This window comes from Ambystoma mexicanum, chromosome 4q, assembly GCF_040938575.1.
Source record: "Ambystoma mexicanum isolate Mex_15411 chromosome 4q, UKY_AmexF1_1, whole genome shotgun sequence".
Classification (NCBI taxonomy): domain Eukaryota; kingdom Metazoa; phylum Chordata; class Amphibia; order Caudata; family Ambystomatidae; genus Ambystoma; species Ambystoma mexicanum.
Window position 1 is genome coordinate 369,314,974 of NC_090928.1, and position 72,089 is coordinate 369,387,062.

Here is a 72,089-nt window from a genome sequence, read left to right on the forward strand (position 1 = left end):
TCCTGACTGTGAGGTACAGAATGGTGGGACCATCTCAGCACGCCCATGCTAGATCTCTTTGGCGTGCACCCTCTCAACACTGGCACCTTCACCATTGCCACTCATGACATACAATGCCAAGTGTTTCTATCCGCCCGCCTTTGTCTGGCCCTTGGCAAGCAGTATGGCTGTATGGGCCACAGCGCCTAGTGCCAGCTGACCTGTTTACATGGGCTAGGCTTGACTTCCCTTTCTTCACCCAGGCCACCATCCCCATGCAGCCCAGGGCTTCGATCTCTTCTACCCCCTGCGCCGCGACTGCCCCACTACGGGCCATGATGCCTCACAGACTACTACTGTGCCACCCAGCATATGTAACCCAACCTTAGACCATTTGGGCCCGCCTGGTCAGACCTGGCCCACCGGTGTGTTGGCACCCGGGCTGGCACTTCCCGATGGCTGGCTGTTTGAGTGCTCAGAGGCCGTGGCCCCCCAGGGATCTTTTTATGCACCTCCTGCTTCACTTGCTCTCTGCAATCGTCTTAACGTTTTTTTCTTCAGTTTCCTCCTGCCCTTCAGCCCTCAGGCCTGTCCATGGCCCTTAGACAGGGGCGTCCTGGCCAGGGTGGCGCTGGGTGGTGCAGTCCATTGGGAACAGGTAGGTTAGGTAAAAGCATAAATATATACATATTCCCCTCCCCCACCCCCGGTGTCTTTTATTTGGTTACTTTCCCAAGGAGGTGAGCCACATAACCCATCTAGCCAGGGGCTACATTTACCTGCAGCAATATGATATGATAGGTTATTTATAACGCGCTTAATACACAGAGGTTTCTAAGCGCGGACCCGGGGATCGAGCCTGTCCTGCTTCCAAGGCGAGCACGTTGCCCCTGAGCTATCCTCCCGAGCAATGACCTAATGTGTAAATGGGGGATGCGGAATTATAGCAGACGCTGCCAAGATGTGGCCATCCTGGTTCACATAGAGGGCTGCCAAGACCTTGGACATCCACCTCCCAAGTAATGCAGTGGGCGAAGAATCGCCCAACATGTGCCACATGCAAGCTGAAGTCCGACTTGTGGCTGCGTTTGCAGGCCTTTTAGGCTCACTATGAAATGTGGGTGTACTTTGCTCTGGGCCAGCAATGCCTCTTGGTCAAGGACATCTTGACACTGAAAAGTTGGTTCTGTGTTTTTAACGAAGAATGTTCACTGGAGTATTGTTCAAGGCAATTCTTTTTACAGATCATGTTACTGCTCTCACCATGCCATGTTGCTGCTCTCACCATGCCATGTTGCTGCTCTCACCATGCCATGTTACTGCTCTCACCATGCCATGTTACTGCTCTCACCATGCCATGTTGCTGCTCTCACCATGCCATGTTGCTGCTCTCACCATGCCATGTTGCTGCTTTCACCATGCCATGTTGCTGCTCTCACCATGCCATGTTACTGCTCTCACCATGCCATGTTGCTGCTCTCACCATGCCATGTTGCTGCTCTCACCATGCCATGTTACTACTCTCACCATGCCATGTTACTGCTCTCACCATGCCATGTTGCTGCTCTCACCATGCCATGTTGCTGCTCTCACCATGCCATGTTACTGCTCTCACCATGCCATGTTGCCACACCCAAACGTCACGTCGGAGAAGTCGAATTTCCAACCATCCCTCACTTTGTTCAGTTTTGTCTTTTCTATGTTGCTTCAACATGATGTCTGACTCTTTCTTCGAGAGATAACAGTGAAAAACGTAGTTGTTGTTTTTGTTCACATAACATTCTTATACATCAATTATTCCTAGGACAACAGTAAGGAAGTGTGTTTTGCAAATTTTTTTATAACATGTTGACGCTAAATCCAGTGGTTGCTTGTGTGTGTGTGTGCCTGCACGTGTGCACGTGTGTGTGTGGACATGTTCCCGTTATGAGTTACATGAGACTTTTAATCTTCTACGCATGATGATAAGATCCTTCCCCTAATGCAGCTCTGATTTTACCATAGGTTTTTAAAAGTAATTTTAAAGGTTTTTGATAGAAATATTGCGCAGGAAGAACACGATACATGGTTATGATCACGTGGGACACAGCAGTAGCAGACCATGCGCCTATATATCCAGAGAAGCTTCGTCCCGCTCCATGTGGAGAGTTTAGATGGCGTATGCTCCAGGGGTATTAGCATCATTGACCTAAAAAACACATTCCACCTAAAACATTTCATCACATTTTGTGGACCTTTCTTTGGGCCAAATTTTATTAAATATATATATGGGGGTAGGTATAGATTAGGTTATGGGGAAGTGGGGGGAGGGGTTGTGGGGGTCTCCCCCTGCATTTTAGACCAAAGAAAGGTCAAATAAATTCGATCAAATGTGATTAGGACTGTTTTTTTTTTTAGGTCAAATGGACCCAAACCTGTTCCAGGCCAGTTTACCTCTATGAATTTTTGAAAGTGGTCACACAAATAAACCTTATGTGTCTGCCCTGTCACCAACTTCCATCAGGCTCTGCTTTATTAATTTCATTTATATTTCTCTCATAGAAAATCAAATCTAAACATGACACCATTGTATGGGTCCTTCAGTGTGTCTATTCGACATGATGGGAGTATTGCATAACAGACGGGCCTAGAGTTGATGCCTACTAATACCACTCACAATTCTGGACCTATCCAATAGATGGCACACATTGAATCTACGACACATTCATGCTGTAAAAAATCTTTGTCAATCGTGTACTAACTTAAAGTTCTCCAAATCGGCCCTGATGCACAGCCCGATTATCAGAATGTCTTAGGGCGTATCCGCCTCCTCCCTTTAGCAGAACCATAGACCACCTAAGAGGACTTACATGCATCTGTGCTATCACAAAACATTCTTCCCGCGCTGTAGCCCTCCCATCCTCCCTGTGTCCATAGAATGGATTTCATTCTTTCCATCTACTCATCTCCTCCTTGCTCATTTTCCCTCTTCCTGCAGAACAAGGTCTGGATACCCCTGGTGACGGCGGCACAGTACGTCACTCCACTGACAAGCCGTGGCGCTCTGAGACAACAAAGGTGATGATTTGGCGCAGTATAAATCCGATTCACGTATTTTATTGCAACTAAGGCAAAATCAAAACATCTGTAAATAAAAAGAAAGAAATCAGATTTCTTAGAAGAGCATTTTATTGAATATTTATGTACAAAAATGTATTTGGCATAAAAATACTTTACTTTTTCATTATGGATTTATTATTACAAATGCCCAAAAAACTGTATTAATTATATGAATGAAGTCATGTCTGAACATTTTTAAACACATACTAGCTCATTCAATAATAGTAATAATGCGCCATAAAATAAAAAGTAAGAAGTGAATAGCAGCCAGGTCTATGTGGTGAAGCACATGGGGAGAGTATAAAAATATAGGTAGCTTAAATATTACATTTGACAAGTGATCATTTTGTTACACATAACTCCTGTACAATTTGGCAAATCCTACTCTATGTCCACAACTTACTTGCATAAAAAAAACACTTTCCAGAACTTTATGATCTAATGTAGACCTAAACATATAAACATACATGTATCTAGCAACATTTCACAGACAAAGGCTAAGTTCTAGAATATTCATGATTCATGATCAGATAAGTGAATTCACAGCGATTCCTCTCTATGAAGAAACCAGTCTAATAGTATACAATGGGTGCTTCTAACTGCGTTAGTTCATGTTCACCAATAAAAAACAAAAAATAACAAATATTTTTGGAGTTCGATTTTAACGATTGAAACAGTCTCTTAAATGTCCAGAAGGCGCAACAGCTCAGAACACCCATTGTACTAAGTAAAATAGTGTATACATTGATACAGTACAATACTGCAATTTAAACCAAAGGCACTTCCATTGACTGTTGTTGTGTTGTCCGTGCAAAGCTCTATTAGATATAAAACGGTGTATTGGGAATGTTTATTAAGATTTTTGAAACAGAAATGACTCTATATACTTTCCTTTTGCAAGTATCTTTGAAACCCACAGAGAACATATCATTCCAGGAGCTGCAGCACTCGAGGCTGGGCTAACTGTTGCACTGTGAATAGAACAATAGCTGTCTGTTTACATGCACTGGTTTCAGGTATCTGAAACATAAAACCCTGAATTCACCTGTTCTTCAAACAAATCCGACTCAATGGGCCAGAGCTGAGGTTGAACTGCAATATTGTTTTCATTTGAGGGCAACTAAAATGGAATACACTTTCACTAGAAAGTGCGAACAAGTATTGCAGGCAGAACTGGAGACTTATGTTGGTCTGTGTTCTAATAGTTAAAATGTCAGAGCAAAAACAGTGGTAACTTATAAATGTATAGCTTAGAAGCCCCCTGGCTAAATGATTTCACAGTATCACTGAAAATACACAGAACACACAAATTGATGTGTTTGGCACTTCACTGCATAATCTGCTTCTCTGTATCATGTTTCTCAACATCTCAAACTCCTTATCAATGTCTGTCTTTTTTCATGCTAGAAAAGCATGAACACAACCTCTCCCCAATGTCATATAATACTTTCTCTGCGGTGGATAAAGACAAAAACGTGAACGAAGCAATAAACAGTGTGTGCCCTTGTAGTAGGAAAGTGTTAGGTAAAAGAAACACAAAATGCTGCCCTGTGTTGAATTGGCCCCTTTTGCGCTCCAAATTTCAACGCCAATTGGGTCATTACGAGTATGCCAGTCTGGAAATAAGGGGTCGGTAACAACGTGCACCGCACCTTTTCCGGACCGGCATACTCTGAAGCTGCCAGTAGGGGCAGTGAACTACCGACAGGCCTGGCTTGCCAGTAGTTCAGGCCCCTACCGGCAGAGAATTCCCTGAATCACCGGCACCGTTAACAGTGGTGACGCTGATTCAATGGTTCCCATCCCATGAGTCCAATGGGATTTCATGGGTATGGGAACGTACTGCTACTCCGCCACCCATAATATCCTGGTAATACGGGGATATCGGGCAGCAGAGATGGTAATGCAGCTTACCGGCGGGATACCGGGAAAGCTTGCAATGATGCCTAATATCTTTGTTGAAACAGGGATATGTAATGTATAGGGACGTCTGTTCTTCCCTCATAAGACTGAAAACTATTGGTATGTCATTGTATAAAATAGCCAGGTATGTTTAAAATGTTGCACATTTGGATATAGTAACCATAGCAACATCACATTCAATGACGGATTAATTACGTAATGGAGCAGCTGTACATAGACATTTAACAATACCATATAGACCTCAAGAGGTCTGCAACCTTCAGCTCCCCAGATATTTTAGACTACGGCTTCCACGATCCCTCACCATTCACTATGATGGCTAAGGATGATGGGAGTTGTTGTCAAAGATTGCAGGCCCTTGCCGTACATCAATATTCAGCCTAAAACTATATAAGTGACTCATGGGCACTGGTCCGAAGTAGAGAGTGCTGCCTCCACTTCATGGATAAGCTTTTCTGGCAGTTTAAACTGGCCTCTCTTTATTTGGAATCGGTTGTGCTTCATTGGCCTCTCTGGATAGTTAGTTCAACATGTGAGACTTTCTGGAATAATCTTACAATCACTGGCCAACAAGCCCTAGAGACCTTTGAAAGTTGATCCCTTAATGACCATTTAATAACCATGAATTTCAAGCGATGGTTAGAAAACCAATGCTTGATCCAAGATGAGGAAGTGTGGATCCTGGCAGAAGGTTGCAGTTGGACCTTTAAGATTCATTCTTTAGGAAATGTGCTACATCGATCCTGAAAGCACTACAGAGTAGCCCAGCCAGGTTTTTCATCTTTACAATATTATTTGAAATTGCAGAGACTGAAAATTAATAAAAGAACTACAACTATCAGAATCTACTAAAGTGTAAATTTAAGAAAAATCATACTCTCAAGGTTGGGCATCGCCAAAGGATAGACAATTAACTTGCTCATCCTTTTCAAAGTCTGTATTGCAGTTTGTTATTTTTTCTTGAATTGCATGTTCTAACACTTGCAAAATGATGTCTAACACTTTTAAGGCTGTATTGGAGATGCAATGCACATCTGGGCGAATTCATAAATTGCACAGTTTTCACGATACACGATAGACTGTGTGTGATTGCACATTTTGGCTGTATTGCTAATCAAAGAAAACCATGTGCAACAATTTAAACCTGAACCTTTAGACCATGTTGTGCAAAGACTTACTGTATGTGTGAATAGCATGACAATCATATACTTGAAATGTCTTTGTTTTGTTGTTTCAATATTTTCCCATGGCTCATGTCACCTTTTAGACACATGTTGCCAGTTTTACACACAGGATGCACTTTTTCACACATTTTGGTGTTGGTTAGTGGTGCAAGGCCTGCATCCATTCACAAAACCACTTGTCAATGTCCCTGAGTGGCAGACTGCATCTGCAGGAGTACATGCGGAACCAGCCTGGTTCTTATGAACACAGGTAGTAGTGTCCCTTGGGGAACCGAGCACCCCCCGCCCCCCACCTGCGTGAAATTCAGTGCGGGCAGAGATGCCTGGAGTTCTGTCACACAGAGCGGATGCAGTAGCGGCCGTTATGCTCTACTCCCACGCGGTGTGTGACAAACGCATCAAAATCACACGTCTCGTTATTTACTGGTGGACACAATGTTTCCATCACTAAATTATGATCCGATTCCCCTGCCACCACCATGAGTAATTAAGAAGTTATTAAAATAGATTGAGACAAGAAAACAAGCGCTGCACGCGCTGCACTTCAACTGAGGCTGCCACGCTCTCATTGGCAATTCATTCATTACATGGGGAGAGTTTTAAAATAATGCTTTACACTACTACTTCTTGTGTGGGCTAGGGACTTGTGTGTGACATAGTCTTAAGAATCATTAACTTTCAAGCTGCATAAAAATATCGATTGCAAACTGGGCAAACACATGTGCTGGTCCTTTACAACATTTCCCCATTGCAACCGAGCGACGAAGGCAGTGTTTTCTGGTAGTTCATTTTAGCCATAGTTAGGATCACATTTTCAAATTCAGCTGCAATTGGCAAGAAGTCTGTTTCATGGCTCTCTTTGTAAATAGGTTTCCTTGGAAGTTGTAAGGCAAGACTGCCACTTGGAAACGTTTTCCAACATTCAGTTGAATGTTGACGGTGTAATATGTTCAGCTGAAGAAAGACTGCTGGGTCTTCACTGGCATTCCTCGTCTGTTTTCAACTTTTCAACAGTTGCGTCCAGCAAACCCATACCATCCCTCAGAGTCATTCGAACCGAATAGGGCTTGGGTTTAATGCTTAAGCCGTAGTCACATTCGAGGCTGGGGCTCTCGGCTGGATTAGCAGTGAAGGTGCACTGGTGTGCTAGCAGTGACGCAAACAGGAAGAGCTGCATCTTGGACAGTTCCTCCCCGATGCACCGCCGTTTGCCCAGCGAGAAGATCATCACACTGCTGGCAAGGTCTTTGTCAAGGCAACCTTCATGATCCAGAAACCTGGATGGGTCGAAGTCTTCGGGGCTCTGCCATTTGACTGGATCATGATTCACGGACCACTGATTGACAAACACCACGGTGTCTTTGGGAATGTGGTACCCCATTACAGAGGTGTTGGTGGTGGTGGCATGAGGAATGGTGACTGGCACAAAGCTGCTGAAGCGCATTAACTCGTAGAGGAACGCCACCACATATGGTAAATTAGGTTGATCTTCAACGCACGGTAAGCGATCCCTGCTCACGACTTTATCCACCTCTTCTTGAAGCTTAGTTTGAATGTCGGGGTACCTATGAAGCAATTAAAGAAGAAGAAATATAAGTGATGGTAAAACCTAAAATGTTGTCATTTTTTGCAACTTTAGCATGTATTATGGTTAATACTGTTGACCCATTTACACCTGATTAGTGAATTTATTAATTGCTAGACACTCAATAATTGTATGACATTGCACTTGCTAGTTTCCTACGCAACAATAAATAGCCACCCAATGTAACATTTGCCCTTTGTTCTGAATTTTCTTATAGGGTTACCCATTAAGATCTCCTTTTCTGAATATTGACCTTTTGCAATTGAACACTGAACTACATGAGTATTTTGAAATGAAACAGTTACGTCATAATAGTTGCTACCGAAAAAGTAGGCAACTGTTTTCTCCACAAATGAAATCTGTAATTATACATTGGGCCTCATTTCCAGTAGGGCGGTAAGGGTTAACAGTCACCGGTAACGAGACTGGTGCCGTTAAACCCTTACCGCCCTACTACGAGTTCCCTTTGCGGGTCCTTCCTTAATGCCTGCATTAAGGACGGGACCCGCAAAGGGACTCCGGGGTCAATAACGGTACCGTAATTTACGGTACCGTTATTGCCGCCTTCCCCCTTCCCATTGAGCCCTATGGGGGCTCAAATGGGAATGGGGAATGGCCCTGGTGAATGGGGAATTACCGGTCCCTCTGACCTCGGAATGGACTGGTAATTACTCCATTCACCAGGCTGGAGTTTGGACGAGTTCGGAGGCAGCCATGCCGCAAATAGCGGCGTGGTTACCTCCGAACTCGGAATGAGGCCCATTGAGGCTGTAAAAAGCTTGTTCACCTTGACAAATATACCCAGAATTAGGCATAGAATATCAGATGTACTCACTCACTTAACCTCATGAAGACTCCCCCAAACATGTCAAACTCAAACAACTGGGAATTGGAAAGTAGACTCCATTTTACACAGTGGAATACAAGCTTTGATATGCTTGTGCACATACATGTTAATGTGTAATTTGTCGATTAACTTAGATCTAAGCTTCAGCAAATCATTTCTGTCTGGAAAAGCCGAATCACCCGATTTGTCACTGTATTTGGGTGATTTCGGGTTTGGCCGAATCTTTTATGGGATTCAGGTGAAAAGATTGAGGTTACATCATGACAATTAATGTTGCTGAAATATTGCCCTAAATATTGTGTTGAATAGGTCAGATCTTTTCTTGCCAACACATGCTCAAAGCAAACTATAATGTCAATTTAATGGCTCACAAGTTCAGAGCCTTTTCTGACATGGACGATTAAAGAAAGCAAAATGATTAAATGAGTAATGGCTTGCACCTGGCTTTTTCTTTCATAAAGAAACCAACACTTTTGTTTGCAGCTGTCAAAAATTGCAATCATCAAAAAAAGATGATGTGCACATTTCACAAAAAGAAATGCAAATAAATAATGCACACAGGATGCATTTTTTATTTTCATTACTTTGAGGAATGCAGAGGTGACCTTATTCACAAAGGTGGCCTGTGTATTTACAGGGAGCTGGGCTCTAGCACAAATGATGCCTTTGCCAAATACATTAGTGTCAGGAGAAAGTATGGCACTGCCAGTGCATCTATCATGTGGAAATCAGGTACAGAAATTCTACCCGCCTAAACGGTATTCCTTTAAACAACGTCGCGGGCTACATCATTAATGTTTCACATGTGAAAGACTGTACCTCAGCCATCCCGGCCTTTCTGAGGTCATTGACTTGCACCCATAGAGAATCCCTATTATTAAATACCCTCGGTAGTCCTCAAGGAAGCCATTTCAGCTGGATGAAATGCATGCATCCCTAAAGCATGACTGACTCTTCCTCAGTCTTGTAGCTTTTAGAGGGCCATATCTTTCATGGATTCCCTATACTGGAATATTATGAACTTCAATAATACAGAATGGGCCTGATTTACAAAGTGTTTTTCAATGGGATTGCACCATTGTACAACGCTTTTGTAAATAATTTCCAATGTGCCTGAATGATGAAAAGCAGACCCAGACATGCCCGACATGCAACTGACTCTGCTGGTCTGGGTATAGTTTTAGCAACTATAGAAGGATAAAAGGCTGAATTCTTATTCAGATTCAAACCGGTGGTCTCCAAGTTACACATAAATCTCTGCAGTAGGTGCATTGACCTATTAAGATATCTTACTGCAGAGTTTAATGTGCGGTCCTACTTGGCTAACATTCACTCTATGGGTGTATGTATGTGTGCATGCAAGCATTTGTGTCTGTAAGTGAGGATCTGAATGAGAACGTGTATGTTGTTTGGGTGCATGTGTGAATGAGAAAGTGTAGGTTGTATGGGTGCACATGTGACTGAGAGTGTATGTAGTGTACAAGTGTGTGTGCTTGCATGTGTGCCAGGTGGACAACAGGCGCCTGATTGGGGTGTGGCCTAGGTTGGTGCAGTGGCATTTTTTACTGTGATTAATGAGAAAGTAAAATGACTAGTGTTCTTACAAGACCATGCTGGCCAACATTGGTGCAGCCAGTCTGGAAACGTTTTCTTACTGTGGCACACCAATGTTTACTTGCATACAGAGTCAACCCGACACGCTGCCTGTTTTTACATTTCTATACTGGCCTACATTGGTGCAGCCAGTCTGGACAGGTTTACGCCTCTCCATATAAATTCAATAAAATACAAAATACAAATACAATTAAAACATTCACCATCTGCTAGATGTAGATCACTGTTGTGGGACTGAAGTGAAAATAGTTACCTCTTCTAATCAAGCAGGTTCATTCTAGAAGGGCTGGTACACATGTACATAGATTGCCAGGGAGACTGTGTAATCTGTATGCATATATTAGCATTGTGTGCTTTTGTGATTTCATCACCTGTGCTACTAAACAATACCCCTGCATGCTCGTTTAGACACCATAAAAATGAATCGCATGCTTTAACTAACTACTTTAAGGGGTTTCCAATTTTTTGTTGCAAATCGTGACACTTTTACATTAGTAAGAAAACCAAATCCCCATACCGAAAATCAAACGTCATCACACATAGGAATATTGGGAATCTACACGGTGTGTCCTGTGGCCCGGGATCCTATAGCAAAAACACTATCAAGAAAAACACATTTTTGTATCTCGCGTGTCAATTTATTTGAAAATGATTAACGTGAAAGAGATAAGTCCCGGTCCCGGGAGGGAAATGCAAACAGAGAATGGCAAGCGGGGTGACAGCACGAGCGTGCTATTCAGCTCTCAGGGTTGAAAAGTCATTTCCACTCTAGAGTCAACAGCGCGTGTGTGCAGAAACCGCGGCTGGAAACAAGGCACGCCAGGTAAGCGGCGGCGAGCCACCAAGAGGCGGCTTGCCTGCCACGCCCATCCAGAGCAAGTACTGAGCTGTTGTTCACTGTGTCACGCAACTGCCTGCAAAGGATCCACCGGCGGGGAGACCAGGAGAGTGATTTCTTGCACAAACCCCTTTTCTTCCTTCATATCCTATTGGCACTACCAGGCTGTACCCTATTGGTGAAAGGCTCCCCTTGTAAACTGTATGTCCCCCACCTTCCTTGCTGTTAAGCACTTGCGATGCTGCTATAATTACTGCATTTCCTTAAGTATTCCGGTGGTGATTTTTTTATGACCCTTTAGTTTAGTCATTACAGTGTTGGCAAGGTTCCCAGGGCCTCGGTGCAAGTTCATTGTAAACCACTGCGATGCATGTCATGTTATAGACTCGAGCACACCGCAAGGGGAGTTTTCAAGCCGTGGGACTTCCTAATCTTGCACATTTTAAGCATTTGCTCGTGGAAGTGAAAACGGCAGTGTTGTCTAGTTAACACAGCGGGTTATTTTAACCCGTTGTTGTCCACAGTGGAACAATGCCAAGATCCCGCAGCGTGACGGCGGCGGTGGCACTTTCATTTACGCGGTTCCTGGGTTCAGGTTGCTTGTTCAAATACATGTTCAGCTGGGGGAGAGGGGAGGGGGGTCTGTCCCTTTCTGATCAGTTAAATAAGAGACTTTGATTATAGCTCTTGAGCTGTGAATGCTCCCACCACTAAAATGGGGCTCAGACTGGCCTCCACGCGAGCACAGCGTCAGGGCCTTTCAACTCTTTCAAATGAAAGGGGACTTGTGTTCGAGAGGGCCCCCAGCAACTTCCCCCATGTTGCCAGTCTGCAGTCTTGTAACACAGCAATATATTCCTTTCTCTATTTTCGTTATGAGGCTTAAAATGGGCGCTTTCCAGCGCTCGCATTACAGGCTGCATTTCCTCAATCCCTTCAGGCTGTCACTTCCCACGGGATACACAGGCGTGTTACCAGCACACTGCCTTCTAACACTGGTTCCTCCACATCAGCCAATTGCTGACAAAACAGTGAGTATAGCGCTTCAGTGTTTAAGATCGCTTTGGTTGGCCATCTCATGATAATCGCCGGCTATTAACCTTATCGTTGTCACCATTGTAATGTATGCACCTCAGGGGTGTTTTAGACAGTTTTTGCTCTAGGCAGGCGGCCCCCAACCATTTTGTTTTAATGGGCCCCCACACATCTTCAGTCGGGCCCATGCTATACCCTGATGCTTGAAGGGCCAAACTCCTATGTCAGTACGGGCTGGTGGCCAATGTGGGAATGACCACCTAGCAACAGGTACTGCTGGTAGTTATCGGAAAGGCCATTGGCCCCAGTGTTAGAAAATGGAAGAAATGTAGTCTGGGAACCCTCTCTTCCTTGGGGGATGGGGCAGAGGGAAGTGGGGTTAGGGGATAGGGACGAGGGGGCAGGCCCCAGGCAGGTCACACAACGCAGCATGCCATCATGGAACCCATGTCTGGTGATTTGCATAAAATCAAAGAGCATTTTGGGAACATAAGAATGCCCACAATTTTAAATGTGAAACATGGCTGTGATAGTGATTCAGCAAGAAACTCTTTTGAGCAAGTAATGGAAGTTGGACTCTGCTCTTTTCATTGGACATTATACTCACCCTAAAAAACAAAATGTCTGTACATTGCAAGACATATATTTAATAATTCACATCTTCTGAACAGGATATAAGGCTTTGGCTATGTCTGCATTAGGTCTTGTGTGCAGATGTTTGGTCAGGGAGTTACATATGCTATTCCTGGGCCTCTGGCAAGACAAACTTTGCTGGTGCTTGTTCGAGACATTTCCTATCCCAATTGGACCAATGTACTACAAAATGTAGTTTACTGCAAATGTTCCCAAAATGGCACCACCAGGTCTAGCTAAAACACTTTGTTATGAAAAATAGCAAGCTCCAATTTTCGATCCTTAATTGTTTATCCCAGTCCAACTCTGTTTGGCAGGCTTTGGGAATAATAATGTCCGTACATCTAAACCTAGTGTTTCACTGCTCTGACATCGCAGGAGACAGCAACCAGCATTGATGTGTACTGCTGTGACATCAATGATGTCACAGCTGCTGAAGAGAACTAACAGACAAATAAAACCTCTGTCCAAGGCTAGTTAGAAGCAGAGAGCTCTCAGTGCAGCCTGACGGTTCCTAGTCATTCCATCCTCATCCATAGCATCGACAGACCAATCCATTGAACAAAAAGTGCCTCGAATGCCTTTTTTAATGTACTTTTTTTATGGGGGGTCCCCCTATGCCCCCTTTTTTACCCTTTAAAACCCATTAAAATACAAATAAACCCTTTACCTTCCAAAAACATGCATTCGATGCATTTATTTTCAATGCTATTTTTTAGATGCATTGATCTGTCGATGCTATGGATTCGATGCACTGACCAGATACCCAGCCTGACAGACCGCTGGCATCTCTTCATGCCTTCTCACCCTCAATAACTACAGTGTGCTGGGCAGCAAGGGGAAGCTGTGACTGGTCCAGCATCTGCAGACAATCAGCCTGCTTCAGACAAAAAGGTGTCTTGTTAGGGGTGCAGCAGCGAAAGCATCGCCATGCACACCATACACTGCAGATCGTTCTGAGTGACATCATAGATTGGCATGTGCCGTGCCTGATGCTGGTGAATCAGTGGGCAATAACCCAGGTGTTGATATCTACTGTGGCACAAAGTCACCTGGGAGTGCACGGAATTATGAGCTTTTTTTGATTTTTGTTTTGCAAAATGATGTTGTTTCTCTCTCCTAGAAAGTGGCCTTTGCTAAACAAGCCTCACTTTCAAAATGCCCCATGCTGCAAAACATTATTCACACGTGTACTTTACCGGGCCCTGTCTGCTGACATGCCAGTAGCTGCAATATGATTTGGCAACATGGCAGCCATAGTAATATGTGTGCCTTCCCGAAAACAGCCTGCCGACACCACCATCCGCTCTGACAGCAATGGGCTGCCTTTAAAAGCATCGGCACCCATGTTCAAGATACTTTTGACTGAATTGCTGCATGATATGATATGGCATTTATAACGCGTCTATACACAAGTGTTTCATTTGGCAGGTGGTAGGTAGACCCACATTTAGTATCTCCATTGGACCTGCAGAGAAGGCAATTTCTGTATTGCATCTGGCCTGGAAGTCGCACCCACAACTCGTTCATTGTTCTCTGCTGGGAAGCTGTGGCACCATTCCCAGGAGGACAGCACATACCTCCACTAAGGGAGGCATGGGGGCTGGGTCCTTCAAAGGGACCCCTGTGACACAATGGGGGAGTGACACAAGGCAGATAATTACTGGAGTCTTTTTGAGCTAAGGCAGACAAGGGGATGTGGGGAAGATAGTGAAGCTGGAAAAAACCTTCACACTGGTGAAGGGGTCAGCCATCTTGGATTTGCCAGGCCCCACTTTCTTCCAGAGACATCCCCTAACTTACTGCAGACAAAGCACTCAGAGAGCTTACATCCAAAGGAATAACCCTTGGTACAACCGCAAGGATGGGCCACCTTCAGAAGGTTTGGAAATGGAACTATCGCCAGTGGCAAACTGACGAGATAGGGGGCGAGAAACCCCTAATGTGATTTATCTTCAGGAATCATCTGGAAAAGACATCTGGAAAAGTCACCGTAGAACTATCTGAAGCATATATCACTGGACTCTTGTTGGGGTAAAGTCTGGTCAAAGTCCACAAATCGATTGGAGTAAAGACAAGGATTTCAAAGGAGAATGCAGACCCTGTCCCTAACTACTTCAGGGAAAAACGTGAAGTGATCTACTGGCGAAAAGCCTGACTGCAACTGGGCACTGGTACCCAGGAGTCTCCCTGCTGGAGCTGAGAAGTTGCTTCTCAAAGCTAGGCCCGGGCTCAATATACAACATAATAATAACAACAAATAATAATAACGTTCACTTGCACATTCTGAACACTCACAAGGCATAGTAGGTTTGTCTCCCCTTCCCTTTACTATCATTATTTGTTTGTACTATTAATTCAATTATTTATCCTTGCTGTAATTCATTTGGGGTCATTACGAGTTTGGCGGTAGCCGTGCTGGTAAATACCGGCACGGCTGCTGCCGGACTCATGAATTTTTCGGCACCCGGCAATGGGCAATTACCTGGGTATTACAGGTGGACCCAGTAATTGGCCATTGCCGGGCACTGGAAAAAATTACTCCTCATTCCCATTTGAGTCCTATTGGACTCAAATGGGAATGGGGAGGACGGTAGCACCGGCACCACTCAGAATGGTGCCAGTGCTACCGTCAAGGTCTGCGGGCGGCTGCCGTTCCAGCCACCAGGTCGGAACTGGCAGGCAGGACAGTACCCGCCCGCAGAACTCGTAGTTTGCCAGTCCGGAAACAACGGTACCGGCAAGCTTACCACTGCCGTTGTTTCTGGACCGGCAAGCTTGTAATGAGGCCCATTATCTACCGTCCCCTGTCCCCACCCTGTTTGCAATGTGCGCCCTTTGAAACAGTTTTGCTAATTGCATAAGCGCCTAACAAGTCACCAATAAAAACAAAAATAATACTAAATAAGCAGTGCAAGTTTCCTTGGCAAAGAGCCTGGCTGGGAATAGCAGAGGACAGAATCACCTTTCCTCAGGGATCCAGTGAAGAGGACTAAAAGAAGCTGCCTTTGGCGCTCTCTATAATTTGGAGCCACTGTGTGCTACAACCATTTTCGAGCAACTGAAAAGACCCAAATGAGCTGCCTTTGACAATCAATTTTGAGCTGCTTCGAGCTACACTGACCCGAACATCGCACCCTGTTCCAAGCTTATTTGAGCCACGAGCCATTACTGTGTGTCAGACCGCACCGCATTTTGAATTCCTTAGAGCCAGTTCACTGTTGAAGCAGAACTTCCACTTTCCTCACATTGAGACCCCATCGTGCATTTGGGTTACACTGACTCTGCATAGCCTGCCTGTCCCGATCTTCTCCAAGCCATTGCTGCGTATTGAGCTGCATCACTCTGTTAAAGCCAGTTAAGCTAACTTGAACCTGACTCAATGCACCAGTATGATATGATATGATAGGTTATTTATAACGCGCTTAATACCCAGAGGTTTCTAAGCGCGGACCCAGGCATTGAACCTGTGGTGCTCCATGTCGTCTTGCGTCCAAGGCGAGCACGTTGCCGCTGAGCTATCCTCTCGAGACTAAAGGTATTTCTCACTTTTGCCAAATGGCAATTTGCTGGTTTTTATTGCGGATTGTTTTTCCATCTTTTTTTTTTACTACAAATATTTTGTGGTAAGTTGGGGTATGGGTATGAAGGAGGAGGGGGTTGAGGGTGCAAGGCGGGTCTCCCCTGGTTTTTGTGGTAATAAAAGATGGGGGAAATAAATAAATATATTTGGCCCAAATAAATAATGAAGAAATCTAACAGATATCTGGTTAAGCGTCCAGAATCCTGACTCAAAGCTGTCAAGATACAAAAGAAGATGAGGAGGTACAGAGAGTGCAGTGAGTGCACTGTCAGCAGTGGAGGCGGATGTTCCTTTCTTAGCTCTATGCATTGGAGCCACAATTATCCAATTGTATGGGTGCAGCTTTAAAATCTCACGAACGCACAGCGCGAGCGCAGCAGAGTGGATTAAGTGCACAGTCGGCAGTTGGTAGCAGTAATTAGTAGAAGCTCCTGCTGATGTTGAGAAGATCACGTGAGTCGGGGAAGGAAGCCATCCCATGCTAACTAAGGGAAAAACAAAGCACCTTTAACAGCCTTTTCTTTGATTAAAAACGATCATACTACTTCAATTGTCTGACGTGAAGTAGAGGCTTTGGCTGTGGAATGCTGCAGTAGCTTTCTGCTCTTCACCGCCACGAATTGGTCATGCAAGCGGCCCATAATCAGACTGCCAACCTTGTTTTGAGAGCAGCATATGTGGGTTCTTTGCCCATTGAATCACCTGCCGGCCTATGCACGTTGTATAGGGCCTTCATGGAGGTGACAGCAGTAAATTACGGTTTGGTCTCCCGGCTGGAAATAATGCTGTTAGCTCGAGTTTCCACAGACTGTGAAGGCCAAGTGGTTGTGGTCCACAGCGGTTACTGCGGGGGCAGAGAGGGGGTTTCGCCCTTTGAGTCGCTTGTTGGTGTGCCATAACTTTGGAGAGACGATCAAGTGTGGAGGCGGTAGGGGTGTGTCAGTGACGTGTGGAACATAGGTAATAAGTCGTCATGGCGATACAACTATGCGATATGGCGCGGGTGCTGAATGGATCAGACATTGGGCGCACGCAAATACGGGAGAAGAAGGGGTCTTTGCAAGTAGGCGGGGGTATTGCAGACAACGAATCATTGAGAGCTGTGGCTAATATGAAGACTCCTGGCTGAACATATCAATGGAGGCACCCCAGAACCTGTCAACCTAGGAGTGGTCCTGTCCCTGGTTTGGTTAATAGGCCCTTGCGCTATTTAAAACAACACTGTATGACTTAAAGTCACATTCTTGAATTTGTTTGACTTTTCTACAAGGCAGTTTACCTGCACACCTCTGTTCTTTAATATCCAGAGCGCCCTTTTATCTCAAGGTATTCAATCTCTGTGAATCTGATTAAATGGCTGAGTTGTCAGTGTTCTCAATAGTTTGTCTTGCCTATTAGTTTCATTAAAGTCTTATTTGTATAGAACCTTGATTGGACATTTTGTGTTATTTCGGTACTTACCTGTTGTTCCGGATGCTCCCATGAAGGCTCACACCCTCGGGAAAAGCATAGACTGCTTTCGGCCCATGCCATCTTAAAGAGGCAAAGCAGATCTACCACTTATGCTCTGCATATTTCGCCATTCAGTACTCTTCTAGGAGTGGTGTGGGGCTGAGTATTTATTTATTTATTTATTTATTTATTGCATTTATTGACAGGGCCCAAACCCATAAGTATCACGGTGCTGACACTGGAGTTTAGAAACCACCACGCATCCCTGAACTATTGCAGGGAGGTATCGATGTCGGTTTTCCCACCATTCTACAATACGTCATGTAGTATGCAATGCCAGAAAGGGTCTCTGGGGCTAGATACACAGTCGGCAAAGCTATTTTGTCGGCACACCATAGCTGCACACAAAGCAGAAGGCTGGACATTTCGAGTCCTTTTTTTGCGATTCTGAGAGTAAATGTTGATGCATTTTTCAGGAAATCCTCAACATGCACAAACATTGCTGGTACACCATAAGTGATATTTCTGCGTGCTCTTCTATTCATCGAAATGTTGAGGGCACATTGGAAAATGGTCATTCCCTTGATGGAATATGAAGGGGAAGGGGTGATTATGGATGAAGTGCACAGGCAAGAAACGAATCTTGGATGGGTGATGAATACCAAAAAGACATTTGTAAAATAAACATGAATACAAGTGAAAATGTGGTTTAATGGTACATGTGCAGAGAGGGGAGCTGATGGTTTAACTACCCCTCAGTGTTCCAATGGAGAAGGGAGAAACGTTCCCCAATCGTACAACTCAAACACATGCGCTACTTCTAGAGTGATTACAGAGTTAGGATTTTTTATACGCATGCTGTCGGGATGATGGATACAGTTAGGGGGGACCCCGTGCAGGGTCCCCAAGAGGCAGACCTGCTTGTGGGGGACCCGACACAATGTTTGAAGGGTGCGTTTATTTGTGACCGGAGGAGCGCACAAAGGTAGCTGTTCTGACTGTTTATGCTTTACATGTGGGCGTTTCAGGGGTGTTCCGGCCGCGACTTGCGATTATGGTTACAGTCAGTGCTTTAAGTGGGGTAAGAAATTGAGGGGGGGCCCTCGTTTGGGGGCGTGGCTTCCATTGTGGGAGTGGCCTTAAAGTGCACAAATCATAGTAAGGTGCGCAAACAAATATATAAATGTATTTGAGCATTTATATATTTGTTTGTGTACTACTATGGTTTGTGACTTTTCAAGCCTTCTTTTATATACATAGCAATGTTACATATTTCTATGTTTATAAAAGGTGGCTTGTAAGTGCACAAAGTATAGTAAATTACGCACACTTGTGTGCTTACCTTACTATGGTCTGTGTACTTTTCAAGCTGCCTTTTATAAACATAGACATTTGTAACATATGTCTATGTTTATAAAAGACGGCTTGAAAAGTAGGCATCTTTTATAAAGCGTTGAGGACGGACAAAACCCAAGGTGGCTTTGTCCGTCGACAAAGCTTTATAAAAGATGCCTTGAATTGTGTACGATTCAAGCAGTCTGTTATAAACATAGAAATATTTCTACGTTTATAAAAGATGGCTTAAACATACACAGTTGAAGGCATCTTTTATAAAGCCTTGCCAAAGGAGAAAGGCGCCTCGAGCTCAGTGATCTCTGCTCTGAGCAGAGATCACAGACCCTGAGGCGTCTTTCACCCTCTGGGAACCCGCGGGCTCCGTGATCTAATCTGCATATTTGATCATGGAGCCCGCGGGTTCGCTGAGGGTCAGTGACCTGGCGAGGGAAAACTAAAGGACTCTAGCTTCCTCTGATGGCCCCTCAGATGAGGGGTCATCAGAGAAAGTTACAGTGACTGACGGAAGTGCCAGCCAGGCACAGCAACGGTGTGCCTGGCTGGCACTTCTGTCAGCTTGCCTGACGTTAAAGTGGTGGGCGCATCTCCCGTCGCGGCTGTGGCCGCGGCGGGATAATGCGTCCTGCCATGGCGTGATGAGGTCGGGGGGCCCCGGCAGGGCCCCGGCTCAGCCCCACTTTTTGGAGACTGCCGGGGCCCGGCCCTGGCAGGCCCCGGCCCACTTAAAGCACTGGTTACAGTTACTTTGCGCAGTAAATTCCATGAATATGCGGTGCACGCATTTTTCATTCTGCACGCAGGCTCGCACAGTGTCCTCCATGGTGCCCGGCCCCTGTGCGATTTCTGCGCACATTTTCATGAATCGGGACCTATGGGGGTAATTTTCAATTGTGGAGTAAATTGCATTGCGGGAACAACCTCTGTCTGCACATAACTGCAAAAGATCCCCTAAAGTGTGTTTCCTCATTTCCACCATGAAGGGACGAGTGAATAGAAGAAAAAAAATCACCTTTACTTTTCACTTGTCTATCACGTTGCTGGAAAAGTGTAAATGCTGCCTGCAATTAATGATAACAGGGGGGATTTACAATGGATTCCTATGGAACCTGCCTGCTTTTATCAGGTGGTAATTTAAGGCGGATTCCATAGAAAACCACTGTTTTTCCACAAGCATGAAAATACATCTTGGAAGGAAATTTGATGAATTTGTCAGACACAGCTGGAAAAGAAGGAGGACAAGTAAAGTCAGTCCTCCTCCCAAACCCAATTGATGAAAATCATGTGGATTGGCAAAAATAGCAGTAAATAGACATGGTGAGGCTAAGAACCTTGGTGTCATCTACGATTCCACCCTCTCCTTCTCTCCTCCCATCTCTGACGTCTCTAAGAAGTCAAACTATCTGCTGCACCTCCTCCGAGGTATTCTTCCTTTTCTCACTTTCCCCCAAAAGCTCACTGTCTCCAGAGCTGGACTATTGCAACAGCCTCTTTGTAAATCTTCCTGCCTCTACTCTTCGACCTTTAAAACTTATCCAGAACAGGACTGCAAGACTTGTCCTTGGCCTCAAGCCCAGGGATCGTATCTCTCCAGCTCTGAAATTTCTTCACTGGCTCCCCGTGGCTGCAAGGATCAACTTCAAGACCCCCTGCATTGCCCACAAGGCTTTTTGGGGCCTGGGACCGATCAACCTCCAACGTTCTCTTCCAAAACATTTTCCTCCTCAAGCTCTATGCTCATCCAACTCCAACTCTGAAGGTCAGACGCTTCTCCAAGCAGAGAGTTGGGGGCAGATCTCTCGCCTCAGCTGGGGCCTCCCTCTGGAACAGCCTCCCTGCCTCTCTCAAACTTGAGCAGAACCACCTACGGTTCCTGAAGCATTTCAAGACCTTCCTTTTCACTTCCACTTTCTCTTTTCCTCTCCCCTGCGGATGCACCTGGCTGCTATGCCCACTGGTCACCCTCTGAACTCAGGCCCAGGCTCCTGCACGTCCAGTTGCCCTTGCACTGCCTCCAGGTTCTCGAGCACGTAAAGGTCTATATCTTTAACCCTACAGTCCCTTCTCTCTGCACTTAGGAGCCACCCGCTGGCTGCATTTGTGAGTTAACTGCACTCCCCCTGGCACTTCTCCCCTTCCCTCTTCCCTGCACTTGCGCGATATGAATGGCACAAGGCCTAGTAAGATCATTATTTTGTCCTCTCTTGTTTCCCCCTCCTTGTCTTGTCGCGCCTAGAAACACTTGTGTACAGGCGTGTTATAAATGCCATATTATATCATATGTGGGCTATGTATAGACCTCTGCGTATATGTGGCTCAGACCTTCCGTACACTGAAAAGGAATATGCTGTGGCAAAAATAGAGATAGTTTGCCCCAATTCTGATTGTGATGAACCCCAGTCAGCTTTTTTTGTTTTTGATGACTCCTAAAATACAGAGTGATTCATTCTGTGCATTTCCGGGCCTGCAGAAGTGGGGTTGGAATATTTCACTCACTCATCTAGAGTGTTCCTGTTGTTTTTGGAGAATGGGAAACGTGTTTTTATGCCATGAGTGGCAGAAAGAAGGTTGCTTCAATTTTTTTGCTCAATTTTGGAGAGCGCTTGGATTACCTCTTCTTTCTTTCAGAGTGAGTGCACTTTGGAGCAATACTGTTCCCACGTGATGGTTGTTGTGGGCTTAGGCCCACCTTCGGAGATCTGAGGCCAGGTACATAGAAGCTACATAGATAAGTGGCACACCAGTGCTACCTAGGGAGAGATTAATCACTGGGACAGTTAGATGCTTCAGTGAGGGGGATGTAGTGAGCTGAAGGCTTTGAGAAAGTAACCAATGCAATCTAAAAACGTCTATCTTTTTTTTGTGTTAAAATGTTTGGCGCTATGGATGGATGCTGAAGCTCCCATGATTCTTGGTGAGCAATTGTTGGCTACTCAAGATGAGATATAGATGATCTGAATTTGTTCACGCTGGCCAATTTTCTGGCTATAAAGTTGAATGATGCCAAGTAGTCGGGGATGATTTTGATGGGTTGTTGTGGAGCTTGCGCCTGTAGTCTTCTCCGAATTGAGAATAAGAACCTCACAAGTGGTTGAGCCATAACAACTGATTAGGTAGGTCGTGGTGGAAGACCGTTATTTCTACATTTTACAGCAGGAGAATAGCTGGTACATTTTGAATGTGCTTTCTTTTGGTATGTGTATCTAGGAAGGGCTCCTTTAGAATGGAGCTTAATGTTGGAACTTTCCCAAAGATAATGGCATGGGATTGTGTGGCGTGTCAGGTGATATCAATGCAAGAACATTTATCAAGCATTTCAAACTTTATGTTGCCTCTGCTGTGGTTTCAGTAGTGGACAGTAATTCGTGTTTTTATGTCAGCAAAGTATGCTTCAATTATGTGCAAGATATTGTCTACATTTAATTCTGGTGTAGAGTTGGGTGTCCTCAGCATATTTGTGCATGGTGATGATGTTTGTTGACTGTCTCCCGATGATTATATGTGCAGGGTTGATAGGATTAGGCAGAGGGCACAGCTAAGGAGGCATGGCTCAGCTTGTAGGGAACTTTGTCAGATTGTGCAATGCGTTTCTGGTCTTTGAAGGATGTGCACCATTAAGCTAATTGGCTGCAGTTGTTTATTCTGGTTTCCACTAAAGCGAGAAACCTGTTGTGATCGGAGGAGGAAAGGCTGGTGTTCGATTAAGCAGAACCAGCAGCGCTGGGGTCAATGGTCTTGCGTAGCTCATCATAAGGGAGGGCTGGTTTGGTGCTGCATCTTGGTGTCAAACTGGATTGGCTGCTGTCTTGAAGCTTGCAATGGCGATACTTTGCCACAGTGTTGCTGCCAAAATGCCCACCATGGCTTTCCTATTGAAAGCTTGATTGGTAATGCAGTATAGATGCAGGGTTTTTTAAGTAGCTTGGAACCTTAGCTGCAATGTAGGGTGTTATGATGGATTTCTAGAATCTGGCATGGTGGAAAGATTTTAGGAGACCACCCTAGTTGTAGTGAATAGGGGAACTGCGAGAGGTTAGCTAAAACCCAATCAAGGTAGCAATGGAGAACCGTCAAGGCTATTCTCCTAAAAATGTGAGTGGGGATAGGGGTACACAATGAATCCACACAGTGAAGCACACAATAATTCAAGTTAGACAGGAATGTATAAATATACAGTATTTATTCTAGGCCATTAACACACACTAAAAAATAAAACAAGCAGGTGATAATATCACACAAGACTCAATAATAAACATATATACAGTCACCACAGGCTCTTAAAATGCATTCAATTACTTAAATCAACAAAGGAGGTATGTAAAGTGATGCAGTGAAATAGAACAAAGTCAGAGGTTATGTTGCCTAGCGTCAGCAGTCCAATCCTTAACAGGAGTGGGGCCTTCTGCCCAAAATGTATCTGATGTAGGTAATTTACTTGTGTTGGTGATTGTTCAAAGGAAAGAAGAGATGCAACAAAGTTACTAGGTCAGTAAAATGTGCTCTTAGGTTTCACTGCTCAGGTGCGATGACCAAAACCAAAAGGAAGTGGAATGGAGGGATACAAAGAGACTTGTTCTCAATGTTATCCTGTGGAGGACAGGGGGAAGGAAATGCTTTGCCTTGACTTACCCCCTGACTCTGATTTTCCCAGAAGGCTGGATGGGTCGACTTGGGGGTCACTGATGGGTGGATGTCCTGCTGTTGGTTCCAATGAGAAGTGCCCTGGAAAAGCAGGTGCATGGATTATTTTGGTCAGGTCCAGGAGCATATTGCAAACCTTGGCGATGGAGAAATGCAGAATTCACCAATGCAGAACTCTTCAGGACACATCACAGGATGGGGAAAGGCGAGTTCCAGAGACAGCTTCCGCACACAGACGGCAGGTGTCCTTCCAGTCGCGGTCATAGAAGTCCTCCTAGAGCAGTATCCCTTGAAGCTGAGAGGCTGACATTTGTCAGTAAGGTGACTTAGGCCACAAGCAGGAGACCACGAAGGTTCCAGCTGCGTAATGGGAAAGGCACCAGTTCTAGCGAGCTTGCCGAATGGATAGCTGGTCAGTCCACTGGATGGTCCAGGGACAGTTCGGAAGGCTCAGAATGGCTGGATCCTAGAGAACACGTAGAGACTGATTTGTCCCACTAGTCCTGGGAATGAAGGGCCTTCACAGATCAGGTAGTCCAACAGGGCTTCGCTGGGCCAGACGCAGGAAGGGGTGCTGGGCCTCTTCATGAGTCTTCTTTGGGTCTTCAGTTGGCTGTTCTTCTAGGAGGGATTCTTGGCTCAGCACTGATCTGGAGGTTGTTTTTAGACACATATAAAAGTAACCAAAAATCCCGAGCTTAAAAAGCATGGGGAATACAAAATGATCCCCTTTGCGTTGCATTGTAAACTGCTGTGTGCAAGGTTAAAAAGTTACAAAAAGTAAAGGGAAACCTAGTTTCCCAGTACTCATGGTCTAAAGGACTGATTGGTTTCCCCATAACAAATGACCAACAGGCAGGGGAAGTAAAGTTGAAGGCTTTAGTTCCCCTCAAAAAATCAGAACAGGTTATAAAACAAAACTAAAAGATTAGGGGTCCGTAGAAAACTATAGAGGGAAAGTTGCCAAAAGAGACATTGTTCCTAGCATAGGGCGGTAGAGTATATAAATTAGGGAAGTGTTGATGATATTGAGCTAGATGGAACTGAGGAATGGCAATTAGTCTTAGCTTGGCTGATCAGGACATGAGCCTGAGAAGCAAATGGTTCTCATGGAGTAGCTGATAATGTCCTTCACTGTCTACTGGACTATGAGTGGAAACCCAAAGCAGGAGATGTGGGCATGCTTAGAGGAATGGAGAATGGTATTTGGGGAGCAAGTATAATTTGTGTTATTTTTTGGTTTGTTGACTTTGCCCATGATTTAATATATCTCTTCATATTCTTTCCGAGCGAGGGGATGGGGTTTTGGACAGGAGCTAGTGTGATAGTTTGAAAGAGTTGTATGCATTGGCTGCTAGCTTTGCAAGGATACTGTGTGCTTCCGCATGGTTGATCGCTCTACAGCATTGTGAGTGCTCAAGTGGTCTAGCGATGGAGGGGGAGCATGGCTTTTCATCCGGCATCTTTTGCCACTTCTAACAAAGCATCAATCTTGGCTGGGCGCATCAATGCATCAGAGATTTCTGGGGCAAAGCAGTTCTTGGAGATTAATTATTTACATTATGCATGTGTGTTCGATTGGTTTCACAGCCGGGGGTTGAGGGCTCCGGATGGGTTGTGGTACATTCTAGCACTTCGGCTTACCCTTTGCCGTGTTCTGCGAGGGATTCCAATTGAATGAGATCCAACATGGGTTGGTCAAAACAATGGAGTATATTATTTGCACAATCCAAGTTGGTCTTCGGTTAATATTAAGTTATTATTGTGTCCTTTGTTCTGTTTGTGGGTGTGCGTGTGTGACCTGTTACTTGCTGTGTTATCATGTGGGAGGCTTATAGGAGGCTGCAAAAAATGTGAGTAACGTCCTTTTTTCCGACATAAATGTTGAATTTATATGGACATTTTGAGATGTGTGCTGTCTTTGTAAGGGCACAAAGTCAGCAAGCATTCCGATTAGTGGAGTATCTGAGCCACAGGGCGTGTGGCAGGCATGGCTGTTTAGTGTGGATTTGTGGTCTAGCAATTTGGGAGGGTTAGGCCTCAATATAGGAAGCATGGTTTGGTCTGTTTCAGGATAAACTAGAAGAGTAGCAACCAGATTTCAGTGATATGGAATAGGTCGAGCTGTGTGCTCAGCTGGAGCTTTTAACTCCCTGAAAGTGGCCATAAGCATCTGTGATGCTGAGCAGAAAAAAACAGATAGCTATTTGTCGTTGTAGGTTGCTGTGTGGATTACAGTGCCCGTACCTGAATCATGGTGTATGGCGTTCTCCCGGCCTGTAATTGCTGCAGGGCTCCTTGCCTGTTGCTTTACTTTTGTTGTCCTGGGCCATTCCATTCTGTTAGATAATGGTAACTTCTCACCTTTCCATTTGTTCTGGTTGTGTATGAAAATGTGATTGATTTATCTCAGTCTCAGTAAAGCTTGACTTAGTTTGGTGCAGCAGGGTGTTGGAGTTCTCACTTAAGCTGCTCCCACAGTGCCCAGAAGATGTTACAAAAGCTGCAGTCGCACCACTATCTCGCGTCCAACCAGCTGAAAACTGCAAAGAAGACTGGAGCATAGGAGATTACAGTGACCGACTACTATAATAGTTACTGACTTAACCTTGACAAGAGTGACAAATGACTGGTTGATACATTGGAATTAGGACTATCCAACACAATACATGATAATGAACTGCCTGGCGATGCGGAAGTAGGACAACTTGCTATGAATCTGCCATCAATTTTCTGATAGGATCCACCCGTTCATGGTATTGAAGGAAATATGGATTACCTCCTAGCATCTTTTATTGAACAATGATGTAAAGTGAAGGTGGAAACTTTTAAACAGCAGAGGAAATCACTGTAGGCAGTCATTCACAAGAGGATAGGCTAGGTAGGTGTGAGGGTGCACTAAATAGAATTTTTATTTTTGGTTTAGTTTTGCGACAGGGTGGCCTAAATGTGCCCCTTGCATGCCGCTGGGAGTGATGGGGGGGCTGATCTATCCTTTTACAAGTTACTTAGATAATGCCATCTCATGTGGGCTACGGGGAAGAGGTTCCAAAATTGGTACCCGTATTTTCTCACAAGACCCCTTTCTTGCATATATGGCAGGTGAACCTAGGCGCTTGTTGCTGTTTTCGATGTGAAATAACACACTCCTGATTTCTTGGGAATGCTGAGATGGGTCCGTACCTCTCCTTCTTTTCATGGTGTCTGCTTGGTGTAATTTGTAGTGGATGCTATGTGGGTGTTGCTGACTAAGCGGCCTGTACTTTTGATATGTTAATGAACGCGGTGTAGCTTGGTTCTGGATGTATCCTGCATGTATGGGGAGTTGAGTGGAATGTTGTGATGTCATTTTGGAATCTGGTGCGTGTGACTACTGGAGCATTCTGAAGGTGGCAGTTACATCTTGGAGCTGAAAGGTGTGGATGTGCCAGTGTTACTGTCCAGTGACCTACTTGTATGTCACTTACCTGATTTGTACCCACAGACAATACACTTATCATAAGAAGCCCGAGTCCAGTGTCTTCTTGACGGAAGAACCCACAACAGAATGCACAGTTGTACTATCACAAATAGGTCTTTTCTGGACCGTTTTTGGTGCACAGGGAAATGTCTGAAGTTTTCTGCCTACGGACAGGTCTTGTACTTGACATGTGCATGAGTTTGTCAATGCCTGTACCCTCTTCTGTCTTGTCACCCCACTATCAGTGATATTGTCAAGAAGAGGTGTCTAAGTCTCAATCTTGAATCAATGGTGGAGCATAATCTTTGCCAGCTCTTCATTGCTCCGGGAGGGTAGCTCAGTGGCAACGTGCCTGCCTTCGAAGCAAGACGACACGAAGCAACACAGGTTCGATCCCCGGGTCTGCGCTTAGAAACATCTGGGTATTTAAGTGCATTATAAATATGCAACTAAGACAACAACAACAACTTCTGTAACAGTGCCTTGATGCCGCCGGGCTGTGTGAGCATTTTAAAAATGCAAATAAATAAAAATTGTCATCGGTTTCTATGGAAATCACAGATGGGGAATTTTCCTCATCTGTGGATTACTCTCTTTGTTGCTGAGCTGATGTGATATATACTCCCAATGCTACTAAGTTAGTTGTGGCTCAACGGCTCACCATCCTCTGCCACTTGATGCACCCTCTGCCACTTGATGCATGTGTAAAGGTGTTGCATGCACAATTACATTTCTTCCCAATGCCCCAGATTCTTTTAAGACAGATGCCCACCTTTTTGAAGACAAAGTGATCTGTGGCAATTGAGTGACTGCTGTGTCTGGCGCAGAGATGGACGTGCTATCTGGGCTTCCCCAATGCAAAAAAGCTGCTTCTGTAGCAGGTGAAAAACGCCCACAGATATATATATATATATATATATATATATCTCTGCTGGACCCATAACCCATCCGCTAGCACGTTTGAGTACTGCAATATCTTAAGACATGTTAATTTGAGTCACCACTTCCCTTCAATAAATGCTTGTGGGGTGCAAAGGTTTCTGAGTGCTTTTGTCTTCTACACAGTCTACTAAATGCACATGGATTTTTCAGTGCTTTGCTCTTCTCCCATACCTAGTAAATACGCGTGGGGTTCTCACGAATATGCCTTCTATGCCTAGTAATTTCACATGGGGTTCACACTGCTTTGGCTTCCTCCTATGTTGGCTTCTCTGTGGCATGGCTTTCTCTTAAGCCTAGTAAATGCTTGTGGAGTTCTCAGTCCTTTGCCTTCTCCTCTACCTACTAAATGTCAGTGTTTTGGCCTTCTCCTATGCCTAGAAAATTCATGTGGGCTTCTCAATGTTTTGGCCTTCACCTACACCTAGTGAATGCGCATGGGATTCTAATTGATATTGCCTTCTCCTCCTAAATGCATGTGGGCTTCTCAGTGCTTTGGCATTCTCCTATGTTTAGTAAATGCACTTTGGGTTCTCAGTGCTTTGGCCTTCTACTTGGCCTCGTAGATACTGTTCTAAGTGCTTTGACCTTCTCCCCACCTTGTAAATTGCACGTGGTTCTCCGGGCTTTGGCCTTCTTCTATGCCAAGTAAATGTATGTGGGATTCACAGCTCCATGTTCTTCTCCACCTACTAAATGCATGTTGGGTTCTCAGTGCTTTGACCTTTTCTGGATATCTGTGATTTGTCTGAGTCACGCTATTTTGAATTCAAAATTGCTGAATGCGGGAATGCCGAATTCGAAATGCGAGACTGGCTGAAATAATAATCCTCCACCCAACCTCTAATTACATTTCGGCGGCACACCTCTGCGACACCAGTTCCCTTCACTTACGTGGATGGGAACTGGTGCCAGAGGGTCCCTTTTTTTTACTTCTCAGGAGCGGGGGACACCCCCTCAACCCCCGATGCCATTGTAATGAACAAGGGTACGGCAGACACCCCTGCAACCCTTGCTCCCCTTGTTCACTATAATGGCACCGATTGGGCAATTTGTTTGAAATCTTTGGCTGGTCGGAATTTCTGTTATGTCAAAATTAAAACAAATCTCCCATTCCGTCTTTAAATTTTGAAGCTTTCTACGGATACTGCCTTCTCCTATACCTAGCAAATGCACATGGGGTTCTAAGTGATATTGCCTTCTCCTCTGCTACGAAATGCACATGGGGTTCTCAGTGTGTCGGTCTTCTCATCTCCCTAGTAAATGCACATTTCCCAGTGCTTTGGCCCTCACCCCCACATAATAAAAGACACACAGTCCTAAGTGCTTCTGTGCCATGTAAATGCATCAGTGATTCTCAGCACTACGGTCTTCTCCACCTACTAATTGCATGTTGGGTTCTCAGTGCTTTGGCCTTCTCCTACAACTATGTACTGCATGTGAAGGGCAGCGTTTTGGCCTTCTTCTCTTTTTGCCTACCAAATCCATGTAAGATTCTGAATGTTTTGCCCTTCTACTACAGAATGTACGTGAGTTGTAATGCCAAGCCACCCGCAATTCACACACCCACCCTTCCACAAATCAGTTTCCTCTCCAGCCCCTATTTCCCTAACTTTACATAGACCCTGTTATCGATTTAATTCTATTCAAACCTCGCTATCCTACAATTCCCTAACAAACCCGAGCCACTGCAGCTTCTTGAAAGCCCAACCATCCATGGTTCAGAGTTTCTGCACATCTCTTGTTATAGACGCAAGTTCGAGCCACTTACTGCGATACTTGGGGAAAAACCCATAAAGTTCGACTTGGACAAACCCCCTGGAATCCCTACAGGTTCGAGCTTTGCTCTGACCATCCAAGCCGCGCTTACTCATCCGAGCCCACCAGAATCACTTATCGGGTCAGCAAAGGTGTGCTGTTCTGTGGCAACTGAAACTTGTATCATCTAGGTGTCATCACCTAGATGATACAACTCAGATTCAGCTGATCAGTTTCACCCATTGGTTTCACAAATGTATTGAGTGTGGCAGCATGCAGTATAATATTATGAGGAACGTAATGCAGTTACACCTAGTTACCCACACTCATGTTACTTTCAAGAAGCATGTATTGCAAGTCAATGTAATAATGCCAAGCGGTGAAATACTCGTGATAGAACATTCTGTCAGCACACACCATCGGCATCCATCGGTGTCGACGGATCGGGTCCCGAGTAGAAATCTAGCATTGTCAGCCCCATGAAGTAACTATTCATGAACAGTAGAAGAAGCTTAAAGATCCTTACCTGACCAAGAAAAGGATGAGCCACTGTAAAGCAGTGGACAGTGTATCCTGGCTGGCCCCAAAGATGTCAGTGATGGTGGCTGGGATGTGGTCCTTCTCCAGCAGCTGTAGACCATTGGTTTGTTTTTGGTTTCCTTCTCCAAGGATGTGGATGAATGCATCCATCATGTCCCGGGTGTGCCCCTTGGTCACGGTTCTCATGTGTTGCAGGAATTTGTGGTAGACAAAACTGTAAAAATGGTGGTTCACAGTAAGGAAATTGCTGTAGATAGTGCGGACAGGATTGGGAAAATGCCGCAGCCATGGCATGACATCCACTAAGCTTCCTGCACCCACTGTCTTGCCAAACTGGTCATTGTTGCTAAGTAGTGAACGGAATTCAGTGTCATTGTGACTGTAGCGGGTACCAAAGCAGACAGCGCTCATGACATTGGCCACAGCCACTACTGCATTTTGGTTAGGGTAAAAGTGGGCACCATTGGCACTGCGAGCAGCAAAGAGTTGAATGAGGTCACGCACCTCAGATAGCACATGCCGCTCAAATATTTTTTTGGTGCTCAGATTGACTGTGGAGAGAGCACGCACAGTGGACTGAGCAATGCGGCGGTGCACTCTCCAACGTTCACCGTATTTACCGAAAGCCATGCTCCTGCCTCCCGACACCGCCTTAAAGGAGAGAAAATCAGGCCGACCAGCAAAATCCTTGCCTTTCTTTATCAATGCCTCGTGAATGGCATGCTCGCCGTTCAGCACCACCACGGTCTGGCTGCCCAACTTGATTTGGAAGACGTCGCCGTACTTCTTCGTGAGCCTGGTGAAGAAGAGGTGTGGAGCTCTGCCAATCTGGGCCGCATTCCCAATCACCGGCCAGGGGTAAGGACCAGGGGGAGCAAGCCCACTGCTCTTCCCATGCCTCATTCTCAACCACTTCCACAGATGAACGGTCAGCATGGCAGAGAGGAGCAGCACCAAGCAGGGCGTGGATAGTTCTTCGTACATTCTCTTTGGTGAAGACCTATAAGAATAAATTGAAATAGTGTGTCAGAGCTGTTCAAAAGAATAACACAATTAAACCCTCCCCCTACAGAGATGATCTACTGTGATTCTTCAACGCAGGGACAACTCAATCCATGGTCCCCGCTGGTGGGTGGGCTTAATGCACAGTCTCCATTGTAATGGATCCCTCATTCTCACAGAAATGAAGCAACACAAGCTCTCTGCCAGAATATTGTACTGGAAAACGCAATGCACGATTCCTGGTGGAATAAGTCAACTGCAGGTGACCACTGACTGATTTAATCGCTCGAATGTGCTTTACCATGACAGCATTCAATGAGATCCTCAGCATAACAGCTCGCTATTCCTGTGTATTAGTGGATCACCTGTGCAGGCCCATTAAGGAAATACATCTGCTGATCCATATCCCAAGGAAAACGAATGGAATTCTATTTACTGGAGCAGGCACATGATGACTTAACTGCATTCCTGCAGGAAGTAATCAACTCAGGCACACTTTTGCTGAAATTCATAGTCTTTAGTGTAGGACCTCATGCATGCCTCCCCACTGCTGCAATACTTGCGGCCTTCTGATAGCATGGCTAAACATGGGTTCCCCTGTAGGAGAACCATACACCGGGCTTGTAGGATAATGCAATCAATGTTCCCTAACTGGATATCGGAATTCCTTCTGCGTGCTACGAAAAGAGCCCCAAGCGTGAAACCCGCAGCTCTACTGGGGTTTTGGACTACGACTCCCAAGATCCCTCACCATTAACAATACCTGCCAGGGCTGATGGGAGCATTGTCCAAAACATCTGGGGAGCCCAATTTTGCACCCCTAAAACTGTGATACATGCAATAAAATAGGCCCCAGAAATACAGGTAAAGCTAACTGCCCACTTCAATGCACCCCATCAAGCTCCCTCGTGGGGTGCCTCAAAGGACTCTACCTAAAACACCGTACATGTTCCCCCAGCAGGAACTATAGAAACAGAGACTAGCAGAATAACTCGATGCATGTGTGCTGGGATGACTTCATGCATCTTCGTGAAAAGAATAACATAGTGCATGCTCGGATTGGGGACCGACTGATACATGAAGCACTCCTCAATGACGTATTGGGCTCCCTCAGTTGTTTACTTCATCATTCACCAAGCGCGAACCAGACCTCCACGAGGCTAGAGCAAGTGAGGGGTGGGTCTGGGTGGGTGGTTAGGAGTCTGTCTCGGGCCAAGTGTTCCTGTGTGGCTCTCTTATCTGTATGGTTTGTACTGTCAGTGTCAGACTTTGTAATTCATCACAGCCTTGGTGGTATCCTGGCGGTAATTGCGCTGGGATGCCGCCAACGCAAATAGCGTTACTGCAACTTGGTCCGGCGCTATTAGCGCCAGGTCCAGAGTTGCGTTATGGCTGTAAGTCCCCATTTTTCAAGAGTCCATAAGACTCTATGGTGTTTTTCACCGTTACTGACACCGCCGGCAATAGCACCGGTGGTAATTGCGCCAAAAATGGGCAAAAAGCTGAGATTTACCTCCAGCTCAGAGCTGGAGGTAAATCTCCAACTTTTCGCCTAAACTTGGGATTGGGTGGAGTGGTAATGTGATGGTAATAGCGTTATCGGCACACTTTTATCGCTCCGCCCAATCCCTGGTGAGGCCCAAAATATCTAATTCGATTCATTTCATCCAACACATTACCAGGGCACTTCAGTAAAGTCAAAATGTCCTATTTCCCAAAGGTATAACACATGTCCTGAAGATGGCAAAGCTTTCACCCCAGCAACTGGGCTCAGGGTGCACCTCTCCCCCACTCACTCAGCTTCACTTATTTACGCACACACTCTTCTGATCTGACATAGGGTGACACCCTCAAATTCCATTGGGACCCCCACTCTCCCCGTAGCAGGGCTGGACTGCCCCACCGGGACTTTCCCCGGTAGGCCTCAGGGCATAGGGCCTGTTTGGGTAGCAGAAGGATACATAAAATATGAGAACGAACTAAAACGATCAAGCCAACCTGGGTGGTTCACTTGAAATTGGCTGCCAGCGGTGTGCATTTCTTTTATTCCCAGGGCTCACGCTCCTTTTCATTTGGAGCCTGTGCACCGCCCGAGGAACCGCAAGAGCAACGCCCTGCAGCCTGCCTACTGTCTGTGGTGTGCTATCACTTCACATGACGCACTGTCTGCACATATTGCACAGGTGCGGGCCGCGCACTGTGGGCGACCTCAATGCTGTCCTGCTCTGCTCTGTTCCACCCATCGCGGTGCGCGTACCGGGGCAGCGCACCGCGATGGGTGCACCTGGGACATGCCCTGGGGCACGGGCACCACAGAAAAGGGGAGCTAGTACCCCGGAAGGGCTATGGGTATGTGGACCGCGTTTAGGAATAATAAACTCCTGAAATGTATCCTAGCCATTTGTTGGGCCACAGAATGCGTGCGTTCTTTTTTTCATTACCCATTTACGACATTAAAATCTTTAATGATAGCATCTACAGAAGGGCGTGTATATTCAATGAAGCACACGTCATATGTAATGTGAAAGCTGCGCTTTGCAAGTCTTTTCGTCGACTAATTTATTGATTCATTCATTCATTCATTCACTCGCATCTATTAATTTACCCACGACCCATCCAGATAACAAGTTAATGACCCACATAAGAAAACAGAACTCCCCACTTCCCAGGCGTAAGGCGAGTGACAACCCCGTCTCCATCCTGGCACTGCGATTGCCCCTCCGGCTCCTACAACCACAGCAACAACACCGGGCAATGCCTAAGACACCGCAGGCGGTGGACAAGGATAATACTAGCTCTGTCCCACAATCCCATCACTGAAACCTGAAGGTCAGCTCTGAGCATTGTGGTTGCTTCTGACAAGCTGGCAGCTGCAGTTTAAACTTCCTCTTGCTGCAACCCTTCTTGAGAAACCGGGCATGTTGCAGATCAGCACCTGCAGCGCCTGACTGCAGGTGGTTATATGGTGAAGACAGATCTGTGTGGGTCTTCAGTCCGGGGGTGCACTTAAGAATGCTTTGTATCTGTGTGCCCCTCCCAGCACGGGAATAGTATGAAATGGAGAAGGGAATGGAGAAGGGATGCAGGTTGTCTGGACACCTTTAATGCCGGATGAATTTGTTTTTCTCATCTGCAAAATGGGTAACGTCCCAGGTCCCTCTATCATTGAAGATCTACTTTGAGAGATCATGAATTTATGTAAAACATGCTTTAAATGCACTCATTTTGACGAAATGTATTCAACAATTTCTTGGGGGATACTCCCAATCCCCTCAGAGAAGGGTTGGGCTCACGCACTGTGCTCGGTCATTCAGTGAAACATGGTGCCAATTTGAAGTCCAGGGCCACTTTTGGTTCCCAGACCGGTCCTGGCGGGTAGTCCTAGGACCCAAGAGTCAAGCGGGGCTGCGCATATTGTAGGTCTCTCGCTGGCACTGCTCTTAGTAAGCGTCTGATGAAATGGTGGAGATATTTTTTGGTATGTACTCTTCTTATGCAATGATTCCTGTAAGTGAGGAATAGCGCTTTTTTGGCGGCACGAGCAGAGAAACGGCTTGTGATGTGCAAACACAGAGCTCCGTGTCCGCACACGAAGGCGGTTGTTCCTCGCCTTCCCCAGACCCAAAAGCTGATCCAAGTTCTGTACTTTTCCACTCTTCAAATTACTGACTTGATCACACATAAGCGTGTCATATGTTAATTATGGAACTAGTCAATGACTTGCAAATTGTGAATGAAAATTGACAGTTTCCAGTTAATCTGCAAAATGACACACGTGATCAAAATTGGCGCTCATATGACTGGCGTGATCTCATCACAGAGGTCTTCCTACTCCATTCATCCAGTGAACTTCCCCGCCACTGTATGATATGATAGGTTATTTATAACGCGCTTAATACCCGGAGGTTTATAAGCGCAGACCTGGGTATCGAACCTGTGGTGCTCTGTGTCGTCTCAGGAGGATAGCTCAGGGGCCATGTGCTTGCCTTGGAAGCAAGGCGGCACGGAGCAACACAAGTTCGATCCCCGGGTCCGCACTTAGAAACCTCTGGCTATTAAGCGCATTATAAATAACCTATCATATCGTATCTTGCTTTCAAGGCGAGCATGTTACCCCTGAGCTATTCTCCCGAGAGGTAGTAGAGGTTGCTGTTGGACAGCCCTATTTTTGCAAAAGAAATAAGCAGGAAATATAGAAGTGGCCATTTTAGCAAAAATGTTTCCCAACATGCCTCATTTCACGAATGATGCGCCAGCTCCACCCTTGCTGCAACACATTTGTTATGCCACTACATAGGCATGCAGGACAATAGGTATGGGAGAGGGGATAAGGGTACAAGGGTACAAAGAGTGACAGCAAATGGGGAGGACTGCAGGGTGCCATCCTGGCAAAAAGGGACACATGGAATTGCACTGGAGAGTAAGGAGGAGAGGGAGATAAGGTGGGTGCCCACTGCGCACTGCACAGAAGGACGGGTCAGGGTTTTCCAGGTATGGGGTGAGTCAGAGAGATGGGGAGGGGAAACTGGGAGACGTAGCTGAGAAGTGGGCTACGCCATGCAATGGCAGCTTTTGGGAAGAGCAGGCTGGCAGAGGTGCCGTGGACTAGATAGCAGAATTGGACAGGCGTCACGTCTGAAAAGTGGTCCCTGAAAGGAGGCTTTAGTAACAGTGACCAGAATAGCCCCGATGAAGAACGAAAAACCCAGGCTCGGCAGCACCAAGGCCTTTAAGATTGCAGGCATTTGTTGCAACCTGTCACTGCTCTACCAGAAGCCCAAAATGGGGAGACACTTTGCACATTTCATTAAATCCCATCCAAATTAATTCCACTATAGAAAATCACCCTATCCATTTAAATTCAATTGTGTTAGGAACTGCCTGCCTTAATCCTTTCCATTAAATTGTGAGATGGGGTGGGGGGAGCTGTGTAGCTGGGAGAAAGGAGCATTGTGCCAAACTAAGCAATCACTATGTTTTTTGTATGTTTCCTGTTGGTTAATTTGCTAGAAGTCTGATTTAAAGTGATAATTGTCCATCTCTAAATGTTGCCTGTGTGTTGTAGTATCTGTAAGTTCATTAGAATTATAAGTTAGTCAATTGGTGCAAGAAATTTGAATTTGTGACATTGGGGGTCATTACGAGTGTGGTGGTAAGGGGTTAACGGCACCGTTAAGGATGCCGGCGCCATTAACCCCTTACCGCCGCATTCCGAGGTCCCTTAGCGGGTCCCACTAAGGCCGGCTGGTGAAACTAGCCGTCCTTAGCGGGAGCCGCTAAGGGACCAGGGAGCTAATAACGGGCCCGTATGGGAATGGGGAATGGTTTTCTGAATGGGGACTTTAGGGTCCTCCAAGGTTGGAATGACCCGGTAAGTCCCCATTCAGAGAACCCAGACCCGGGTAATGACCCCCATTGTGTAGTAGCACAGCATTGGTGGTTGATGTTTTGGTTGCTAGTCTTTGTCAAACCTTAAATAAATATATATTCTTACTATACACTGGCCTGGTTCCTAGCTCGTTGGTGGTACCGAGGGTATTTGTTGGGGTGGTGCGAGACGGGTTGGATGCCTCACTAAAGTTGAATCTGTAGAAGCCCTTAGGGGGCGCGCCACCTGCTTGGGGGAGAAAGGAACACCCTGAGCTGAGAGTGACCGCCTATTATATTGTCACAATATGCACTAAAACGTTACATTTGTATAACCAACCATGATTTATCAGAATACTAATTTATGAAATGTAAACCCAGTTTTCATAATGTGTAATAGAAATGACAGAAATCACAAAATAATGCTTCATTTAATATTATTTATGAGGAGCAGGAGATTATAAACTCTTTTTTTCAATGACATATTTACTTTTTAACAACCGCCACCATGCTGCTGGGGGGTACACAATTATGATATTTTGAATCAGAGGTGCGCACAGTTAAAAAGCGACATATGCCTTTTTGAACTGTGGGTTCCAGCAGCTTTGTTCAGGAATGTACATCTAGCCTTTGAACATGTCCTGTTGCTACTCCAGGCCAGCTGCCAGGGATGTCAGTAAAGAGTTACAGCAAAGACACATGGGTGCGCTATGCTTTTTGGTATTATGAGTGTGGAATGTGATTGCGAGATGCCTTTTTCAGAATTAGAATTACCTGCATCATATTATAATTTAACATCTCAGGCTTTCTCGTGTCGCACTCCGCTATACAGATGACCTCCAGAGGATACCATCGCTGCCACTGGAGGCCCTTGCTTCCCCAAAACAATACAGCCCCAAACCCAAAAAGGCTTCCAACAGCCTTGGCAGTTACCAGGTTCAGGACACTATGTGCCAAAAGGTACCCAAAGACTAAGGCCTACCCTCATCTCGGTGGGAATACATGTGCATGATTCTAAGATATAAACCACACTACAAACTCAATGGGTTGTCCATATTGGGAAACATTGATGGCTGCGTCCAACTGAATGAATTCAATGTATGCTTGTTAGTGACTGAAGGCATAGGAAGCGCCTATGGGAATGGTCACTGTAGCAGCAAATCAGTGCATTCTCCATACCAGAATAAGTAGATTGATGCTTACTGCTGTAGTCAGCCACCCCTCTGCCACAGTATAATATATTTATTTAATTATTGCTCATGTATAACACGCTTAATACCAGCAAGTGGTTTCTAAGTGTGGGTCGGGGTTTGAACCTGTGTTGCGCTCTGTTGTCTTGCTTCCAAGTCAAACGCGTTGCCCCTGAGCTATCCTTCCTCCCCCAACTCAATGCATGTCCTGAACAAATAACTCAGTATTCCGCCTACGGGAGTGCTCCCTCTAGTGGAAAATCAGTGGATACTCCCCACTGCACTAACTAGACTGCTAGAGTGATGACAGAATACCAGCCACCGCCCTTAACCTCTCTGCGCACCCCCTCAATGTAAATCAATACAAGCCACCAAACAGCATATCTCAAGGTAGGCACCTACAGTTGTCAGTGCACACTCCGTACTGCAATAACTAGAATATCCCGTCAGCCGCCCTCAGTGTAACTCAATGCATTTCCCCCGAATATAGTAACTCAGGGTATTCTGGGAGCAGGAGCACTCACTCTAGCCATAAATCAAAGCGGGCTCCCCACTTGCGTATGGCAGTGCTGGATCTCCCCGGGCAATAATGCAGTAGGGGTAGGTGCCATATGACCAGAGTGGGCATGAATGTGCCCTTACTCACTGGAGTAAACCACTGCCTGCCCACAGGAGGAGTTATCAGATCAATGTGTTTCCTGGATGCTTTGCAGTAGTGTGGCTAGTAGGTGGCACTGGAGGTATCAAGCTGGGTAGGAAGAAAGGCTGAGGATTTGAACTGCACACAGACCTGCACAGCAGTCACTTAACTCGATGTGCCATCGTACTATGCAACAACATGTATAGTTTCTATTGGTAAAGGTCAGAGTATCTCACTCCCTTGACACCCCACTGCAACCTTCATATATTTCCACTGCTGGGGTGCCCTGTGGTTTCTTCTCTACTTGGCAAACTCAAGTCCTTCTTTCTATGGAATGTCCAGAAGGAGGTTTCAATCAAGCTCCGCACTAGAATGTCTGACAGTGCAATATTTGCTGGAACATAGCAATAACGCCCGCATCCGGGGGCATACCGGGTCGGTAAACGCCCACCAGCCAGAGCCTGGGTAGGCCGGAGCAAAAGCCAGGGCTGATTGCTATAATCCCTCCCACCTGCTGGGATATACCACCGTGCATGACCTCCGACAACAATGCGCGCTTCCACCTGGACTCGATGGATGCGCGCCGTCTGCCCACCAACCGGAAACGGCTAGGATGCTATTGTAAAAACTCATTGCCTAGTTCCAACTACGACCCCCATGTTCCCTTGCCATTGACCAAACAGGCTAGGGCAGATGGAAGTTGGAGTGCAAAACATCTAGGCAAAGGTTGCAGACGTCAGAACTAGGCTACATCATCAGTACTTGCTCCTCCAGAGGCTTCTGGCAATGATTAACTACCACGTCAGAAAGTCAGGGCCTCCCCCTATTGAGAACTGTTACCGCTTCTTGCCTCTCTATCGCCTTCCGGAACATATGAATGCATGTTCTGAATCCTTGCTCCTGGAGCTCAAGGCATTCACCCGATCAGATCAACACACACTGGAGTAACTCTTGGAGTAGGATCTATAATGAAAGGTCCGGCACTAGTGGGAACATGGAATGTATGGTGCAGGCTGGAGTAACTCAATGTATGCACATTAGTGCAACAGCTCAGCACAGCCTTCCAGTTATGCTAAATTAATGACCCAGATCAACACTTCAGGGTGCCCTCTGGGATAACCCAGCTGCCGCTCCCTAGGCCTAGGGTGATAATTACCCACAGGCTTTATTCTGAGTGAATATGTCTGCACCTTGATGGGATAACTCAGCCCATGTGCCCGGCTGGGAGAACCAGACGCATGAGACATTCTGGAACAATCTTAAGAACAGAAGAACTCAGCACAACGTAAAAGGAGCTTACTCCGAAGACTCCACTCAGGGACTCATGGAGATGTGTCAGGGCTCTTGGGGGCCCATTTCAGCATGATTTTTGGGGGCCTGCTTGCCTACAGCTGGGAAAAACAGTCCATAATGGAGACACAAAGGGCTGCAGTGAGAGGCTTAAAAGCTACAGATGATCACAGGCCTGGCAGCCAGCCGGAAGCTGAAAAACGAAATATCCACTGAAAAGCTATTCATCAACAAGGTAATAGTGTAGAGTTAAAAGAGGCATGAGGTGATAAGAAGGCTGCTGGATACTACAAAGCCAGAGGGCGGTGCTGGCCCGAAGGAACCAGCAGAGGCAGGCTGTGATGGGTGTGCTGCAAAGCGCACATTTAATGTCCCGAATTAAAGAAGTATTTTGCTATGTCATATGACTGCCAGGCTGGGGCTGCTCGGGTTTCTAGTGGGATCATTCACCTACATATTGGGGTATCTGCTAGTGGCCCTCTTGTAGAGCAGAGCATCTCAATCAGTGCTCCCAACTGCAGTAACCAGGTGAGTGCTCTCTACTGTTGCCATGCACTTTCTCAGGACTTTACGCGACAGTCTGCGACATGAGGCCTGCTTGCACTTCTCAAATGTGAAGTCCGGCCGATCCGATTCAGCCCCTCATCCTTCCCAAGTCGATCGATTAATACATTTGATAATCACTTGCATTGTTGGAGAGCCTAGAAGCAGAAGGAAGTGATATATATAACAACGCGGGTGGAAATGTGACAGTATACAGATTATGAAACAGTGTGACTGGCAAAACGCGGGTGGAAATGTGACGGGACACTGATTGTGAAACAGTGTGACTGGTAAAACGCGGGTGGAAATGTGACGGGACACTGATTATGAACCAGTGTGACTGGTAAAACGCGGGTGGAAATGTGACAGGAGATAGATTATAAAACAGTGCGACTGGCAAAACGCGTGTGGAAATGTAACGGGACACTGATTATGAACCAGTGCGACTGACAAAACGCGGGTGGAAATGTGACGGGACACTGATTATGAAACAGTGCGACTGGTAAAACGCGGGTGGAAATGTGACGGGACACTGATTATGAACCAGTGCGACTGGCAAAACGCGGGTGGAAATGTAACGGGACACTGATTATGAACCAGTGCGACGGGCAAAACGCGGGTGGAAAGGTGACGGGACACTGATTATGAACCAGTGCGACTGGCAAAACGCGGGTGGAAATGTAACGGGACACTGACTATGAAGCAGTGCGACTGGCAAAACGCGGGTGGAAATGTGTCGGGACACTGATTATGAAGCAGTGCGACTGGTAAAACGCGGGTGGAAATGTGACGGGACACAGATTATGAACAGTGTGACTGGCAAAACGCGGGTGGAAATGTGGTGGGACACTGATTATGAAACAGTGCGTGATGGGAAAACGGTCAAAGAACCCGCCAAGGGGTGGCGAATGGATTACCGACGTTCACGCTACTCTTAATTTGCAACTATCCCAACGCGTTGTATGTGTTTTGAGACCTTACCTTAATGGTGATTGACGTCGTTTTTTGGATTATTTTCCGTTTTCTAATGTATTTGTTATTTAATAACTGATTTGTTTGACTTTTACATATTTTTTCTTCTTATTGTATGAGCTTAAAATTGGCCTTCCTTTGACATGTTTAACGCAGTGATGCCCCCCAGCCTCCCCTGCCTCCTTGTCCTCCTCCTTCTTCCATTTCTCTTTGCCCTTTTCTCAGAGTGAGCATATTTTCCTTGCTTTCCTGGCCCACTTAATCCCCCCTTTCCAAAAGGCCTTATTCAGATGTTAATGTGCGCCTGTGCCTGCCCCCTGCCTCCCCATTGTCCACTGACCTTTACCCAATCCCCAAACTCTAAACCTAGCCCTCCCAGTGCCCTTCGCGCATTTATGCATGAATGCACAGCAGGGGTCTGCAGCCTTTGGCACGCTAGATGCCTTGGACTACAACTCCCATGACCCTTCGCCGTTTACTGTGCTAGCAAGGGTTGGTAGACGTTGTAGTTAGTATAAAACACCTAGAGAGCCAAAGGTTGCACACCCCTGATGTATAGGGTTTAAAATAACGAAAACCCCTTTGTGACACACCAGTACAAAGAGGACGGAACGGGTGGGCAAGGGGTCCATTTGGGGGTCCAAATAGGAGATGTTCGTATTAAACCCTTAAGTGGTATGGGCGAGCATGTTAGTCGTGAATCCCCAGGCCCCCTCCCCCTCCCGCATTTAAGTTTGAATCGTTTTTTATATATATTTTTTTTGTAGTAAGGGACCTTGTGTTGTGCCCCCCTCACCTCCCGTCCACCCGGAATTGTGCTCCTTCGCTTGTGGTGAGATGTATATGAGTTTTTCGTCCGGTCCTAACTTGGCCTTAGGCAGTTGCCATACGTGCGACCTTGCACCACAGAGAGGGGTGGTAGATTCGGGGATAACCTTGCCCCGTCCCCATTTCACCCAGGCCCCAGAAAGAATTACTTGTTCTGACCCAGTCGGTCTTTTTTGTATAATGGTGTATTCTGCCCTTCCAAGAGACCACACAATCCAGCACCACTGGCCTGAACGGTTTGCACCCATAGCACCCCCTCCTGCTGCGAACATGGAGAGCCGAACCCCTGGTAATTGAACCCCGCCAGGCAATCTCACCGCCATGCTATGCTAATCCCTATCTGGGCTGCGCCCCTGAACGAAGGAAGTGTGAAAAGGATCAGGAACCCAGAGAAAGAGGGCACTAATAGGAAAGAGTGCAAGTGTTCCTACACTTGGAAGGAACGGTAGGCACTGTGGAATAACTGTGTAATACCAGGGAAACGGAGGGCATCAGAGGGAGAGAGCTATTCCCCAGGCCCCGTGAAAGGATGTGGAAGGCCCAACCCATTCCAGGAGAAGGGGGTCATTCTCGCCGATCGGGATCCATATATTTTGTGTGTGAACTTTTGTGGAATGAGATATCAATGTCAGGTGTAGGGAGCCACCCCCCCTGGCGTGAGAACTTTTTGGACAGTGGTCAAGAAGAACTCTCGGCATCCACTAGGAGTAGGGAGCCCCCCCCCCCTGGTGTGAGAACTTTTTGGACAGTGGTCAAGAAGAACTCTCGGCATCCACTAGGAGTAGGGAGCCACCCCCCCCTGGCGTGAGAACTTTTTGGACAGTGGTCAAGAAGAACTTTCGGCATCCACTAGGAGTAGGGAGCCATCCCCCCTGGCGTGAGAACTTTTTGGACAGTGGTCAAGAAGAACTCTCGGCATCCACTAGGAGTAGGGAGCCCCCCCCTGGCGTGAGAACTTTTTGGACAGTGGTCAAGAAGAACTCTCGGCATCCACTAGGAGTAGGGAGCCACCCCCCCCCCCTGGCTTGAGAACTTTTTGGACAGTGGTCAAGAAGAACTTTCGGCATCCACTAGGAGTAGGGAGCCATCCCCCCTGGCGTGAGAACTTTTTGGACAGTGGTCAAGAAGAACTCTCGGCATCCACTAGGAGTAGGGAGCCCCCCCCCCCCCCTGGCGTGAGAACTTTTTGGACAGTGGTCAAGAAGAACTCTCGGCATCCACTAGGAGTAGGGAGCCATCCCCCCCTGGCGTGAGAACTTTTTGGACAGTGGTCAAGAAGAACTCTCGGCATCCACTAGGAGTAGGGAGCCATCCCCCCTGGCGTGAGAACTTTTTGGACAGTGGTCAAGAAGAACTCTCGGCATCCACTAGGAGTAGGGAGCCATCCCCCCCTGGCGTGAGAACTTTTTGGACAGTGGTCAAGAAGAACTCTCGTCATCCACTAGGAGTAGGGAGCCATCCCCCCCTGGCGTGAGAACTTTTTGGACAGTGGTCAAGAAGAACTCTCGGCATCCACTAGGAGTAGGGAGCCATTCCCCCCCTGGCGTGAGAACTTTTTGGACAGTGGTCAAGAAGAACTCTCGGCATCCACCAGGAGTAGGGAGCCATCCCCCCCCTGGCGTGAGAACTTTTTGGACAGTGGTCAAGAAGAACTCTCGGCATCCACTAGGAGTAGGGAGCCACCCCCCCTGGCGTGAGAACTTTTTGGACAGTGGTCAAGAAGAACTCTCGGCATCCACTAGGAGTAGGGAGCCACCCCCCCCCCCTGGCGTGAGAACTTTTTGGACAGTGGTCAAGAAGAACTCTCGGCATCCACTAGGAGTAGGGAGCCACCCCCCCCCGGCGTGAGAACTTTTTGGACAGTGGTCAAGAAGAACTCTCGGCATCCACTAGGAGTAGGGAGCCACCCCCCCCCTGGCGTGAGAACTTTTTGGACAGTGGTCAAGAAGAACTCTCGGCATCCACTAGGAGTAGGGAGCCATTCCCCCCCTGGCGTGAGAACTTTTTGGACAGTGGTCAAGAAGAACTCTCGGCATCCACTAGGAGTAGGGAGCCACCCCCCCCTGGCGTGAGAACTTTTTGGACAGTTGTCAAGAAGAACTCTCGGCATCCACTAGGAGTAGGGAGCCACCCCCCCTGGCGTGAGAACTTTTTGGACAGTGGTCAAGAAGAACTCTCGGCATCCACTAGGAGTAGGGAGCCACCCCCCCCCCCCCTGGCGTGAGAACTTTTTGGACAGTGGTCAAGAAGAACTCTCGGCATCCACTAGGAGTAGGGAGTCATTCTCCTGGTGGGAGATCTTTTCTGTTATTAGATACCCTTAGCTGTAGAGTGTAAGGGCTAGAGATGGTTTGGACACAGGATGGTGACTGTTTGTTTGACGGACATTCTGACAGTTCTTTTAGTTTTGGTTGAGGCAGGGAAATCCCTCATAGCGAGAGGGCCAGGTAGGTTTTTCTTTAACATCTCAATAAATACTTGAGAAATAGGTCACCCATGTGTCAGCCGGTCTCTCGTGCACCCTAACAATATGTAAAGGTATGATGGGTTTAAAAGACTTGGAAAAAAAAACCTTCCACCTGAACGGTGAAAGTAGGGTAAGTCATTTGAACAAAGTCAGACGCTGCATAGCTCCATCTGGTAGCCATTGCTGGAAGTTGCTCTCCAGTTCAGAGGCAGGTGGGCTTTGCATTGTGGGTATGCAAAGTAGCTCAAATGTCAAGTCTTCCCACCAGGATAGTGTCTTTGTTTATAGGGAAGTGATATTTTATACACAGCATTTGTCAAACCAAGGCAGACAGTTTTCAAGTATTCAGACAACTGCAAACGTGTGAGCTGGGAAACAGACCTTTGCATCAGGGAGGCTGGTGGGGCTGGGGTGGTGTCAGCGAAGATCCATGGAAACAGCTACAGGAGACGTCAGCTCTATCTGCTGTGACCACTGTTTCTCTATGGGTGCAAAAGGCGGCCGCTTGTTATTCAGGGCAGTGTCTCGTGAAGCTGCAATGTCCATCTTTCGGTGTCTTGCAAATATGCATGCACACGTATTCACGTGTACACCGAATTTCATATCCTAGAGCTACCTTGCAGCACTGCGATTCCAGAGTCACGCTGTGATTGGGTTCCGATGAGTGCGTACTTTTACCTTGCAATGCTTGTCCTGTGGGGATCCACCCACTTATGTAGTTGCCAGGCAGTTTTCTCTATATAGTATTCGCCAATGGGCTATGTCATTCGCATAATCAGATACACAACATTGCTGGGTGCACATGCAAAACTCCCCATCATTTGGAAATACTGCCCCATGCGGGGTATGTTGATTGCATGTCAAGCGTAAATATGCGCAGAGGATAACAGCTGTAGTCTGCGCATATCAGGGCTCCTTTATCCGCACAATGTGGGTGTGAATCAAAGAGGCCCATACTCGTCCCCTTGACAAAATGTACATTTTTAAAAATCCATACAATGATCCGCTGCCTCTGCGTCCTCCTCTTCCTCGTCCCAGTTCTTAACTCTTGAAGAAGTCAGCTCATTTTTTGTTACCACAACTTCCCCCCCTGCCCCTCTCGCCCCCCCCCCCCCCGTATAAATATGACCTGGCCAGTCCCTGAGCACCTGTCGTTTGGTCAGCTGCACTGCAGCCTCCTATGGCAGTTTTAGGGACCTGCTGGGCTGTGTCACTGATTTTGAGCTGTATGTTGGGTAGTGCTTACGTAGAGTCAAAGTTTGCATCGTGTGTGTGTGTGTGACGCAAACTCATTAGGAGGAGGGGAAGGGGTGGGGGCACATTTGTGTTTGCCCTGGGCACTGTATTATCTAGAAACTGCCCTGGGTGCACACCCTAATTTATCTTCATTACGGCTCATTCTCGGAAGGGTGAGCGTGGCGCACGCACTCTCACCCGCCCCTCTCTCCCTGGCTTCTCCCCGCGCCCCCTGCGCGCGGGTGGTTCCCTGATACCGAGGTCTCAGGGTGTTCCCTGGGTGAGGGCAGGTCGTTCCTGTGGGGTTAACTCTGCGTGCACTCAGACCCCTCTCTCCCTGGCTTCTCCCCACACGCGCCCGGTTACCCCGATACCCGAGGTCTCAGGGTATTCCCTGGGTGAGGGCAGGTCGTTCCTGTGGGGTTAACTCTGCATGTACTCAGACCCCTCTCTCCCTGGCTTCTCCCCGCACCCGCTGCGCGCGGGTGGTTCCCTGATACCCGGGGTCTCAGGGCGTTATTTCTGTGGGGTTAACACTGCATGCACTCAGACCCCTCTCTCCCTGGCTTCACCCCGCACGCGCCAGGTTACCCTGATACCCGAGGTCTCAGGGTATTCCCTGGGTGAGGGCAGGTCGTTCCTGTGGGGTTAACACTGCATGCACTCAGACCCCTCTCTCCCTGGCTTCACCCCGCACGCGCCAGGTTACCCTGATACCCGAGGTCTCAGGGTATTCCCTGGGTGAGGGCAGGTCGTTCCTGTGGGGTTAACTCTGCATGCACTCAGACCCCTCTCTCCCTGGCTTCTCCCCGCACCCCCTGCGCGCGGGTGGTTCCCTGATACCCGGGGTCTCAGAGGGTTCCCTGGATGGAGCAGGTCGTTCCCGTGGGGTTAACTCTGCATGCACTCAGACCCCTCTCTCCCTGGCTTCTCCCCGCACGCGCCAGGTTACCCTGATACCCGAGGTCTCAGGGGGTTCCCTGGATGTGACAGGTCGTTCCTGTGGGGTTAACTCTGCATGTACTCAGACCCCTCTCTCCCTGGCTTCTCCCCACACGCGCCAGGTTACCCTGATACCCGAGGTCTCAGGGTATTCCCTGGGTGAGGGCAGGTCGTTCCTGTGGGGTTAACTCTGCATGTACTCAGACCCCTCTCTCCCTGGCTTCTCCCCGCACCCGCTGCGCGCGGGTGGTTCCCTGATACCCGGGGTCTCAGAGGGTTCCCTGGATGGAGCAGGTCGTTCCCGTGGGGTTAACTCTGCATGCACTCAGACCCCTCTCTCCCTGGCTTCTCCCCACACGCGCCAGGTTACCCTGATACCCGAGGTCTCAGGGGGTTCCCTGGATGGGGCAGGTCGTTCCTGTGGGGTTAACTCTGCATGCACTCAGACCCCTCTCTCCCTGGCTTCTCCCCGCACCCCCTGCGCGCGGGTGGTTCCCTGATACCCGGGGTCTCAGAGGGTTCCCTGGATGGAGCAGGTCGTTCCCGTGGGGTTAACTCTACATGCACTCAGACCCCTCTCTCCCTGGCTTCTCCCCACACGCGCCAGGTTACCGTGATACCCGAGGTCTCAGGGGGTTCCCTGGATGGGGCAGGTCGTTCCCGTGGGGTTAACTCTGCATGCACTCAGACCCCTCTCTCCCTGGCTTCTCCCCACACGCGCCAGGTTACCCTGATACCCGAGGTCTCAGGGTATTCCCTGGGTGAGGGCAGGTCGTTCCTGTGGGGTTAACTCTGCATGCACTCAGACCCCTCTCTCCCTGGCTTCTCCCCGCAACCCCTGCGCGCGGGTGGTTCCCTGATACCCGGGGTCTCAGGGCGTCATTTCTGTGGGCTTAACTGCATACACTCTCACCCGCCCCTCTCTCCCTGGCGTTTCCCCGCGCCCCCTGCGTGTGCCCGGTTCCCCTGATACCCGGGTCCGCAGGGCGTCGTTGCTGTTGGGTTAACTCTGCGTGACCTCTCTCGCGCTGCCCCTCGCTCGCTGATCTCGTTCCCTCGATGGCAGCAATGTGATGATGTCTGTCGATGTCTGACGGTTTCCGAGTCCCGAGGAGCTTACCTGGCTGCCCTCCCTCTCTCCCAGTCGATCTCAAACAACTCCCCGAGGGCACCTTGGATTGGCCACGCTCCCCGGGGCATACAGTTGTCACAGGCAGGCACCAATGAAAAAGTGTCCCACAGTTGCCAATGGCAACACATTCCTTTTGTGACAGACAGAGCAGTACCCATAGGGGAGGTTTTTGATCAAATGTGATGCACATTGTGCATGTGAAAGAATATTCAGTAACATTGGCCGCACGGTGAAGCAACTTATCAAACTGGCCGACAAGGGCCAACAAAGTGTCCCACTTGGACCCAAAAACGGGCCCACACTGGCATTTCGCGTTTTTGGTTGGTGCATTACATGGGCCAGTCCGAGCCTGCTATGGGGAAGCCCGATGCCCCACTCTGTAACGACGTACCTGGGAGCAGCCCCCACATCTCACGTGTATCTCTGCCCCTCTAGCTTGATGCCTGACCCCCATCTCAACCCAGAGCAACGCGCTGTCTATACGCGTTCACCAGGATGCCTGTGCCCCTGTGTGGGGCTATGCAGGGGCGCGTGCTCCCAGTTAAGTTAACGCACGCCTTCCTTCCCTGGATGCCGCAATCCCACTCCACCTGTGGCCCTCGCCCTCCCTATACCTGCCTGTGCAGAACAGGGCTGGCTCTTTTGGCCAGAGATCAGGAAATACATAGCTTTCAAGCGTAAGTCACGTCCGCCCCTCCACCCCCAAGCATAACATACCGTATAATGCACTCCCGGCGATGGCGACATAGATCACCAAGCTTCCCGCGAGAACGGGCCAGTGAGCGTGAGATGTCCGCTCCCAGCGAAGGCTCGCTCTGTGCGCGGATCTCAATGCGGGGTGAATGGAAAAATGTGGGGGTTCACTGCCGAGCCCCCCCCTCCCCCCGCCCCCCACCGCACAGATTGCGCACCATATAACTGGAAATTCCACACGCGACAGTCTGGAAGCGCTGCGCGCACACACACGGACACACACACTCTCTCTGACTGGACCGGTTGCTGTATATGAGTGTCAAATGGGGCACAGTGCTGCACCCCGCAGTCGCTAAATTCCTGCATGCACCGTCTACCACAGCGCTTCACCTCGTGCTTCGCCATCTCCGCGACTGTATGCTTCCAGGAGAATCTCCTTGCGTGGTCCCAAGATATCCCCAGTGCCCTGGCTACCCCGCTGTGGGTGGTTCGGGGCTCTGGCGGGAGGAGCACTCACGTCGGTACTTCCCTTCATGACGATAAACCGCTGCCTCTTACCGCTCCAGCAATCAGTGCACGAACCCACCGTGCAAAGCAACAGCGCGCTCTTCAGCCTGGAAGCGTGACCACACAGCGCACCACGAGGGTGAGCGAAAAAGTACCTAAAAATCACTCCAGAAATCTTTTATATTCTGGCAAAAATGCCAATGTCGTGTTCCTTCGCCCCAAAAGGGACCTGCAATGCAGGAGAGCCGGGGGTGCAGGTGGGGAAGCTATGCTATGTGGCGGTGGCTTGGCGCACTATGGAGCTTCTTAACATGACTAAGAACACAGCAAATACTGCTTACAAAAATGTTTCAACACGGGAAAACATGTTTGTAAATCAGGCACTTTGTGTGATCTCTAACCGCGAGGATAACTAGCAGCGACGCAGCCCGGGCTTCAGCCCCCCCCTCCCCCCATGTTGGGCTATGTTGGCTCCACCTGGCCGGACAGAACTGGACACGGATGTTAATCGGCACCTGGGATTCGCTGTTGCAAGTACTAACGTAAAGCGATTGGAAGGGTACAGAGGGGAAACGAGACTGCTCATTCTCGCAGCAGTCCTGTAGCAGGTGCTTTCGGACTTAAAGGAGAGAGTTAAGTGCTTGTAACATTAAAGCTGCACTAGAATAGTCTCATTAGAATGTGCAAAGAAGTTGGACGGCCCCCACACAAATAAATGTGCCCCTCCCCCACTGTCTCTGAGGTTAGCGATTCTCCCAGCATGTGACGGTTTTAAACAACACTGTCCGGACAGCAGAAATAATGGCTCTGGAATTCGCGGGGCTCCAGTATCACGGTGTCTTACTTGGGGCCTGGTTCGCAGAAGGCTTTTAGAATTGGCGCATTTCTTGAAAAACGCTTTGAACATCCAGGTGCTTGGTCTTGCGAGAAGACGACTCGAAAGGAAGATGTGTGTGTTTAACATAAAAGACACTGCTTATTGGTATACTCTAATATCCACGCGCATGAAATAAATACAAAAAAATACTAACATACACAAAAGTCAGCAAATGCGCACTCGAGGGGCGGCTGACCCAGAAAGCGCGCGGGTGTGCACAACGCGCTACATCGAAACTACCACCGTGATCGCGCCTCCAAGCTCCACAGCTGGGCGGTTAAGAATGTTGTTCATTCGTGTATTCCAAAATAATAAACTAGTGATTTACGTACCAGACTGATTAAACAGCAAGGACCAAGGAGCATATAGCGCGTAGAAGCTATAGAAAGCTCCTCATGTGCAGGGCAGCGTCCTACTCCTTGTTGGTGAATGTGGGGGCGTGTTGCCCGCTATCCGGGCAGTGGGTTTACATGATAAAGGCGAGACTGACCTGTTGAATAAAGCGCTGGGAACGCGCTGCTTCCTCGGCTGCGTGTGCGTGGGGCGGTGGGGCTGGGAGCGTGTTCTAGAAGAGTCTTTCCTTTGGAGATTCGGCGCTCGGAGGGTTCACGTGAAGGCGCTGATCTGGAGCCCCTCCAGTCCACGCAGGTGGTCGGCAAGCGTGGACATCCGGCAGGTAGCGATGCAGCTGCACCGAAGTCCTCAGGCCAGGCTGCACGCACACGCCGCCCAGTGTGGGGGTAGCCTCTCTAGCCGTGCCCGCTGCGGGTACCCGCGCTCCAGGTGACTGAGCAGCACGCACGCACTAATCCAAAGTCCAGCGCCGAAAGGCCGCTTGCAGCACGCAGGTCTAAAGCTAGAGTCTGCACGCGGAGCAGTGCCCGGCCCTTATATAGCGCCCCCCTGCTGCCAGCGTGCGAGGGAGCTTCCTCCCGGGCCGGACAAATCACCGCCAGGCTCGTCACCGCGGGCCCCGCTATGTGCATTGGCTGCGAGCCGCGCTGCTCCCGCTCGGCGCCGGGCTTGCTTATTTCTCGGGCTCCGAGGCGACCGTGCGGGGAAAACTTGCGAGCAGAAGCCTGGAATGGGATGTCACGCGAGGGCTGGCGTGAGACTCCGTGACCTTGAAACTTGCACGAAGGGTCTGAGGGTGCGTGCGCCTCGGCCGCCTCCCAGTTGCGTGCGGACCGCGCGGCGCTCCGGCTGATGCCGGGAGTGGAAATTGCAGTAATCTCGTGTCTGTCATTCATTCCTTCTCGCCACGGCACGCCGTACCTGACACCGGCCCCGCGTCTGAGGGGGGAAGTGAGACAATGTAAACACGCACATGTCAACTCCAGGGACAGGGGGTGATACGGGAGGAAGGGCGCGGTGACTGAGCACAGAAAGACGAGATAAGGCGCCCCGGCGAATCCAGCGGGACGGGCTTTCTTAGCGTGCGAACATGCAATGCACTGAGCACGAACCTGCGGTGTCTGTGATATTCTGCGTGCAAAGAGGGGAGGCGTGCTTGTTTAGAGTTTGTACTTGTCGCAGAGAGGTGGCTCAGCTGCGATGAGTGCGTTTGTTGAAGCGCAGCGCACCTTTGCACCCTGTTTGCTGCTTTGCCTACACCCCCTCCTCCCCCACCTCGCAAATAACTCTTTCTGTGGGTCTCAAGGTGCTCCTTTGCCCAGTGTCATTCACGCGTTTGCAGGGCCTATTTGCTTAGCCGGCGCTCTTTCTTCTGGCCTGAAAGGGACACCACAGGAATGAATGGGCCCTGACGATCACTGGGGCGGGGGCCATCACTTCTAAACGCAGGCTTCCTGCATGCTTCCCTTAACCTGGGGAGTTCCTTCCCACCAATCAAGGAGCCCTACAATGTTCACTTAGGGCCGGATTCATGGAATTTTTTGCACAGTTCAAAGTGACTTTGCACTCCTGAAAAGCGACTTTGCAATGCTGACACAAACCCTGATCCATGGAAGTGTGCAAAGTGTATTTTTTTTTTTTGCAGAGCTAAGTCAGTGCAAACTTCATTTTGTATTGCAAAAATGACTTTGCACAGCAAAAACACATTTTGCACAGTACCGTTAATCAAGGTTTGTGCTGGCAGTGCAAAGTCACTTTTCAGCAGTGCGAAGTCACTTTGAACCATGCAAAAAATTCCATGGATCTGGCCCTTAAGCTTTTTAGCACGGCCTTATTGAAGACTCATACAGAGTCACACAAATACCCCCTTTTACCCCGTGCCCACAGTGAGCTACGAACCAGGCCAGATATATTTATTTATTTAAATTCTTATAAACGCGCCAGATCAGCCGCAGGCGTCAAGAGGCACAAAAAGGACAAACAACTGACAAGACAAAACAAAATCAGGAATTTTCGACGCTACAGTGACAAGAAGCGTGAACTCAGGAGCCATGAAGAGGAACGTTTTTACATTCTTTTTGAACTCGACCAGAGATGTGGTACTTTTGAGATCCAAAGGAATTGGATTCCAAGTGGCAGGAGCCACAACAGCAAAGATTGTTTAACCAAACTAGGCGAAACCTGGGTTTGCCAAGTTTAGCCTGATCAAGTGATCTCAAGGATCTCGTAGGGGCGTACCGCTGGAAGCGCTCAGTAAGGTAGCTGGGTGCAGCCTGAGTCGGGCACTTGAAAGTGAGTGTCTAGATCTTGAAAGACACCCAGTGCCTGACTGGCAGCCAGTGCAAATTTTGTCTGGATGCAGTAATGGAGTGCCTATTAGAGATGCCCAACACCGCCCTTACTGCCCCATTTTGTGCAAATCTGAAGGGCGGTCACGGAGTGCGCAGTACCAGCCAACAGGCTGTTGCAATAATCCAGCCTTGAATTAATTAATGCAGAGGCTATCATGGACATATTTTTCACATATAGGGTAGGGACGTAGGTGGCCCAGCTGATTGTTAATACAGCCACATGAAGCACATATTTTGGCTACATGTGGTCTCATGCTAAGCTCAGAGTCAAGTGTGACACCAAGGGCCTAATTCACAGAGCCTTTTCCAATGAGGTTTTGCCATTATACAAAGCTTCTGTGAATAAGACTCCAAGTGTTTTGACATTCCTAGCCACAGGAATAGAAACATTGGAGATGAGAAAGGAGGCATATTCAGAGGAAAGACTTTTTAGCATGTGGCTTATGGCAGTAATGAGAATCTCTGTCTTATCTGTGTTAAGGGCCATTGAATTTGCAACCATCCAAGAATGAATGATGGTATAAATGGCGTTGATGGCATGAGAATCTTGAGCATATCTGCCTGATAGTTCAAGGATGACCTGGGTGTCATCGGCGTAGTTGATATGCAGGACACCTAGGTCATCAAGCATAAGGAGAAGAGGGAGAATATAGATATTAAAAAGTGTAGGTGATAGAGAAGAGCCCTGTGGGACACCTTGTGTAAGAGTAGTGTGAGAAGAAGAAACATCATGAATGGCAACTCGTGCAATACGTGGACCCAGAAAGGAGACCAGCCATTGTGTGGATAAGTTAGAAGAGCCCACCAAGGATTACAATGAAGAGGCTAAAAGGTTTTGGTCGACCAAGTCGAATGCGGCCGACAAATCCAGCAACATAAGAAGTGCTGGATGACCACGATCAACAATGGCCGCAAGGTTAGATTTGAAATCAAGCATGGCAGTCTCAGTCCCGTGTCGAGCACGATACCCAGACTGACAAAGCCCAAGGATGGAATTATCCTCGATACATTTCTGAAGTTGAAGATAAGCCACCCAGACTATTACCTTCAATAAAATGGGAACGTTCGTGATCGGATGGTAGTGCTTGGTCTGACAAGGATCAAGGTTGTCCTTTTTAAGCAATGGAGTAATCCATGCCTCTTTGAGATCAGTTGGTACCTGTCCCACCAAAAAAGATTTGTTGATGAGCTTGGTGACCCACGGGCCGATGGTATCAAGTGACTCAACCAAAAATCTGGAGGGAAAGGCATCACCCTTGCAAGTAGTAGGTTTCATATCTAGGATGATCTTGTTGACTTCCGCTACTGTACAATGAGTGAAAGAGAAGGTTGGCTTGGAAATAGATTGCTGCTTAGTAGGGGTTATACCAGGTGTAGGTGCCAAAATAGGGGCGTCATGAGGAACAGACTCCGGGGAGACACTTCAGATGGGAGGCAATTTTCGCTGTGAAGGCGTCAAGAATGGTTTGACACCATGCAGGGTCTTGTACAATGTTGGCCTTGGTGTGAGTCTCGCCATTAAAATTCTGGAGAATCACAAACAGCTCTCTGGAGCTTGATTTGGCTTGACATATCTGTTATTATAGTAGGAGAACTTAGCCAAGATAACGGCAGCCCTGATTTTTTTTACAGCTACTTTATATGTAGCCAGGAGGGCTGGTGACAGATTCTTCCCCCAAGACCGCTCAGCTGCTCTCCTAAAATGTCTGAGGGTGAGAATGTCCTCATTAAACCAATGGTGTGCTAGGTTTTCTGGCTTGACACACTTAACAGTAAAAGAGGCAAGGAAATATATCTTTCTTTTAATTATAGTTAATAGAAATCACCCTAAACTAGACACACCACCTTCTTTGTGGCTCACAATTAACTTCTTGTTACACACATGAATCACAACAATTGGTTAGGAAAACACAAATTACAATACTTTTCTTTCTACAAATTTCAAATTAAATGATCATCAACACTGGTCCATGCATGAAATCACTTTACCACTGCAATGCTGTACAACTTCGGGTTTCTTGCACACTTAAAAGGCTAGCAGTTGGGTTACAGATTTGTACCAATGCAAAAGACATTTATGAGTTCACCCACACGTTTGCTCAAAATAAGCACAGGGTGATTTAGCAGTGGGTTTTTCTGACCCCCTTACTTTGGTCTGTATTGGGGAATTCTGACAGGAAAATTGGGATGATTGAAGAATTTTGGATTTCAGACCAGCCTCCACTTAAATGTCTGTGTTGGGGAAGCTTGGCAGCACAAATTGGGGTGATTTTAGAATTTAGGATTTCAGACCCCCTCCACTTAAAGGCCTGTGTTGGGGATGCTGGCAGTTTAGGGATTTTTTTAGTTTAGGGGCAAAGACACCCCTCTTCCTAAAGAAGTCATGGTCAGAAGGACAAATGGGATCACCCAATTAAATTGCAGTCTACAGTTTTCAGTGTTAATTTTGAATTTTAACAAAAATCACCCTGTGGGTTTCCGCCAAAGGGAATTAAATAAATAATTTTTTTTAGTTAATTAGGCTAAGGATCTAACGTGTTTTGCCCCCCCCACCCACTATAAAGGGAAAGTATTTAAGGCATGCAGGCTCCCCCACGTTTTGGTTTTCTAGGGCTCAGTTCTACTTACATAGAAAACCTCTTTTTAAAGTTCAGGAAAGCCAGCTCCTTTTCAGGTCCCTCTTGGAGGATAGGGCAGGGGTCTGGTCACTCCACTGTCAAGGATGGTTGTCACTCCTCCACTGTAGGACTCAGCCAGTTTTTAGGCCTTCCCAGAAATAGACAGCTCCACCCAGATGCAATCTCTGCAATCTCCTTTGGTGATTCCTTGGGGCTGTCAGATGGTACGTTTCATCAGCTTTCCCCTTTTTTCATGGTGCATCCACTTTATATGGCAGCGATGACACCATCAAGTTTACAATCTTGGGGAGTATACTGCAAGAGTTCTCACAAATAGGATTGGACAGCTACCATTCTCTCTCCTCCGAACTCCAGACCACCTCTAGGATTGGTTTAGGAGCCTAGAGCAGACATATGGCAATTCCCATTTGAAACATTTTCAGATCAGACAGAAACCTATTTTAGATGGCCATTACAATTCCCTGAGTCGTAGGGAATGAATTTTATATCACCAAAATCTCCTGGAAATTACCTAAAAGATGACACGTACATGTAATCAGTGCAACGTATGGTTACAGAGAAAATGACAGAAGTTATATTAATGTTCATTTGTGCAAATGTGAGCTTCCCTTCCTCCAAGCCATTTAACTCTCTCAGCCAGTGTTTTATTTGTCTCTTTGAAGTTGGTTGCCTGAAGTTGTAAATACCTGGGATGCACCAGCTAGAGCATGTGGCCTGCTCATAACTGCCATTTCAAAGACACCAAGGGTGATTCATGGAATGATTGTGCGCTGAAATGTGTGGCTCAAGCGTGAAAAATGCTGCGCACGTGTGAAAAATGCTGTGCATACGTGTGAAATGCACGCATGCTCACGTTACCGATTCATGGAAGGCCCTGCGCCTGGCTTACCTGGGACCTGTGTGGAATATGCGCGTGGCGCACACGTCACTGCGACAACCCGAAAGCTGTGCGTGAGTTGCCCAGTGAAGGCACACAATGTCCAGCACACACACCTAAAAGGCTAAAAAAGGGGCACAACACGTGGAATGGGGAACAATGCGCAAAAATGTGGGCGTATTGGGGGAAGTACAGCAGCGACATCCCCGCAATGCTCACATGCGCGCTAACAACACGTATTCGTGGAATTGAACAGTGCAAACCCACGCACGGCAAAAGACAGGCAAAGCCAGAAACACGTCCACCACGCGAAAGCAGACGGAAGCGCCCCACGCAGCATAAAAGTATGCGCAAACAAACAGCTATGATGAATGTCCCATTTCTCGCAGCAGTGATCGTGGGACACCGCAGGAGGAGGAGGATAGCCAGGCCCTGCATATTCTTACCCAGGACCAGCCTTTTTGGGATGCCTGATGACCAGGTCTATGGCAGGTATAGGTTTCCACCTCATATCATCTTAGACCTGGTCACTGAGTGGGAGGGTCATATCAGCCACCTTGTGCTCCCAAGCACTGAGCCCCTTGGAAAAAGTGCTCAATGTCCTGCATTTTTTGGCCACTGGGTAATTTCAGCAGACAACTGTCTTAGTTGGGGGCATCTCACAGGCCACACAGTCACGCTGCCTACACCAGGTGTTGGCAATCATGACTGCACGCCCCTCAGTCCGCAGGCACATATACATGCCCAGAACACCCGCAGAAAGGCAAGCTGTGGTCCAGGACTTTTACGGGCCGGGACACTTCCCCAAAGTGCTTTGTGGCATTGATTGCACCCATGTGGCCCTAGGTCCACCTAGGGCCACTGAGCACATCTATCGCAACCACAAGCACTGGCATTCCATCAATATGCAGGTTGTATGCGATGCCAAGGGAATCATCACTTCTGTCTATGCAAACTATCCCGGGTCCAGCCATGACAGTTTCATATTCAGAATGGCAGCCCTACACCGGGCTTGGAAGCTGGGAGGCATGGCAACACATGGCTCATTGGTGAGTACAAATGCCTGTGCACATGCATGCATGTCACACACAGGCAAATACACAAACCCAACTAATGACAACCATTATCACCACCCCAGCGGACAGTGCCTGCCCTCTGAGCACCTACATGATGACGCCACTATGGAACCCTACCATCCCAGGTAAGATACAACGCAGCCCATATTGCAACCCGGGGCATAGTGGAGTGCACATTCGGAGTGCTCAAGTCACGTTTCCACTCCCTTGACCGCTCTGGTGGGCAGCTACTATATGCACCCCCAGTAGTGTGCAGGATCATTATGGCAGCAAGTGTCCTGCACAACGTTGCAACCCGGCGGGCATACCGGTGGACATGGTGGTGCCCCCACATCTCCAACCACACGCACAGCCACTGCGCATGGGAGGTGAAAGGGCACATGGCGAGGCAGCCCGTACCCAGCTTGTGGCTACATTTTTCACCTAAACACCCCCCCTGCGGCGTGCACACAGGCCTGGCACATTCCAGGTGACAATTGATGATGACAAAGGGACAGTCAACTGTCACAACTTAACATCCTGAGAATGTGTCCCTGGAATTGCAGCATTGTGTGCATCCCTAGCCACTTAAAGAAACACAATCCTGTATCACCAAAAGACACACATGCAAGCTACAGATTACACCCCCCATGCAAAATAGCACATCCAAATGCTGGTATGTCACCTAAACCTCCCTCAACCCCATGTCACCCACCCAACACACCATGCCATGGCATGCAATGTGAAAACTACAATAAAAAGAACACACATGACACAACTGTCACAAAATGCACCATCACAAATGGAAACAGGCCACAGACAATCCCCTCAGACACGGACTCTGAAGAAAAGAGTGAGAAAAAACATCCTACCTATACTAAAAGTATGTAAATCCATGCCACCAAAGGTGTGAACACCAAAACCTCAAACCTTTGGTGGCATGCATTTCAGGGTATCCCAAAAAAGAAAAGAAAACTGTCGTGCTGCGGGGGTGTCCCACCCAACTCCCAGCTCACAACACAACACAATACAGTGAGTGGTGTTTGCGGCCTGGAAACCCCTGCAGCTGCATGAAAAAACAAAGCATAAAAAATAGCCTGCAGCGTCAGTTCACAATCACGAAAGTCAATGTGAACTTGTGCAGCCGGGACACAGCATCTCTCAGAAGGCAAGTAGTGTGCGCATGGGTGGATGTTGGTGTGGTGTTGGGGTGGGGGTGTGTTGTGGGGGTGTGTTTGCAGGGCGATTCAATGCATGTGAGAATGGGAAATGCATGAACCTACAGTGTAGCATACATTTTCCATAAGAACTACTCTGTTGTGGACACATCTGCAACGTAAACATTTTGACGATCTTGTGACACATCATAAGCAAAACCAACACAGGACTATCAATTTACCAGCATAACAAATCATGAACACAGAACCCAACAGTGACAATGTCAGACAGTGAGGAAACACCATAGCACACGTGCCTCAATGTGACATTGCCACCATACGTCCCCCTACCATCATGAGAGTGGCTTCGACAGCTAAAGGGGACATGGGACTGCATACAGCATAAAGTGCATCAACAATGTATACAGTCAAGGCACTACATGAATAAGCCAAATGAAATCATGCACAGTCAACAATATACTCACCAAAATGCAGTCCAACCATGCACTGGAGAAACCATCATGAATCCCCACTAGGGGTGTATACACAAGTTGGACTACATACTGACCACAGATATGATGGAAGTCCAATGCCTCTGTGTAAGTTACTGTCACACGGTGCCATCCTTGTGAGCCCATGGAAAGGGGAAGCAGGAGTGGCATATGTGTCCGGACCCCAGGGGTGTTGCTAGGTCTGGAAAAGACCCGGGGCTACGCTAATCTCAGAACTGTCGGGACTGGGGGCTAGCTAGCCTTTTGGCTGTAGCTCCTAAGATTCTATCCAGGGCTACAACCAAAAGACCAGGGGCTATAGCCCCCTTAGCCCCCCCCTAGCAACGCCTCTGCCTGACCCCAAGCCACAAACATGTGACAAGCCTGTATGGGCCTAGTTGGAACACACAGTGGATGCCATCGAATGCCACATAGCAACACACTGTAACATAAATGTACAATAGACAAAAAATAAAAATTGCACATGTGTTGACGTTGAGACAAAAAAAAATCTTCCATGGGCTCATGGTCTTCACTGCCCGACCTGAGTGAGAGATAGGTCGTCGTCGTCATCACCCCCTGGTTGTACATCAGGAAGTGTGCATGACACAGGTGTCTGACCACGCAGAGCCCCAGCAAGCCCCTCAACGGCAGAAAGCATGCAGGCCTGGTGAACCTGGCTCTGCCGGAATATGGCACGGAGGTCCCCATGCACCACCTCATGTGTAACACGGAGTTCCTCCTGCAAGGACGCACGTGTTACACAGAGTTCTTCCAGGGATGCCTCACGTGACAGACGGTTTTGCAAAGGTAGCGGGCGCCCCTCTCTCGAAAGAACAGACTTGATAACCTGTTCAGTGGTTATTAACCACTTGAGAGTTCGCAGCCACTGCTTTTACTCACTGTGCCTTTCACAGATGGGAAATATTCATTTGCATATCAGTCTTTGTCCTGCCCAGGAGCAGTCCAGCACCGAAATGCAATGGCAATTCCAACCTGAACGAGAGTACCACCAGCAACCCCATACACGTGTTTCACCCTTGTTGGGGATCATCAGTGAGGTGAAGCTGATGCCTCTCTAAGCACAGTGAGAGGGAGACCACGTCTGGTTGCCCCCAGGAGACCTAGGGTTACCAATCCCAGGTTCCTTGAAAAATAGTTTTGCAAAGGTAGCGGGCGCCCCTCTCTCGAAAGAACAGACTTGATAACCTGTTCAGTGGTTATTAACCACTTGAGAGTTCGCAGCCACTGCTTTTACTCACTGTGCCTTTCACAGATGGGAAATATTCATTTGCATATCAGTCTTTGTCCTGCCCAGGAGTAGTCCAGCACCGAAATGCAATGGCAATTCCAACCTGAACGAGAGTACCACCAGCAACCCCATACACGTGTTTCACCCTTGTTGGGGATCATCAGTGAGGTGAAGCTGATGCCTCTCTAAGCACAGTGAGAGGGAGACCACGTCTGGTTGCCCCCAGGAGACCTAGGGTTACCAATCCCAGGTTCCTTGAAAAATAGTTTTGCAAAGGTAGCGGGTGCCCCTCTCTGGGCAGGACAAAGACTGATATGCAAATGGATATTTCCCATCTGTGAAAGGCACAGTGAGTAAAAGCAGTGGCTGCGAACTCTCAAGTGGTTAATAACCACTGAACAGGTTATCATGTCTGTTCTTGCGAGAGAGGGGCGCCCGCTACCTTTGTAAAACCATTTGTTAAGGAACCTGGGATTGGTAACCCTAGGTCTCCTGGGGGCAACCAGACGTGGTCTCCCTCTCACTGTGCTTAGAGAGGCATCAGCTTCACCTCACTGATGATCCCCAACAAGGGTGAAACACGTGTATGGGGTTGCTGGTGGTACTCTCGTTCAGATTGGAATTGCCATTGTATTTCGGTGCTGGACTGCCCCTGGGCAGGACAAAGACTGATATGCAAATGGATATTTCCCATCTGTGAAAGGCACAGTGAGTAAAAGCAGTGGCTGCGAACTCTCAAGTGGTTAATAACCACTGAACAGGTTATCATGTCTGTTCTTGCGAGAGAGGGGCGCCCGCTACCTTTGTAAAACCATTTGTTAAGGAACCTGGGATTGGTAACCCTAGGTCTCCTGGGGGCAACCAGACGTGGTCTCCCTCTCACTGTGCTTAGAGAGGCATCAGCTTCACCTCACTGATGATCCCCAACAAGGGTGAAACACGTGTATGGGGTTGCTGGTGGTACTCTCGTTCAGATTGGAATTGCCATTGTATTTCGGTGCTGGACTGCCCCTGGGCAGGACAAAGACTGATATGCAAATGGATATTTCCCATCTGTGAAAGGCACAGTGAGTAAAAGCAGTGGCTGCGAACTCTCAAGTGGTTAATAACCACTGAACAGGTTATCATGTCTGTTCTTGCGAGAGAGGGGCGCCCGCTACCTTTGTAAAACCATTTGTTAAGGAACCTGGGATTGGTAACCCTAGGTCTCCTGGGGGCAACCAGACGTGGTCTCCCTCTCACTGTGCTTAGAGAGGCATCAGCTTCACCTTACTGATGATCCCCAACAAGGGTGAAACACGTGTATGGGGTTGCTGGTGGTACTCTCGTTCAGATTGGAATTGCCATTGTATTTCGGTGCTGGACTGCCCCTGGGCAGGACAAAGACTGATATGCAAATGGATATTTCCCATCTGTGAAAGGCACAGTGAGTAAAAGCAGTGGCTGCGAACTCTCAAGTGGTTAATAACCACTGAACAGGTTATCATGTCTGTTCTTGCGAGAGAGGGGCGCCCGCTACCTTTGTAAAATCACGTGACAGACGGACCTGTTCCCGGCTTGCATGGAGATCAGCCGAGGGGGTGCGTTCCAGGTGCTCCATCCTCTGTTCTGCCTGTGTCCCCTGGCCCATAATGAGTGCAGCCAGAGTACTTCTGAGGGGGTTGTTATCATCCCTCAGAGCTTCCCTGTGGGCCTATGCCTCAGCAGCAAAAGCTGAGTTCAGAGCCACCAGTTCAGCCCGGCGGGCCCTGTTGGAGGCCGCCGTGCCCAGCCTGAGTGAATGGCACATGGACTGTGTTGGCTGCCTTGAACCAACATCTCAATCTCTCCCCCCTGTTGCTGTGCAATGGCATACATGGCATTCTCCCACCCAGTGTTCCCCGGTGGCGCACGGCCACCACGTTGCTGAGCACCACACTTGTTGGGCCCAAGGAGACGTGGTCCTTGCTGTGCCAGCACTGCCTGTGGCTGCAGGACTGCATTCCTCTGTCGATCTGCTGCCCCAGGAACAGGAGCAACTGGTGTGGAGTGTGACTCTGCACCCGTAACCACCACAGGCTGACATTCCAACACTGACTGGCCCCTTGAGGGGTCTACCCCCATTGCAGTTGTGGCGGACAGAACATAATCCACTGCAGAATCACCCACGGGCGACGGCATGGATTCATGAGCATCCGATTTAACATCAGAGTCAGAGAGATCCTCAGAGCCGTACCCAGAGGCACGCCTGGACAGGATGGCCTGGAGCACCAATCAATGTTCACGATCTACCACCCCACGACCACCACTGGTGCATGGTTGGTGACCTGAATCCTCCACCCTGTCTGCCATCTCCTCTTCCACTGCTTCCGGTGCATCATCACCTGCAACAAAATAAAAAACACATAAGCACACATGTCAGCAGCACATACCACACACATAGAGAACACAATATTGAGGGCCAACACATGAAGCAGCCATGTCACACACGACACACACTCTGGCATGAATGCAGTGGCAAAGAAATGGAAGGGGACCCTGAAAGCAGACATGGATGTGTGTCAAATGCAAAACCTACACAAGTACTGCATGTTGCATATCAACTACATCACACACAACCTTCTGGCAGGCATAGATCTTAGCAGAAAATTACAGATGTCAACAAAGAGATGGCACTTTGTATAGCCATGGCACAATTCCCAAATAGCCACAGCAGTAAGTCAAATAGAACTGTCCATGACACATGTAAAATGCATGTCAAGATGCGCTAAAAGTAAATTAATACCCAAAAAAGTACAAGTGTCACAGGATGCAACAATGCAAGTGAAACACAGTGAAGGGAGGCACATGGATACATACATGCCAGGTCACTTTGACATCACACAAGTGAATAGGCATGTTGAAGGGTGAAACATGGCTCACAAGTGCATGGGTACAGTGCAGCACATGTGTAAGTCCTCAACTATCAACAGAACCAAAAAAAACGTAGTGCTGTCACTCTCGTGACATGTCGGCACTTTAAGGGCAAGTGCAGTCATCATGTGCAAAGTGTAGGCACTGGGTAGTAGGGATGCAGTGAACTCCCCCACACCCCAAGGAATGGCTGGAAGGCAGTGCTTGGCTCTGAATGTCTGACCAGAGTACTGTGAAGTTGCAGACAGTGTTGCCAGGTGTTAATTGTATCATCTCAGTAAGCAGGACACATGAGGAACCATCACAAGTACATCTATACACGCAGAAGCCACAACACCAGTTGCCCAGAGGTAGGGTGGCTGTAACAGAGGGAGGCATGTGCCCGACACAGACAAGGACACACTAAACATGTGCGTGATGAGGAAGTGACACAGAGTGAGCATGATATGGCTCACCAAATACCATGAGACTGATGTAATACTGGATATGTAGTAAAATGAGGAGCCTGCCACGGACCCATCGGGGCTTGCAGGGTATGCAATGGTCTATGAATGAAGACTCATGTCCACTCAGAGCCTGTGCCATCTGCACGGTCCAAGTGAGACACCCTGCATCAAGGACAAAGGATGCACCCCACAGTACAGGTATGGCAGACTTGCACAGGGAAGTGTGCATGTACACAGGAAAGGGGAAAAGCCCATTGCAGTAGTCCAACACGGAAATCACCAGTAGCATGGAAACAGTGAGATGCAGGGTGGTGGAGAGGCAGGGAAGCATGCCCGTGAGGAGGAGCAGATTGCAGGGTGACCTCACATAGCCGTCAGTCATGTGACAACATAGGCCGAGTGTTGGGTGGAAATACACCACAGGCTATATGCAAATATGTCAGTGAGCTTGTACATGGACAGGCAAGGCTGCCAAGTGACTTGCATGTAAGTAGGGTGCATGTGTGGTGATGAGGACTGCCCCCATGTGCAGCACATGTCCTGCACGCAGACAGCATCACGACGAGCATGCATCAGTCAAGCATTGCATGTGTCACACATAGCACCCATCAATACATAGCCTTAACTGGCAGTCAATCACAACAGATCACACAAGCAAAACACACATGGGCTGGACACACACGCATCAACAATCACCGGACGTTGCGTCATAATCCTGCATCTCTTCCACTCCCAGGATAATCCCTGATCGATGAACTCCGCAATGATTACCTCATGCAGAGTGAGTTCATCCTCCTCTGGTGGTGGCCCACTGCCAGTCACCAGAGTCAGAGAGTAATTAGAGGCCTGCTTTTGTTTTGTACAGCATCGGAGGTTAGTCCAATGCTTGTAGCAATCCTGACCTGTGTGCCTCTCATATCCCATTGCATTGACACTATCCACAAAATGCACTGCCAGTGGACCTGATGCTGGGCAGGCGTAGTATGGCAACCTGAGCCCACCAGCATATCACAGTTGTGTGCCGACACGTAGTCCACAAGGAAGTCCAGTTCCTGTTTATTGAAAGGCTTCTTCCTTGCCGTGCCGGAGGCCGAGCCGTGTCTGGGGTCCCAGCCTCTTGCACAGAAGCACACTTCCTCCTCTTGGCCAGTTGTGCGGACCCAGACAAGCATATGCCGCTCTGGTAAGTAGGGGCAGTGGCGATGGTGGACTGGCGAATGGGAGTAGGAATTGGCATGAGGACAGAAGGACTGGATTATGTGATTGGCTGCTGGGTGCTGTTGCCAGGACCCAGCAACACAACTGCCTCAGTGCCAAGGGCTGTGACCGACACAGTCCTGGCTGGCAGACTCAGAAAAAAAATATCAGGGATTATCAGGACATGTGTAATAATGTACATACTTCATCACACAATGTAGTGTTCGAAAGAAAATGCCATTGCAGTGTTCTTTCTAGTACAGGAACCTATTCATACAGAAATGTAGGTATTGGCTGCAGCATACACCACAGAGGTGCTAAGTTTGTACTTTCCGAAGTTGTATAATAAAAAGGTGAAAGTTTCTGTATCACACTTTTCTGGTCTGTGAAACATGTACTAAGTTGCTAATAATGCATCACTTACTACATATTTCTAGTAATACACACAAAACATAAATAGACTACAATGCATACAAAGATGGGGCTTATATGTGGAGATTAAAGTAAGCATACAAGAGGCAGTATCATTAGCAACTGTGTATAATGTACATGATTAGATTCACGCACAAAAATGATTGCTGTGTTTCAGGCCTGCTTCTTCCGCTATATATGTACATCAAACGATCTGATTAAATTTTAAGGAAAGTAGTGTAAGAAAATGTGAGAATAGCAACATTTATAAATGTAATACCTTTTGAAAGTTAAGTTTCTGACTGTCAGTAAATAAACCCACCTGGCCTAGATATGGCAGTGAACAAAAACGAAGGGGCTACACATGTGATGTCATCAGTGATGTCATCAATGACATTTGTGATGTCATCTTTGATGTCCTGGGTGTTAGTGTTAGCAGTGCACAGTGGTGCGGGCAGTTATGATTGCTTAGCCTACCATAACTGTCGAACTTCTGGGGTTTTTCCATTGTACTTTGAACCATAATGTCACGTTTATAAAGTTTTTTTAGTGAATTTCACAGCTTTTTAGTAGTGCAACTTAACCATAACGTCCCTTTAACAAAGTGTTTTTAATGAATTTCACAGATTTTTATAAGGGGAACTTAATCATAACATCTCGTTAACAAAGTTATTTTAACTGAATATACACTTTCATCATGTGATTTTAGGAGATATGTACTATCATTTCCTTACTTTATATACATGTAACATAGAACATACTGAACCCCCTCGCTAATGATATTTGAGAGACACGGACTGAGCGCCTGTCTGCGGACGGGCGGGGACGAGATCAACAGTACCCAAACAGTCAGGGGGTATCTGAATTTGTACTATTATGTTATATGAAAAATGCACAACTTTGGAAAAAAACACATAAAGACATTATAAGTACTAATAAATAACCAATTGAACCTAAACGTCTGAAACATTATCCATGCATTTAATGACCATGTAGAATGAAATGGATTATACCATAACAAAAAAAGGTATGCCTCCAACGTAATTACCTCACAGAAACTGTGCAGCCAGGAGCGACAGTAGACGCACACAGTACAACGAAGACAAATTACAACAAAATAGTAAGTGAACTTCATTTTTCTTATATGTGTGTGTACTGTTTTTGTATGAGGGGCAGAAAAAGATGATGTATTTCTGTTGTTTTGACACAGAAATGTGCAGTACTTTGGAGTGGATGAAGGAGAATTTTCTGATTGGGGAAATGTCAGAAGATAGCGATAGTAATGGTACACACTACTCTGCATAAGCAAATTAATGGTCAGTATGTAATGGGCATTTAACATATATATATTTATTTTTAACAGACCAGGTAAAAAAAGAAGAAACTCCAACAAAGCACACAGAGAAAGTCAGGCTGACATGGATAGAAGTGAAAATGGACATACTGAATGACAATTTTAACAGTTTAAGGCAATTTGTGGAGGAATATGTGAGAGGGAAAATACAATATCACTGTTCCACCTGTACCTGTCCCCCTTCTCCATTTCCTAGTGAACTGTAACGCTCACCTGGTTCCCACGGAGGCGCGGGTCTTGGCAGGAAGGTGTCTGTGACTTGAAAAGTGATGTGCAGGACTCGATTGGCTTCTGGGGTCGAACCTCTTCGCACTGTGTGTCGAACTCGAAGGGTGAGGTTTCTGCAGGTGAAAGAATATGGGGATTAAAGGTCTGGGTTGTTGAATGTCCCTATCTCTCTCTCTCTCTCTCTCTTCCCAGCTTGTCTGTAGAGCCCCCCTCCCAGGTCAACGTGCTCACCTTAGATAGGTGAATGCTGGGCTCTCCATCTGCGTCTAGTGCAGGGTGCCGTTGCCAGTTCCTTCACTGGTGAAACATTGGCCTCTTGACTTCAGAGGATGGTTACCGTCGTTGTCTGCACGACCGGTAAGTTTCTGGACACCTTTTGTCTTTATAGTCTTTTAATGCGTGGCAGTGAAGCGCCTGGAAATTCGTAAGTATGGCAAGCGCTATAACTGTCTCTTTCCTTGCAGATTAGTTCGTGTTGAAGAGACGCCGGAGTATTCGCAGGCGTTTGATTGCGACGAGCGTGATGGGCGTGAGTAAGTACCTGCTTAATGTCTCTTTCTTTGTCTTTACAGGCGACGATGCAGAATGAATAAATCCGGAATTCGCCGCGTGCCGGTAAGTGTAACAATGCTGTTGTCTTTGCAGGCCAAGGTGCAGCGTGAAGAATCCGGAATGCACAGCGTGCCGGTAAGTATAACAATGCTGTTGATCTTTGCAGGCGAAGGTGCAGCGTGAGACACGGCCGCTGCCGATGGATCAGGTGAGTAAGCACTGCGTGTAAAGTTCGTCTTGCTAACCTGTTGTTTCTGGTCTTTTGCAGGTGCTGATGTTGCTCGGGTACAGGAATGGTAAGTATAATTCTTGCAGGTTCAGGATCAAAAGAAGAAAGGCTGGAACAGACTCGGTGAGCGTTCTGCTGCAGATGCAGAATAACGCGAAGCATGTTTCATCAATCGGGTGTGGTTTAAATAGCCTTAGAGTGATGAGGCATCTTCTTCCACGGCCCCGCCTAGGTAAGAAAAGAGTTCCTGCTTCCAGAAGAGTTCCAGTGCTGTATCCAGGGAGTGGAGCTGCCCCACCCAGGTAAGAAAGTAGTCCCTGTTCACCGAGGGCTTCTAAGAGGCTGGTAAGTAAGCAGCATGGTCTGCCGCAGGTAAGTCCACCCAAGCACTTTCACACCAATGATGAGCCCGGCGCTTCCAGTGCCGGGACCAATGATTCTGATGAGCCTGGTGCCACCGGCGCCAGGACAAGGTCCAAAAGGTCCCTGTGGGGACCGGCTGGTGCCTAGGATTAGGGTTAGGGGCCTGCTTCCAAGGACGTTGGGCTGGTCCTGGCTCCTTGGAAGCAGTGATCATGACATGAACCATCCCCAAACCTTCAAGAAGAAAATAAATGTTTTGATGAAACATCCATCCCTTCATCCCCTCACAATTCATCCCCTCAGAACCAGCCCGTGATAAACCCTAATTGCCCTATATTCGTTTCAGTATCTGCTTCCCCTGTATTTCTCTTGATTGATGTGTGTGAGTGTTTAGAAAAATTGTTTATGTTAGTTGTAGTGGAATGGTTTGAGGCAAAATATTTAAAAAAAAAGAGTTAAAATGTCCACGGAGAGCGCGCCTGTTCGGGCTGGCCGTAAGCAATAGAATATGGATGTTATAACGCCAATACACCTACCCGTACAAATAGCAACCAACATTGAACTGATCTTAGAACGCACCAGCTGTTCAAGTTGTCCGTAAATGAACAGAATTTGGCGTCCTATGGACATTATACCTCTCCGTACTGCTCACAAACAAGATAAGAAATGTTCTTACAACACACCAGATGTTCGGGATGTTTGTAAATGAAGAAAATGGGAGTGTCCTAAGGACACTCTACTTGTCCGTACCGTCCGTACCCAAGATGGAACTGTTTGTATAACAGGCGCGGTGGCCGGCATGTCCTTAGTCAAACAAAATGCAGGTGTCCTAAGGACACTGTACCTGTCCGTACAGTCAGCAGATCATGTACGCACATGCGCACCACACCCATAAGTATTGCGAACATCGCGCCTGTCCGTAACTGTCCGTGTCACTTGTATCACACTTTTAATTAGTTTCAGGACCTGAACACTGTCCGTAGAACACCCGCACGCATGCGCTCGTCCGTTACTCTGCATTTGCTGTCCAGCGGGCACCCATTTCCTTCGCGGATGTGTTCACAAAGTCATCATGTGTCCGCACCCACGCTGAGCGTGTGGACTACTTTGCACAGTTTGTCTGCTTCTACAACATTTCAAAAGAACACATACAAACATGGGAAATTATTTTACAGTATAAAATGACCATTTCACATGTCGCATACAATGGGCCTACCTTTCAACGTATTGCGTAGAATTTTTGCAGCACTTTTGAGTGAGCGATATGGTCACGAGCCGCACCCCTCCACCCCTATAAATGGCCACACCCCTGAGCTCATCTTCATTGCCCTTCTGGCTATAGCAGATTGAGTTGTGCTGCCTTTACTACTGTAGTGAACATTAGGCGACTAATCCTTATGGCATCCATTTCTGCTGTTGCTTCATTAGGCTCAGCACCACCCTTAAACCCTCCACCGCCACCACCTCCCTATGGGCCTGCAGAGGGAAATACGGGTGAGGATGTAGAGAGCGAGGAAGAAGAGGAAGAAGAGAATGAGGTGGAGGAACTCTGCACTACAAGCACCCGCCGGGAGTCGTGTGGAAATGTACCAAAAGCACGTGCAAACCAGGTCAAGTGTAAGAAGTGCAACTTGGTGCTGAGTCGCGGGAGACCTGGTGCACAGCTTTGGTATGACCACCATGAAGCGACACCTAACTCCGTTCCACAGTGCGGACATTCGCAAGATGGTACCATGTGAAGAACCTATTAGATTGAGTTCCTCCACAGCATCCTCCATGTGCGATCCTCTCACCACAAGAGATACTCTTGTGGGGGAGCACATCCCTCCAGCTGCCTCACAGGCCATTTGCGATGCTGTTGACCCTTACCTTGTTGCCAGGGTCACAATAATGTGTATGTACTGCGACGCAGTACTCTGCAGGGGGAAGACTCTTCGAAGTGCTTTTGAGACTACGGTCACGGAGCACCAGAAGAACTGCTCCCTACCTAAGTAAAGCATACCCTACATCTTTCTCTCTTCACCTGTCCTTTCTTACCCCTGTGGTTGGTATCCCTTCCTTACCCCACTGTACCCTCCTCTCCTAGTGTGTCGTGTGCCGAAAAGCAAAAAACTGGAAAACAACATTTTAAAAAAAGGCTCTTTTCAGAGCTGCCTTTTTCAGTTTAACTATAGAACTATCAAGTGACTGGTGTAGGCCACCGCGCATTTTTCAAAAAGTCTGCAGACAGTCGTACAACGCACAAAAATAGAGGGTGCAAGCGGAGCAAAAACAATGCACTTTTCTCTGGGAGTATGTGGTGGCTCTGAAAAGAGCCTTTCGGTGGTGTTTTGTGTGTTTCAAAAACTGTGGAATCGAAAAAACAGATTGCAAAATAGGTTGCAATGCATTTTGTACATACTGCGAAGGAAAATCTGATTGCCAGCATATGTGAGATGGACTCCATCTCTGCAAAAAATGAAAGTGCTGCGAAACAAAATGTTTTCATTGTGGAATGAGGACATGCCAACATCTCTTACAAAGGCACAAACAGCCTTATTGACATTGCGCCTTGCTTTTGTCACGCCACCCGCGTCACTTACCTGTTCGAGGGGTCGGGGTCCTTGGCTCTGGCAGTCTCCCTCCTGGAGATTGTATCCGCGCTGGCGTCTTCGCTGGCATCCGGCGGTACGGGCTCCCGGCTCCCTGGGCGCAGCCATTGTGAATGTCCTGGGCATGCGGGGTCGTCAGCGTCTGACGTTCCGCGCATGCGCAGTGACAGAGGCTTGCGCTCCAAGCCTCGTTCTGGCCCAAGGCTATGTATAGCCTCCTCAGACCCGGAAACAACGCGTCTCAATGCGGTTGTTTGGCTGTGTATTCGCTCCTGGGGGCCTGCCTTGCCTGTATCCCTGGTTCCTGTTCTTGCTACCCTTTTTGAGCCTTGGCTCTGTGTTCCTTGTTTGCTCCAACCTTGTACCCTTGGGGCCCCAGTCCTGCTCTGGTTCCCTGCTCATTCTGTTCTCCCTGCCTGGTCCCTGGTTCCTTGTGGTTCTTAGGTTGTTCCTTGCCTGTGTTCCCTTAGTCCTGTCCCCTTCTTTGATTTCCTTGGGTCTGGTCCTGGGGAGGTTTGGTTCTGGATTCCACTCCCTCTTTTTTCCTTCATTTCTTGGAGGGTCAGCTTTTGCATTCCCACATTCCTTCTGTCATCTACTGGTCTTGTGCCCTGCCGGTATCTGTGCCCGTGACTACATCCAAAGAATATACCAAAGATCAGACCATCGATCAGCCAGTTCTGCAGTGGACTTCACCAGGCCTTCTCTGTCAGTGTTTACATTGTTCTGATGTCACGATAATCAGAGAAGTGCTAACCCGTGGCGTTGGGAGCTGGTTCAGCTCAATCCTGTCGTTTAGTGTCAGGAGGGTGTTGGATCAGTACCCCGCATCGCTCTTTCATCGTGCGAAGATTCACAGACAGACTAGCAACCTTATCTCTGATCTCGTGACGCCTTGTATAACAGATTGAGACGTCTCTCTACCAGCACCGACATGGATGACATGCCAGAACTTCGTGAAGAACTTCAGGCCATGCGTCTTGAGATGACCACCCTTCGTCAGGAAAACAACACCCTTCGGCAAGCCATGGGTCGGGGATTGAATGTTGCTCCGCAGACTGAGAGTTTTATGGCCCACACCACTCCTATGAAGTTCGAGGGTGATCCGCGTCGAGTGGCAGAGTTTTGTACCCATTGTAGAATCCACTTCCAGTTGTGGTGAAGCCATTTCAATCAAGATAATGCCAAGATTGGGGACATCCTTGGTAATCTAACCGGCAACGTTCTAGCTTGGCCCGCTCCTCTGGTTTCCTCGAACAGTACCTTGGTCAGTGATTTTGCTGCTTTTGAGAAGGCTTTTTTGGATGTCTTCAAACCGCCAAACTTGGCAGCCGTAGCTCAGAACAGTTAACGTATCTCAAACAGGGATCCGGTGACATCATCAACTACATTAGTTGGTTTCGATAGCTTGCAACTGACTCACAATGGCCCAAAATCACACAGAAGACTTTGTTCCGTCTTGGTCTATGAGACGAATACAAGGATGCATTGCTGCATATTC

The 72,089-nt window shown here is 47.7% G+C and overlaps 1 protein-coding gene across 4 annotated transcripts; it reads right to left on the minus strand.

The window, feature by feature from the left end:
* Window positions 1–3,129: 3,129 nt before the first annotated feature.
* Window positions 3,130–51,523, minus strand: CYP1B1 (cytochrome P450 family 1 subfamily B member 1). 4 transcript variants are annotated; one of them, XM_069607940.1, is made up of 3 exons: window positions 50,640–51,523; window positions 30,450–31,463; window positions 3,130–7,750 (listed from the first exon to the last, which is right to left on the minus strand). In XM_069607940.1, exons 2-3 carry the CDS (start codon window positions 31,445–31,447, stop codon window positions 7,162–7,164), a joined length of 1,587 nt encoding a protein of 528 aa, XP_069464041.1. In that variant the 5' UTR covers window positions 31,448–31,463; window positions 50,640–51,523; the 3' UTR covers window positions 3,130–7,161. The 4 variants fall into 4 exon arrangements, with proteins under 4 accessions (XP_069464041.1, XP_069464044.1, XP_069464042.1 ...); XM_069607943.1 differs by lacking the exon at window positions 50,640–51,523 and adding an exon at window positions 49,156–49,287; XM_069607941.1 differs by lacking the exon at window positions 50,640–51,523 and adding an exon at window positions 48,061–48,097.
* Between the last annotated feature and the right edge of the window lie 20,566 nt (window positions 51,524–72,089).

What these genes read in the sequence shown, in the direction of transcription:
- CYP1B1 (XM_069607940.1), bottom strand. Translation starts at nt 31,447, where the DNA reads ATGTACGAAGAACTATCCACGCCCTGCTTGGTGCTGCTCCTCTCTGCC. An exon ending in CTCATCCTTTTCTTGGTCAG is followed by an intron (nt 7,751 to 30,449) that starts GTAAGGATCTTT and finishes ATTGCTTCATAG; the next exon opens with GTACCCCGACATTCAAACTA.